The sequence below is a fragment of the Osmerus mordax genome, chromosome 1, assembly GCF_038355195.1.
Source record: "Osmerus mordax isolate fOsmMor3 chromosome 1, fOsmMor3.pri, whole genome shotgun sequence".
Taxonomy (NCBI): Eukaryota; Metazoa; Chordata; class Actinopteri; order Osmeriformes; family Osmeridae; genus Osmerus; species Osmerus mordax.
Genome location: NC_090050.1, coordinates 10,946,829 through 11,017,974, shown reverse-complemented (window position 1 = coordinate 11,017,974; position 71,146 = coordinate 10,946,829). Strand labels below are relative to the sequence as shown.

General features: G+C 45.1%; 3 protein-coding genes across 8 annotated transcripts; 1 reads left to right on the top strand and 2 right to left on the bottom strand.

Moving 5' to 3' along the window:
• Window positions 1-31,628: 31,628 nt before the first annotated feature.
• On the bottom strand, window positions 31,629-42,452 carry tfap2c (transcription factor AP-2 gamma (activating enhancer binding protein 2 gamma)). 5 transcript variants are annotated; one of them, XM_067259641.1, is made up of 8 exons: window positions 42,418-42,452; window positions 38,509-38,970; window positions 38,247-38,298; window positions 36,943-37,026; window positions 36,098-36,320; window positions 34,576-34,694; window positions 33,365-33,506; window positions 31,629-33,199 (listed from the first exon to the last, which is right to left on the bottom strand). In XM_067259641.1, the coding sequence occupies exons 1-8, from the start codon at window positions 42,445-42,447 to the stop codon at window positions 32,908-32,910; spliced, it is 1,404 nt and encodes a 467-aa protein (XP_067115742.1). In that variant the 5' UTR covers window positions 42,448-42,452; the 3' UTR covers window positions 31,629-32,907. The 5 variants fall into 5 exon arrangements, with proteins under 5 accessions (XP_067115742.1, XP_067115587.1, XP_067115666.1 ...); XM_067259486.1 differs by lacking the exon at window positions 42,418-42,452 and adding an exon at window positions 39,890-40,238; XM_067259565.1 differs by lacking the exon at window positions 42,418-42,452 and adding an exon at window positions 39,890-40,238 and having other exon boundaries at window positions 36,955-37,026.
• Window positions 42,453-43,387: 935 nt separating this feature from the next.
• Window positions 43,388-57,524, bottom strand: rtf2 (replication termination factor 2). Its single transcript, XM_067260077.1, has 9 exons — window positions 57,374-57,524; window positions 56,925-57,019; window positions 56,632-56,725; window positions 56,323-56,462; window positions 55,385-55,463; window positions 46,556-46,666; window positions 46,387-46,441; window positions 44,539-44,616; window positions 43,388-44,375 (listed from the first exon to the last, which is right to left on the bottom strand). Exons 1-9 carry the CDS (start codon window positions 57,440-57,442, stop codon window positions 44,182-44,184), a joined length of 915 nt encoding a protein of 304 aa, XP_067116178.1. The 5' UTR covers window positions 57,443-57,524; the 3' UTR covers window positions 43,388-44,181.
• On the top strand, window positions 47,835-53,579 carry gcnt7 (glucosaminyl (N-acetyl) transferase family member 7). Of its 2 annotated transcripts, XM_067259948.1 has the most exons (5): window positions 47,835-48,130; window positions 49,170-49,417; window positions 49,555-50,311; window positions 50,633-50,728; window positions 52,209-53,578. In XM_067259948.1, the coding sequence occupies exons 2-5, from the start codon at window positions 49,208-49,210 to the stop codon at window positions 52,457-52,459; spliced, it is 1,314 nt and encodes a 437-aa protein (XP_067116049.1). In that variant the 5' UTR covers window positions 47,835-48,130; window positions 49,170-49,207; the 3' UTR covers window positions 52,460-53,578. The 2 variants fall into 2 exon arrangements, with proteins under 2 accessions (XP_067116049.1, XP_067115980.1); XM_067259879.1 differs by lacking the exon at window positions 47,835-48,130 and having other exon boundaries at window positions 49,160-49,417; window positions 52,209-53,579.
• Window positions 57,525-71,146: the final 13,622 nt, after the last annotated feature.

Sequence of the window (71,146 nt, the reverse complement as noted above, 5' to 3'; positions counted from 1 at the left end):
TCCTCCTCCAAAGCCTCTTCATCATAAGTGTTTCCACTAATGGATCCCACATGGCCAGACTCATCTGACTATGATTTTCACATCAGTTTATTGCATGTAAACAAGCGGCCGTATCAACAGAGCGCGAAGCCCCATATCGTTAGGGATTCTCGCCGCATCAGTCCGGGTTGGAAGGGGGTATGCGCCCCCGGAAGGAAATGAATCTTCTTGTACAGGAAATGAAAGCTGTGAGCGGGTTAACTATGCCGAGTCATTAGCTAGTTTGGTTTAAATACATGACATCAGCCAGAAATAAATTAGACTTGATGTGTAGGTGTGTGTGTGCCAGTGTGTATTTGTGTTTGGATGTGGGGAGACTTTTAAAGACGTATTCCATCTCCTGTGCAACCAGTGAATTCACGTGAAAGTCATTTGACATATAGGCAAATTAACAAATAAGCATACAGCATCAATGTTCTGACATGTTCTTCATGTTTGACTTGAACAGTTCCGTGCAGAAAGTCAGGGAGGGTAGATGGCAGCAGAGTAGCAGACCTAGTGATGGTTCCAGGTTGCAGGCTGGGTCAGGGAGGTGAGATGGTTAATTCCCTGTGTCTTGGCCCCGCCCCCCTCCTCCTGAGAGGCCTGAGGCGGAGGGGCGTTGCCTCGTTTCATGCCGTGCCAAGGATTCACACCAGCAATTTGACCTGTCAGCCGAGCAATGAATCACCTGGGAAAGGCATCATTAGTTCTAGAGATTTATTGGAAACACATAAGCGGCCACATTTTCATACTCGAGAGCTGAGAAGCCTGAGGGGGAAGAGGTAGTGGGGGACGGGAGGGGAGGGAGCTGCTCTTGGGTGGAGTAAATGGGTGGGGGCCACATGATAGTGTGTGTGTGTGTGTGTGTGTGTGGAGGGGGGGGTGGTGGTGACCAGGGGTTCAGGTGCGAGTTGATGATAGAGTACACTAAGGTTTACCTCCATCGTTGATTATTTTCCTTGTTAAAACCAAAACAACCCACCTCTCCTCAGACCAGTTTTCTCTTTGCTCCGGAGACTTCCACATACCAGTTCTGACTGAACAGCCCCTTCAGTGTACTATATAAATGACACAGTAGGCCCCAATTACTGGGTCATAAATTCAAAGAGAGGGAAAATATGCTTGGCTGGAACCTTGAGTTGGTGCAGATGTGTGTGCCAACCGGGCGAGCATGTTGAGACTCCTGCTCTAAGTGGTGAAGGAGATTTGGGAAGTGACAAACAGAGAGCCATCGTTGTAACCATGCCGCCAGCTGTTGTTATGGAGGGCGTGTAGACAGCTGTGAGGCCCAATATACAGAAACCTGACGGTTATCTGTATTGCATTGGCATTGTTGATTATGACGTTGACGTATATTGCAAGAAACACATCTTTCCGCAAAAGTAATGGTATGATTCAGATTCAATATATTAATGTTCATGTAGGTGGACAGATACTGTAGTTGCATACAGTTGAGGAAGAATTTAAATATTTTTCTTTTTTTATTTCTGCCTCCCTCCTTCTGGACTAGTCTGAGCAATGCCTTAACGCTACTTAAAGAATCCTTATTAGTGTAGTGCGTTAATGAGTTGCGTTCAACGCTGCTTCTCAAGTGTCCAAGTGCCTAAATAATTGTGCTCCAATTACCTGTCAGCGTTGACAGCATCTGCTCTGAACGCCCTGTCACTGTCTCACACATTTAATTAACTCTCCCAGACTCAGATTGGTTTGTTTGGCATTCCTGGTCATACATGTTCTCTGGAAGATGGAGTTAATCTTTCAACGGCTTAAAAGAGTTTTGAATGTGACTGAATCTTGACAGATAGGCTAAAGGTCACGTGACTCAAAGAGAATGTTTGATGTGTTTTTGACAATCTTTCGTACAAAAAGAAAATAATAGTGTAAATAAAATGTGTGTCATTGGGTGGGTGTCATCCACGTAATGTATTTCAGCTCAGCGACTGACACTGACATTACATACACATTTTGTAAGAAAACTTGTTTCTATTTGTGTGCCACATAAATAAATGCATCGGCTGTAAAATGCATTTGAGACTGTGTCAGGTGGTTCGATTCAGAGTAGGATCCCTCCACTGTGTACCAGGTACTTAGAAGTGTGAGGTGCCTGGAGAGAAGGACGAGTCTCGCTGTTGTGTTGCTCATGCGTCATTACAGAAGGGCTCCAGGGCCTTCAGAGCCGTGTTGGCTTGGATTAGCTACATGTTGGCCCTTGAGGAGCCTGGTCCCTGCAGACACAGATGCAGATGTCCCTGTTGGACCCCGGGGGTTCTGGGTGTGAGAGATCCTAACCCCTGGAGCTGGGAGGGCCGATCTCCCAAGAGGGCAGGTTGACAGACCCTGGCACCCCGACCTCGGGCTTCCGCTCTGGGGGTCACACTGCAGTGCGAGACCTGACAGACAATTCATGGATCTGTTTAAACACACCCCTCAGCCACAGGCTTTACATTTAAATCAGCCATGTCTCGTCATCTCAGTAATTACAAAGACTTTCATTTGTTGTGGGGATGCCTACTGTATAATGATGGAGTGTGTTACTGTACCTCACATGCCTCATGTGTCTGGGCCACGGGGCAAATAGCAGAGCACAATAATTTAACAACTTTGAAGTCATTGTAATAATATTAGTAATATTAATATGGTATTAATATTATTAATATGATTACAATATATATAATAATAATTAAGCTTATTGTTATTTGAAATTGTTGACATTCATGATCATGTTGTTAATGAACAAACTTGCTCACTGTTTAATGAAAGTGTACATTAGTTTTGTATTTTCAGTCCATTCAAATTTAAGTGAATGGTAATAATCTCTTCTCATTTGTTGGAGTAAACAGTGTAAGTTCAAAGCGAAATAAAGACACAAATCTCTTCCTAGTCCTGTTTTAAATCGTGTCTGACTACAATTTTGGAATTAGCATAATGCTAGTAATTACAGTCACCCAAAGTTACATCACCCTTATTTACACAGTGGGGGCAGGTTACAGCCCCGGACCTGTAACAGTCAGTGTTTGTAAAGTCAGATACAGATACGCCTTTGGAGGAATGTTTATTCCACAGTTTTAAATTGTTAATACCCAGTTTACAAAGGAGAGAGAATAGTAACGTGGAATTGTTTTTGAACATGTATCGTATCAATCCACTGAAAAGACATTCTGGGCTCTCTACATCTGATTCTCACACGTGTCTATATCAAATTTACCAACAATTAAAACCACCCCCGAAAAATTCCAAAGTATTTCCTGTCATGATTTCCCAGTCTTCTTCGTTTCAGCACTGTTGACAACAAGAGAATTGGGGCCCTGAGAAGACGATACGTGCCAGCTCCTCATTTCAGAGTGACATTTCAAAACCTGCCTGAGGTGATGCAGGCAGATTAATCAACGTCAACACTCTGCAGCTTACATGAAGCCTTTGAACAAAACAGAAGCTTGCTAATCACGTCAACACGAAGATTTTTCATTTCTAATTGGAAAAATCTACAAAGAAGCTTGTTGACCTCGTTGTCCATGCCTTCATTTAAATATATAAAATGTGAAGAAATAATAAATGTTTTTTTTCTGTAAAATGTATGTGTAAAATTCTATACTTAACTTGTGCCATGTTCATACAAATAATATACAAACAAAAATCTGCCTGAGGCAACTTCTGATAATTGCAGATCATCTATTGTATTCCACTTGTACATTTAAAACCAAACTTCCATGAGTTTTGTTCAAATGTTACCTAAAATAACCAATTATTGAAAAATATATGTGGAGAACTCGGTCACCCATGACGCCAAACTGGCTGGAAAATAAGAAAATGAAGAACGTCTGACATTCAAGTAAATGGGGATTCACTAATTCTCAGGAGAGTCGTGTCATCCTCACCTGTGCTGTTTGTGTATTCTAAGATCCAAAAGAATGACTTTGTAAATCTGCCCTGAAGCAGGAATCTTGACCTTGTCAATCAAGATTGACGTGTGCGTGTGTGTGTGTGTGTGTGTGTGTGTGTGTGTGTGTAAAACCTGCTCCTTCATATTGTCTCTACAGAATTAAATGAGCTAGATGTGGATACTACAGGTGCTTGTTAGATATTTACGGCAGTCGAAGATTGTTTTTGTGAAAGGTTTAGACTATAGTTCAAATGACTTATATTTCAACTCTTGTATTCAATGAGAGCGTTGCACACTTAAAATATGAAAGAAAATGTTTTGATACATTTGGTCATACATTTTTAAGACACTCCCTAGTCCAATAATAATAATATTCTAAAGTCTAAACCTTTTTATACTTAGCATAACACATATTCAAAAAAAAAAAAAAAATGAATGATTGTCATAAATTCTTTAATGTATACTTGAGACCAAAATGTTACTCTTAGCAGCTTGATTCACACAGCCCCTGGTCTAGTTTGAACATGTTGCTATGCTTTGTGGGATCTCTCCTGCTTGTATTAGGTTGATCTTCAAAGAATGTGACCCCTGCCGTAGTATCCAGGGCAGCTTAATTGCCTTGAGTGCGTCAGATGTGGCAGCAAGCCTCGGGGCCAGGAATCATCTGAATCCTGCTGTGTTGAGCTTTTGATGAACTATCCTTCACTGGAGCTCTCACCTGCCTGGTTGCAGCACACTGATGTCAACCGACACAGTCACCTGGCCTCGTCAGTCACCTCCGACATGATCCAATCAGGATGTTGATGCATCGGTTGTGTTATGGCACTCCAATCCTGTGGCTGGGCGTATGTGTAAAACAATATTGCAAATTGGTGTGCTTTGGAACTTCAGGACATGAGTTGGTTCTTTCATGTTGACTGACTTTGAACTGACTTTGTAGACAAGATTGACCCTGCTTTGTGATCAAAGTTGTGAAGTCACTTATTGTTGAAAAGGCACATCCAGAAATAGCCGTGTCACATATTAAAACACAAACGTTCTGTTCTTTTATTGATCCCATCTTTTTCTCCTGCACCTTGAGAAATAGTAGCTGAGTCTCTCCCTGGCAGCGCTTCCAGCCTAGAGGCGGTTACGAGTCCACACCAGGGGAGGCATCCAGAGAAAATGAGCAGCGAAAGCTGCTGTGGAGTCTGTTCCGAATGAGGACTGTGTGTGAGGCTAGTGTGTAGGGTTCCCACTGGATCCCCAGGCCAGTGCTGTCAGTCACCCACACTGAGAAGAGCATCCTCACCGATCACATTCTCCCAGCGCTCCCACCTATGGCAGATCTCCTGCAGATGTAGACTATGAACAGACCTAGTCTGTCAGTCACTAACGTGGAGATGCCAAGTTAGTCACGCTATGGTCTACACAGCCCAGTGCTGTGGAAAAGATTCTCTCTGTCCACACTCTACACTCGTCCTTAGAGCCTTGTACATTGTTGTTGTTCTTCAGATCATTCTTACCACTAACCCTCTTTTCATCTTCGGCAGACCTTGTTTTCCAGCGGCTAATATGTCTTTCGGTGACTTTGTTATTCTAATATGTTACATTAGTCACACAGACAGTCATTTGGGTCATTTAGTTGTAACCCAAGCATCGTTTTAGAATGACTGCATTTCTCTCTTTGTTAACACTGGCATCTACCCCTCTGGGCCCTTTTCTCTTGTGATGCCTATCATGTTGTTGATGGTAAATAAGCACTAAAAGGCTTTCTATCTGGCTGGGGCACACTCAAATGACACCGCTGACTGGATGTGAAAAGCAGACGATACTATAAGAGAATCCCCATCTGGCATCTGGATATTCCTCTCTGTCTTACTTTCAGTCTTTCTCTCAGTCTGTCTTCCTCTGTCTCTTTCCGTCTCTCTCTGTCTCTCTTCGTCTCCCTCCTTCTGCCTTTCTGTCCTGGTCTCTATCTCCCTGTTTCGTTTTTTTTTGATGATTCAGAAACATGTTAATTGAAACAAAATGCACGCCAAGTGTTGTCCTACCCCATACTGCGCTAACAGTTTTCGGAATCATTGCCACAAAGGAAACTTTCAAAAAGTGTATTATGCACTCCGTGTATAGAAGTCCATTGTTGTTTTCTGCTCTTTTATTTTTTCCTTGTCTTTTCTTCCGAATTATGAATTGAGCTTTTCAAAGCAATCCTTACCAGATGAGTGCTCTTGCATGAGAGGCCTTTCACGAGCAAAGCAAATGTATGATTTCAATGTGTTCTTCCTTTGTTGTTTGGGTTAGTGTGTGTGTGCATGCGTGAGTGTGTGGTGGAGGTGGGGGGATACATTTGGATTCAAACAAAAGACAGATTTTGGCAAAACATCTTACTTACAGTGAGTTTCGAACAGTTTTGTAGTGAGATGGGGATCATTTTACATGATACTAAACCTGAGACAGGGAAAAGCAAATAGCCACTTGCAAGTTTCAGCTGCTATTGAACCTGCTATTGAAAAAAATTTGGAAAGATGATTCATAGTTTAGTTTTATTGTGCTTTACTGCACTTTACTTACTTACTGGATGACAGAGCACCTTCAATGGGATCAGCCCTGAGGTGACAAGAGAGAGAGAGAGTAAGAGTAAGAGAGAGAGAGCGTGAGAGAGGGAGAAAGGTACAGAGAGAGAGACAGAGACAGAGAGAGCGAGAGAGACAGAGAGAGAGAGAGAGAGAGAGAGAGAGAGACAGAGAGAGAGAGAGAGAGAGAGAGAGAGAGAGAGAGAGAGAGAGAGAGAGAGAGAGAGAGAGAGAGAGAGAGAGAGAGAGAGAGAGACAGAGAGAGAGACAGAGAGAGAGACAGAGAGAGAGAGAAGAAAGAAAGAAATGGAGGGGGCCAGTATGCATGTCTTCACACTACACTGGTGATTCTGTCTAAGGACTCTGGACCTTAGACAGTTCGGGATAAAGATGAGGTAAATCCAGCCATTAAGTTGTCATTTGCGGTCTGAGAAGAGTCGCCTCTCGGATCTGGTCCCAGGTCAGTTTAGCCTTTTGTTCCATGCTGAGTACGGCGAGGGGAAGCTGATCTCAGAAGTGAGCCCATGGGGCATATTCAGAGCTTAGGGCCAGGTTAGACAGGCTGCACCTCTGGCTTCTAAGCCTCACAGCTTTGTAGAAATAGGAGAAGGGAAGGTGAGGGCGGAGTGGGTGGTGGTGGGGGTGCAACAGTAATTACAGAAGATGGTGATCTCGGTGACCTCACCACACCCGACACTTAGCATGTTGTCTGCACGCCGCTGTCCTGCCCTGCTGTCTGTGCATGACAATGGAGCAGGTCATGGAGCCAGTGATTATACTGAGACTGGGCTCTCCTGAGTCCTCTCAGGTGTGGGGAGGGACAGGACAACACCCCGGGTCCCCCTGCTACACAGGCGCATCCCCTCCCCTGGCTGACCCCTTGACCCTGGAAATCAGCTGGACAGACCCAGGGGGTGGTGCCTTTAATGAGGAGAAATGCTTGACGTTTTTATGCCGAACCGAAAACAATGTCTGCTCATTTGGTCAGATCTGATATCTTTTTTATCTATGGGTGATAGTCGAATAAAAGTAAAGATACTTGAAACGTGAGGAAAATTGTCAATGTTACCCGAGAGGAGATTTGTGTCGTGGGTTTCCAAAAGCAGACTTTTGGATGGTGAGGAAAATGAGAGGACATGTATGTAGATCCATCTAGTAACACTAGAGGGCGATCTTTCTCTCTCACTGCACTGAATCTGGATGTTAGGTGGTTCGGGGGGAGCCGTTGAAACACTGTTCTCCTTGACAATTATGTGTCAACTATTCTTTTGTCCAGTATTTTGCAATACACATGTGAGTCATCATTTTCATCAACTCATCTTCGCCGATGAATCACATGAAATAATATCATTAGAGTTCAGACATGGTTATACTTGTTTGAATGGTATGAGTGCTGGTCTGTGTACTCAGTCAGTCTGCATCCATAATCATTCAGAGAAATGCCATGACATGAGGAGTACTTGGTAATGTCTCCATATCTCACATCCACAGATATTTTAGCGAAGAAGCAATTCAAATTAGCAGTGATAAGAAAAGAGCACAGTAGCTTCCTGCTAGGGTTGAGAGCTGGGAGTAGACATGGCCCCGTGGCTACCATTAATTGATGAAGCAGTCCTAATGAATGGGGCAGATCGACGCCAAAGGCTTCGTCAACAATTACCATTGCTACAAACTGAAGCTCTCTTGGGTTCGTGGGTCTGGATGTACTGCAGGCCGTGTTGACAACCCAGTGAAGTCACGTTGAACGAAAGCCATCGGTAGCATAGCTCATCGTTGTTATCATTGGCCTGTCTGAAGTCTGTTTCTAAATCTAGCCCAAGTGAACTTGTTAGACATTGAGAAAAGGGTTCTTAGTCAGTTCGTATTGTTTTGCTTCCTCTCCCCTCAGTCCACAGGATGACTCATACTGCTAACACTCAGTGACAGACCGTCCTCTCATTAAACGCAGGGTTTTGCATGAAAACATGTAATCGTTGATGATCAGCCAGCTCTGAGTGGCATGTCAAACTGTGAGTTTAGACAGAAGACCTTTATGGGAATGTTCTTCCTGACTGACGGTCTTCCATCAGTTGAGGTTAAAAGAGTGGGTTACAACTCGAAGAACTTCTCAAATGTTTTGAGGAAATGCTCGGCTGGAGGTCCGACCTCGTTGTTGTGTCATTTGCCTCAAAAGACACGTGATCATTTGCAACTTCGGTTATTATATTTGCTTAGTATTTGGCTTCTGGCTTTAGTTCCATGAAGTTGGAACCTGTTCAGCTTTGTCGTAGAAAGGTTTCCTGCCACCCCTCTTCTGCTAGCAGTAGTTAGTCAGTGTGGTCTGAGAACACTTTCAGTTTGTGTGCTTTGTGGAGCGTAACAAACACAGCAGAGGATTCCTTCAGTGTGATCTCCCTCAGGCCCCCTGCCAAAGCACCAGGGCAGGTTACACACTTTGCCTGCCTGTAATTCCCAGTGACAGCGTCAATGCTGGGGGCCAGACCTGTAACCCTGTACGCAACGTTAACAAACAGGCCCTGGGAGGGTAGAAATCCCACAACCCCCTTCTCCATCTCCTGCTCTTCTCCCTCCTCCTCCTCTCTCCACCCTTTGACCCTCCACCACCCTCTCATCTCCCCAGAGACGGCAGCTGTGAAGTGATCCAGGGTCCTTGTTCAGATCCGAGACCTTGTCATCAACCCGGCCTCCCCACCATAGTATGTCAGTGTGCTGTGTTCACTGTCCAAAGGTATTTCAAGACACCTGAACTTGTAACAAGAGATCTCCTCTTGTTTATGTTTTTTTTTGTTTTGTTCTGGCTACTCTATCTGTCGCTGCACATATACAGAGCTCTGGGCTAGAGAATCATGTCAGCGGTTCATTATTGTCCGTGGGCGTCATACTCATGGTTGCATTGTGTTCTCAGTTTACCATGAAGGTACATCGGTGTTGTGTGGAAACTATGCGCTAATTATTGTGTCGGGAAATTTGGAGGAAGAATGTGTGTCCTTTGGGCAGTGAGCAGTTGCCTGTCGAGAGTCATGTTGTTCTGTGAATCAGCCTACCTGCGCACTGTGGTTGACCCTCTGACTGCCTGCTGTAGGCCGTGTCCTAGTCAACGCGGCAACAAGAATGCAGAGGCACAGTTCCCTTTTAAAAAAAAAACAGCGGGAGTGTGAGTCAAAGCCTGACACTCTTACTTCTCTGACACTAAACAGCATTTTTTGTTTTCGATTCATGAAAAGAAATGCCATCAACCACACCTCCTAGCCTTGTTAAGTTAGCGCCAACAGTACATTTACATTTAGTCATTTAGCAGACGCTCTTATCCAGAGCGACTTACAGTAAGTACAGGGACATTCCCCCGAGGCAAGTAGGGTGAAGTGCCTTGCCCAAGGACACAACGTCAGTTGGCATGACAGGGAACCTTTGGATTACTAGCCCGACTCCCTCACCGCTCAGCCACCTGACTCCCTACATTCCACCCTCTCTAAGCCGTCTTCTACATCTTCTAAGAAAACTATTTATCTGAACCACCCGAGGCCACTGGGAGGTTGTTGATGTCACAGATGAATATGCAAATCTCATCCAATGTCATATCACCAGTAAATCAAGGGAAAGACAGCGAGGAAGTTATCAGTGTTGCTTAGTGGCACTGAGAACATACGTTTTGTCATTGACCAAGTCTGGAGGACAGGATTTGATCTAGAATGTTCTACAGGAGCCTTAGATAGTCCGAGCATTCTTTTTCAGTCGTAGATGTGCTGGGCTGTCTGGCAGGCTGCTGCAGGTTGTTAGTGGTCAGTTTCAGTGGTTTCTGAATAACAACACGCAACTCCCTATTTCCATGAAAGTTTAACTGCAAAGTGACATCTATTGAGAGACCGGCTGAAAGAGGGATAGAATGCTCTCTTAATAATCATATATCAGTAATGTATACAGTGCATCATATCATACATACATACTGTACATCACCATACATGTCTGTATATATACATATACACACACACACATATATATACACACACACACACACACATACATATATATATATTATACACACACATATATATATATACAAGGATATAGAGCTTATACTCTTTTCTCAATGAGTGTCACTCTGCGACTAGTATGAAATTAGAAAGAAAGAGAGCTGGGTTGCGTACAGTACTCACCACCCCACCATCATTAGTGACCCAGTTCTCGTCTCCAGACTAGGCTCCCTTCAGGTCCTTGCTGTTCCATGTGCCTCTGCTAGACACAGAGATCCCCTTTCGGGCGTGACACCACAGATGACCTCACTCTTTCTTCCCTGTGGGAGTTGACCTCTGACCTGGAACTGAAAATAGGCCCCATTAATGACAGATCCTGATAGAGCACAGTTGAGCATATCAGCAGGTTTGGGCATGCTGATGGAGGGACAGACAAGTTTGTCAGTACCGGTTATGTAGAGCACCGCAACTTTATTATTAGGAACGCACTTTGAGTAATGGTTGATTTATTTGTCTACTTAATTTTCCTAGGTGAAGCAAGACGAAGATGAGTTGTTCAGTTGGATGAGATCCAGTCCACTGAGACAGGAAACCTTCTGAGAGAGGACTGTGTGTGTATGTTGACGATCAAAAGAAAGAACATCCAGTCTTCATAGACACTAGAGATTTGTCCAGCTCTATCATTCTTTTGATTTACAGCATTATAAAGTATTGGAAGAAAGCTGACTTTTCTTGGTTTTGTTTTACAAATATAGTTGTGTACAACAAATGAGGTTGAATGGGATTTGTTCTCGGCTGAGGGTAAGTGAGTTGTGGTGTAAATAAGGATCAAGTGGTTTTACTGTATGTTGTGATTTAGACAGCTTGGGCTTCCACTCTTGTAAAGTCTTTAGACTTGACTTGTTAACACACTGGAGTGAGAGTAGAGCTCCAGAACGATCTCTCCTCATTCTCAAGCGTGTGTTCAGGCACATACACTCACCAAGCTCTCTCTCTCTCTCTCTCTCCGTGGATGGAAGCAATTAAGGGAGAACAAAGCAACAAAAAAAAGCAACAAAAAAAGTGGAGAGGAAATGTTGAAAATACAAGTTTAGTAAATTACCTCATAAACACCAACCCTCCCCCCATTCAGTTTTGTGCCCCTAACCACTACGGCCATAGTCTGTAGACACACACACAGGCAGACACACACTGTCTATCCCTCTCTTTTCTCCCCCCTCTTTCTCTCCCTCCCCCCATCTCTCTCTCACCCCACATGTCCTGCTTAGCTACTCATTCACTTCATCTGGAGTTCATATGGGTTCCATTCCTCCCCCCCCACTGCCAGCCCAAAACTATTTCCTTTTTCAATTTCCAGGGGAAGTTGTTAACTGGTTTCTGAACCAAACAAGCTTTTTCTCTTTATTCTTTGCCTGCTCTCTCTCCCTGCTTTCTCCCTGATTTCTCACTGCGCTCTCTCGCTCTCTCTCTCTCTCTCTCTCTCTCTCTCTCTCTCTCTCTCTCTCTCTCTCTCTCTCTCTCTCTCTCTCTCTCTCTCTCTCCCTGCTTTCTCCCTGCTTTCTCACTGTGATCTCTCTCTCTCTCCCTGCTTTCTCACTGCGCTCTCTCTCTTTCTCTCTCTCTCTCTCTCTCTCTCTCTCTCTCTCTCTCTCTCTCTCTTTAGTTCACTTTCTTTGTATTTCTTTGTCCCTCTTTCCCTGCTCTCTCTCTCTCTCTCTCTCCCTGCTTTCTCCCTGCTTTCTCACTGCGCTCTCTCTCTCTCTCTCTCTCTCACTGCGCTCTCTCTCTCTCTCTCTCTCTCTCTTTCTCTCTCTCTCTCTCTCTCTCTCTCTCTCTCTCTCTCTCTCTCTCTCTCTGTCTCTCTCTCTTTCCATGCTTCAAATGACTTACTATCAACACTTGTGTTTCAACACTCAATAAACTTCATAGGGATATCTAATAGGAAACTGATCACATGTTTCGAATGTACGCAATGTTAAGTGGTATGTATAAACAACTTGTTCTTCACACAGTCCCATACATGCTCACACACACAAACTGGCTCAAGCTGCACACACACACACACATCCTCTTTGTCTTTAGTATGCAACCATGCGGGCAGTAGCCACAGGCTACAGAAGCATGCTCATCTGAAAGATGTACGCAGGCCAAGCAGACTTTCCCAGCCCCACCCCTCCATCTCTCCATCCCTCCATGCCTGATTCCTTCACTCCTCTCCCACAGCCTGCTCTATGCCCCCTAACCTTGCTACGAGTACAGAGCAGAGAAAGAGGACTCTAACCCCCCCCCCCCCCCCCTCCGTCCCAAGTGGAGGAGAGGCGAGGCTGGAGGTGGCGAATAGCAGGTCCTCAGAGTAACCCGTGGTGACAGGTGTCAGGGAGTCTCATGGGCAGACCTGTGACGAGTGTCCTGCTCACTTACAATCCACAGTTTGGCGCTTTTCACAAGTCACGAACTGATGAGTGCCAAAGAGGTGGTGCGAGGCTTTGCCCTCACTCTAACACAAACACACACACATACGCACACACACACACACACTCACATCCTCCCTCAAGCCTGGCACTCCACACACGCCCGCTGCCAGGCCAGCTTAGCGTAGTCCAGGACGGCTCCTCTGTCTCTGGGCTGAGGCACAGAACACAAAGCCGGTAGGCCGTTACGCAGTTGGTAAATTATATCTGCCGCGAGAGATGAGAGAGAAAGAGAGAGAGAACTCACCAGGACATCTCTGTTGTTTCCCGTGAAGCACAAAGGCCGCCTCGCCGGCTCACACTCTGCACGTCTCGTTCGTGCACTGGGAACACGCCGAAGCATCCATTACATCATTTGTTGCTTCTAAATGCATGTACGCGACCGGTTCTAGCCTCTCTGAATATGTACAAACGGCTCTGTGAACCAAACTAATTGCAGACATGGTTTCTTGTTGCCACTGGTTGAAGTGCCAGGACTTGGAAATTATATGATGTCATGGTGGATTTTTGTCATCTTGGAACTACTGGCCCCTTCATTCCGTTTTTTAACACTTTCAGCCTTGGATGTCTCATGAATGTGAATGGAATTTTATGAATTTAAGTGAAATTCCCTTGAACCATCCCTGGGGTATCGTGACTGTTTTTTGGGGTCTCTCAAATTAATGCTACAATCTGGCGTAAATGTACCATGTCTTCAGTTTTGGACAGACCAAGCTTTTGAAAGAGCAAAGTAATAGAGCTAGGATGGCTGAAGAGATCTGATACTGAGGTGTTCATTCACTTTGCATGTTTTCTTTCTCCAGCACAGCCATGCAATTGACTCACCCGAAACGGGGTGACAATGTCCCCTCTCTCCGCTCCAACCCTTGAGAGCTCAGAAAGCAAAATCCTCAACGACCTCAGGCCTATTCATCACGCTCTTCTGTCCCCCCATGAGAGAATTTCGCTGAACTTGACCCTGGGTCATGTCACCTATTCTACGGCAACGGGTGGAGCTGGCCCCGGGGCTCCCTGGGAGCGCCCCCTCCTCCCTGGTCTCCTGCGGGCTGCCTTCTGATGATGCCAGCCCAGTGGGGAGCGGCGGGGAGCAGCCAGGGAGGAGCCGTCATTAGATCACAGCAATTACAGCATTTCCATGTAAGTGGGTCCTCAGCAGGCTTCCACATACTCATCAAGACCTCTTTTATACCTCCACCAGGCAGTCAAGACCCCCTTTATACCTCAAAGCAGGCAGACCTGGGCTATGGGCAGCTAATGAGAGCAGCCTCCGTCCCTCTATTCAACAAGCAGTCTGCCTATTCAGCCAGCTCTCTATAAACTCCCTGTATTCACTGTGGGCCAAGCCTGCAGTGTTAGCGCCAAACTGGCTTCTCTGTACCCACCTCCCGCCATCCTCCTGCCCTCCCAGCCCAGCTCCACCTTTTCACACCGAGCCGGGCTCAAAGGGAGGCCAGGAGGGGGTGTACAAAAGAGCTGTGTTTGTTTAACATCTCTTTAAAGAGGAATACTTGTCAAATGTGGGCTGGATCTCCACTCCTCAACCTCAGCTCTCCTGCTGCAGCTGAAGCCTCTGTGGAAACAGCACTGCCCGTTCATTCCCACATTAGAAGTCCTTTAAGGGTTAATACACATCTACTCTTTTTTATTGCTTTATTTGGAAATTCGTTTTCATTTAATCCTGGTGTTAACATATTGGTGTTAAGTAAAAAAAAAGTGGTAAATACATGATGAAATTATTCTATGTGTTACTATCCTTGAAATGTAAAGCAGTTATCACTTGTCTTAAATAAATTGCACAATTAGTAGCCTAGTATTCAAACCATTTATTTTATTATCATGTCAGGAGTAGACTAATAACCAATGTCAAAGTAAAGAATATACACCTTAGAATTTCAATACGTGATCAAAACAAGCCAGCATGGAAAATAAGAATTAAGTTTCGTATCCTTTTTTTATCAAGTATACATGGACTAACTATAACGACTGTCCTTTCACTTCTCAATCTGCAGAACATTTCTGTTGGTTTCTAAGAATAGCTAACCGACCTAATACAGTCAGTGACATTTTCACCATTCACTGAATACAATTAAATTATGTCTCACCAAAATGCCAAGCATTTACAGGCCTCTTTACATAACGCATCAGGACACGGTAACATATTACAGCTTGTTCATGCAACCGCGCGAAAGTTTTCTGTTCATGAAAAGGTATTGGCAAAATTAGCAGTAGACCTATTTCGATAAAATACAAAGTTCTCAGCATTATTAGCAAGGTGTTGTGTTAGTCAGTACAATAATACGTTTACAACCCAACGAAGTTCAATTCTATAAGGCTACAATTTTAATATGTAGAAATGTGTGTGAATAAATCAGACAAAGGTTTTCTTAATGCATGTGTGCCTTCCCCATTAAGTAGGCTATTTTCAAGATACTGATGGAAGTTATAATTTATAGTCTTATTTTGCATGCAAAATAATCGAGGCATTTTATGGTTAATTCATTTTACAACTTCAACGCATCTGTCGCGTTCGTCAAGAACAAGCTTTTTTTCTGGACTTGACATGCTTTGATCTCTAACAGCTAGAGCAAGAAAAGGGGACACAGCGAATTAGGTTAATTTGCATTAATAATCAGTGGATATTTATCGACTTAATGAGGTTCATATCGACGATCTCAGTTTTAATTGAAACCAAGTGTTCATTGTTTCAAACTAATTAGGCCCAACTATTTAACTCGTCGGCATAAAAAAAAGAAAAGAGAAACGAATATTAGTCCAATCATCTCAATTACGAGATTAAATGACGAAATATATGATCATACTTTATTATTTCATTATTTCATTATTTTTTATAAAATGTAAATTGTTGTAAACTATGACATTTCGGATTAAGGTTTGCGTTTGATGACAAGCTGTATCATGCTGTCCTGTAAGCAACTGCTTGACGCTCAAAGAGGACATTTGCATTTATGCAGATTAAATTAATCTGTTGATCTCCTTGTCTAACTGATGTAGAAGGCAGCATCGTGTGTGGATATTACGTCTGTATGCATGAGGACGGGTTAATTAGTGATACTTCGCCTAGGATTTCCTAAAGGTCATACTTAGCCAAAGGCTTGAATACATTCCATATTCTTGACATGCTACAAAGTGACAAGTGCAGTGACAAAATTCCTTCTTGTTTTTTTATGATAAAAAAAATAATAATTAAGATCTTAAACTCTCCAAAAGAAAAAAAAATCATTATAATTGTTTCGAGAACGAATGATTCACTGCTTTTTCATCATCACTCATTTTGCTTAATCCATTTGTATTAAAGGGTTTTCTTGATGTCCTCCCCAGTCACAGAACCCTGCTTAGTTTTGGATTGTAGTTTTTGAATAATTTCACTGCAATCACTTTGTATACATCTTTTGACTTCCAACACCTATTCTAATGATCATTAGTAAGATGACCTTCAGATCTGTCAACACATTGCAGCATTTGCTGTCTTTGCCTAGGACAACAGTCTACAAATAATTGATGTGCATAAATGATATGCATTCTTTCAGTTGTAGCTACTGCCAAACAAACTGCCAAACTGGCAGTTTGTTTGCAGGCAGGCAGGCAGGAAGGCAGGCAGGCAGGCAGGCAGGCAGGCAGGCAGGCAGGCAGGCAGGCAGGCAGGCAGACAGGCAGGCAGACAGGCAGGCAGTCTTTAAGATCTGCAGGCTTTCTGACAGGCCACAGAACATATGAACCCTCCTGACCAGGCTGTTCTCAACAGCCATGATGTAATTCTCTGTTTGGATGCCTTGTGTTCTTTCCTTCCTCTGTAATACATCTTCCATGGTCTGCTCTTTATGGCCACATGATTGCTTCTAAAGACCTGTGACAGACAAACGCTTCCAAAGTAAATGGCTCGTTCTTTTACAAGTATACTGCCTCTATTGTGCTGTGTTCTTCATCTGTATTTGCTCCAGATAATGTTGTTTTTGTTGTCGTCAAAGGGGGTGACACAGTGTGAGCATCAGATAGAAGATACGTTGGCTCAGGAATGGCCTGAGATGATATCCTGCATAAAAAGTGACCGAAATAACATGAGGTAGCCAAACTGAAAACAGATTTTTCCATCTTGTTCATCGCATTTGTATTCTAACCGGGATGGATCGAGGCATGAAAGGCCACTGCTGTCTCTGAAAAGTGTGGTGCCTGACAAGCAAGAAGTAAGGCGTTGATGCAGCGATGTGAAGAGATCAGGGTCCTCCCTGTTTACTTACGCTCCCCCCCCCCCCCCCTCCCCTACCCCACTTCCACTGACGCTGTTTACAAGAGTGAAATTGACAGTTTGGACAGGCGGGTGCTGCTGGTGGCGTCATATCAGGTTGTCACCAGAACATTAGGAACAGGGCAGGGGAGGACTGTCAGGGATGTGGGGGTGGTGATGGGGGCTGGTGGGGGGCGAGGGGCTTGGGGCTAGTGTGTGTGTGTGTGTGGGGGGGGGAGGAGGGGCGGGGGGGGCGGCGTCATTAGAACCAGATGAAGGTGATTGACTGTCTTTTCTCTATTCTGGGGAAGGCATTTCTACTCCCGGTCTTGCTGTCAGTTTCGTTACAAAATATCAAGTCAGAAGCAGTCGTCTTCAGACATATCTATTTGGTAAACTTATGTTCCATGACTTCCAATCCAGAGGGTTTGAAGATACAGATAAAAGACCTTTGCTGCCTACATGGATTTGAATGACGAAATACGGCACAATACTGCCACAGACTGTCGGCTGTTTTTCTTTTTCAATTTATCCAACAAGAACAGAAGCTGCAGAAATCCCTCTCAAGATGACCGGGTGCTTGGACTGACCAAAGCTCGAGGAGCTGATCAGCAACGTGCGCTTCTAATTATTGTCTTTACCATCTGAGAGAAAACAAAGAGATCTCAATCAACCGTTGTTGATGTTTTTCTTGCGTGAAAAAAACCCCCGAAACTAAACAGAGAGCCAAAAGATGGGGTCAGGAGATATGGTTAGCTGAGTTGACCTCTGGGCACAAACAGCCAGGGTTCAAAATAATTGTGAGGGGTGGGGTGTATGTGTGTGTAGGTTCCTGTTTTGTGTCCAGTCTTTGTCTTGTCCTTACCCTTGTTACCATGTATGTTCCTGTTTCAAGAATAAACCCTTTGTTTGACGCAATGCCTGGCCACTCTCCTGGGTTTGGGTCCTACCCCACCACTCCACATAATAACAGTAGCTGATAGAAGTAAGTCAGGCTGCTAGTCCACTGAAGTCATTCACAGTGCAGCACACAAACTTTACTGACAGAAGAGCAGATTTCTTGAAGGCATGGAATGCTCAGCATTTTGTGAACAACAGGCTTTTAACGCAACCATTTCTGAACACTGTACGCCATGAATTCGTTCTCAGGTTTGTGCCCAGTGCCTAGTGCCCACTGCCGAAAGACTGTGGATTAAGTGATTTGGGTTGCTTTGTGGTGCATTTGAATGAGGTGAGCCACATTCCTCCCACCCAACCAAACCACTGGCTTTCACTGCACCGCGGAAAAAGAGAAGGGTTTGTCCTCAGGGTTTAATCAAAACAAACAATCACAATGTTAACGGCAAAGCATGATTTCCAAAAGCAAACACACGTGACTCAATAAATGGATTACAAGCTCCTCTTAACAAAGCAGCCTTCGGCACCTCTGGGATTTCGGAGTTTGCCAAGTGGTGAAGGCCACGCCCGGCCGTGGCTGGGATGTTGGAAAGTCACGGTGGGGCGTTCGCTCGCTGGTCCTTCAAGGTTTGAGCATCGACCTCAAGTCAGCAGCAGCATTTCACAGGTAGTCGAGCTGAAGACTGTTCAACTGGTTATGAGCTGTCTGCATGGGAGGCTGTCAGCTTTCTGGCTGTTCCACTGATGACAGCAGAAGGCTGGACATGCAGGGGCATGCCCCAGAAACGTATGCATTACAGATTTGTGGGAATTCAAAACCAGGATCTGGCCTGACGCCCCTCGCTTCCAATTATTGCCATGTATCGGCTTGATCAACGGAAGCACATCCAACTTATCAAAGAGTTACAGCTGTGTTGGTGTGAGAAAGTGGAAATGTTACCTGGAATGTGTCAGTGGAGTGGACCCGGCTGTTAACTTTCAAAGTTGAGTTCCCCCGACACAAACACTTGCACTGACACGCACAACCAGACCCAGCGACTTCCTGGTGTCATCTCCTCCACCTGCGAGTGTCCTGGTATCCCCCCACCCATCCTCGTCTTTACATTTGGATGTCTTCCCAGCTCTACCCCCCCCCCCCCCCCCCCCCCCGCCTCCCCTCACCCACTGCCCTTTGATGTAGAGACCTGGCAGTAAATTCCTGGGTCTTTTATGCCCGCTCCCTTTTCTATTAGCAGGGTTAACAAGCTGCTGCAGCCCTAGCTAATGAGACTGTACCATGTAGAGGGGGTCACCTGGTGTGGGGGGGGGGACTTGGGCTCTTACAGGGATGTATGTGTGTGTGAGGGGGGGATCCTAAAGATGGGCCCCTGAGCCCAACCCTTTCCCGTCCGGGGCCCCGCTCAGCGCCGGTCCCGCTGGGGACAGATGTGGGCAGAGAGAGAGGGGGGCCTCATTAAGACAGGATGTACCAGGACGCCGTAAAAACTCCCTTTTCCCTTCGTCCGTTTCCCTTTTTTCTCTCTCGCTCTCCCTCAGACCAGCGAGAGCTCCAGGAGATCACTTACAGATGTAGAACAGGACAGCACAAGAGGGGAGAGGAGAGGAGAGGAAGGGAGATGTAGATGCTATTTGGGCTCGAGATTGCATCAGGCCTGCAAAGGAGTTTTTCCTCATTTCTTTATTCATTTATCACCATTTTTGGAAATATGTCGTGTGAGGTGACATCTCTTCTCCAGGGGTTGAGTTCTCGACTAACACACGCACAGCTGGGGTCGACATCCTCACACACAGTCACATGCACTCACACACTGAGGGGTTAAGTGTGTTGACCCCCGGGGGTCAGGCAATCATTTAGACGGTCCTCTGAATACAAGGGCCATGCAGATCAGCTGTGAAGGCTTGCCAACCGTGTGACAGCAGGGGGGCCATCTTGTCTGGCTGTGACCCTCGCAGTCTGGGGCCCTTTCTTAATCAGCCCAGTCACCGCTGACACGCAGCATACACACCACAGTCCACCGACATCACAGCACCTGTCAATCTACCAGGACAGACTCACCATGCAGGCGGAAGAGAGAAACACGTCTAAACCAGTGTGCTTGTTTACCAGCCGCCTCACACAACCTGGACGAGTTCCTGACATTGTTCAGTCCTCAGCAACTTTTTTCTTGATCTATCTCTGTGTTCTATCTCACTCCCTCTTTATTTCAATTCTCGCTAACACACACAGAGCACCATGCACACACACACACACACACACGCACGCAGACACACACACACACACAAAGTTTACCCTCCACAGAGAGGGAGTTTAGGGTAAAGAGAGTGTGAGATCGCTGTCGCCTACAGGTATAGAATCAGACGGAGGCTGCCTGTGGTATGGAGTGACTATGAACACTGCTTAAGGACTGTTTGTGTGCGCGTGTGTGTGCTGGGGAAGGAGGCACCCAGATCCTCCTCCAACGGGGGTCTCCTGCCCCTTTTATCAAGCTCATCAAACCGCGCCCGGCGGGGGCTGACATTCCATGGCGTCGGGACTCCGATGGGTCGGGGGGCACATCAGGACTAATGATAATTCAATTAAAAGGTTGCTCACTCAGGGGGGGGATGAACAACACCGCTCCTGTCCTGCAGTCATCCAGCCAGCCATCCAGTCATCCAGCCATCCAGTCATCCAGCTATCCAGTCATCCAGCCAGTTGCTTAGACAGTCTCCAGCATGGCCTAATTGAGGCCTGCCTGCCCCTCGGTGTGGGCCACGATGAGGGGTCGCCCCCGAACGCCCCCCAGAGGCCCCTCTCCTAATTGGTTAATTAATCCTCACAAGGCTGCAGTCTGCGGAGCCAGAGGCGTCAGAGGGAGGGAGGGATGGAGGAATGGATGCGAAGTGATGGAGAAGCAGGGGAAGGGGAAGGAGGGGGGGGGTTACTGAGTCTGACAATGACATCCTCTTGCACGGTAGATACATGAGTATCTGAAAGAAGAGCCCATCGAGCAATGTCTTCTGGTCTTGTTTGAATTCCAATTACAAACTTCCAGTCGCCTATTACGAAGGCCTTTAGATGCAATTAGGCAAACGCGTTCCAAATAGGAAAATGATCCGCGCTGCAAGGATACACAAAGGAGTTAGACCCATCTCTCTCCAGCTCTCTCTTTCTGGTCTCTCTGTTTTCTGTTCTTCAGGGAGGGGTTACACTGAGCTGGAGGGAAGGGCAGATGTTTGTAGTGTTGGTCTGGGTGACACTCACTGGAAGAGACAAGTACGTAATTTGCCCTTAGTTCCAACACAGCACACTCTTGCATAATCTGGCCAGCACCATTTGGAGAGAAAAGCTGAAATTGACTTCAGATTACACATCCAGAGTTTGTGAAATCCTTTTTTTCAGAGGTAAAATCCACCCTATCATATATGGACAGCGTGTCCTTTTCACAAATCAACGTCTGTAAAAACACATGACATTTTTGTCGTCTTTTGGACTCGTGTGTTGGTATGTGTTGTGTAACGCGTGTACAGGTTGTCTCAGGAAGAAGACGTTATGTGCTGTGCCAACTTCTGGATGGATTCTTGTTTGACTAATCACCATTGAACGGTCTCACTCTCTCCGTCCAAGCGTTGAATAAACAGCAGCCGTGTTTGTGTGTGCTGCTCAAGGCGTAAAGCATCCCACCTGTCTGTTCGCCCGGGGAGAATGCAGCTTGTGAACACAGCCCCCGTCCACACAAACGGGTTCACAGAGGAAACTTAAAAGTGTCTTGATGAAGGAAGGCCCCTGCACACACACGGTCTAATCCCGAACACGGCGCAGGTAAAGACAACAGCGCCGCGCGCGGTGCTAACACGCGCGGCAGAGCTGCGGGGACGCTCCAGTGAAACAGGGAGGGGATGGTGCGGGCGATTGGGCGGTTCTGTTGATACCGGGAGCTCGTCCACCATCCCCACAGGTACTCTACATCTCCATTCCGTGGGCTGCCCGTGGGTTCCTCTTTTTCCTAATCCTCGCTCAGTTTCAGGTACTGTAGCATAATGTCTTGATTTGGCAAGTTTCAGCATGCCACTGTGGTCCCCATTAGGAGCCAACTCAGTGTTAAACCCAGACATGAGCACCAAGGAATATGGAACTCTAGTAGCAAGACATGGTAATTTAGCAGCAAGCATGGCTCAAGTCAGACCTATTATTTGTCTTAGACATATCCAGCCTAAGGCAAGGACAAACTCAGCACACAACAGACTGTACATGACATGACAGCGACTCAAATAAACTCGAAGGGACACATATGGACTCCCAGAATGGTGTGTGTGTGTGTGTGGCGTGTGTGTATGGGTGGGTGGGTGGCTTGTTACAGCAGGTCAGTTCAAACCTATGCAGTAAACAAACAACTTGAAAGTTTCCGTCGGTTGGCGCTACAATGCACTGAATGTGTTTCCAGCATATGTCCCAGCGCTCATGAAAACCCAACACCTCTCTGCTAAAATGTCCTCTCAGATTCTCATCTCTGCATCTCTGTGTGTGCGGCGTGCGTGCGTGCGTGTGTCTGAAAGTGCTTCATCTGGTGCTGTGTGTGTCCCTCTTCTCCTCTGTAGAGACATCTAAGAGAAGGCGAGGAGTGTCAAAAGGCATTTGGCCCGGATGGAGCCGTGCGGCGCGCTGCCATTCACATCGAATCAGACGTGCGGGGAGCCCAGCTCAGCCCGGGGGAACGTCCTCCGCCCTCCACAGTCCGCCCCGCTCCTCACCTCCGCGCTCAACACACCCTCCCTCCCTCCGCTCCCCCCCCCCCCTTCTGGACCGCAGCAGAGACCCACCAAACACGGGGTCTCCACCACGCCTCATCACACTGCCCCCGGGACACCCCCTTGACTGGCCGCACACACACACACACACACACACACCATGCCTGTCCTGTCCTCTCCCATTTATTGCCGTCCTGGCACCCACCACTCTCTCTGTATCTCTCTCTGAGACTCTTCTCCATCCATACTGACTGTCCTGCCCCCTGTCCTTCCACCCCCCCCTCCTCCGCTCCCCTCCCCCTCCATCCCCCCCCCCCCCCTCTCCTTTTCTTCTCCTCCCCTCCCCTGGATTTCAGAGCAAATAGCTGAAGGCCAGATTAGAGGTTGGCTGCCTCTTTGTGTTACCAGCTAGGATAAATATTCCCAGGATGACTCCCCATTGCCTGGAGGTTGTTTACCCATGTGCATGCTGCCCATCCCCCCCCCCCCCCCCCCCCTGCACACACACACACACGCGTCAGGTTGAAGAGAGTGAGATCACCTATAATAGCCCTGAAGTCCTACATTCCCGTTACCTGTGCGGTCACAGTGAGCCCATATCTGAGACAACAGACACTGAGGCGGCCCCGAGGTGACAGGCGACAGCAACCATGTTTGCCTTTCAGGCCCTTAAATGGCCCCACACTCCAGCAGCAGTACAGAAAGACATTCGCTAGCATCGTTTATTAGCCATCCACAAAACTGGACTGATTCAGATGTGCGACAAAGCCTCAGTGCTTGATGGCAGAAAACTCGAGCAGGTTGTCGACGTGCAATAAAGAAGCTGTAATGTCCCTATACGTTAAAGCACGTGTGATTTGTGGTGCTTTCTTTGACCTGACAAGTTAATGGTAGGGTCCCCTTCTGAAGTCTCGTGAAGAGGGTTAGATGGAGGTAGTGAGGCTGTAGCTCACGGCAGCAACGACCTGTGGACAGGCGGAGGAAATGGACTCCTATCTGGGATCAACATTTCTGAAGGGTTGATTTACACACACACACACACACACACACACACACACAGACACACACACACACACACACATACTTTCACCACGAGAAACTAAAGAAGATACCCTGTAGCTGACTCCACATAGGGCTCATTGTCCCCCGTCACAGTGTTTGCACATTGTATAAAGTGCATCATGTAAACACAATTTCCAACTGTCACTATTATTGTCCTGCTACGTTGATATTTCACTTTCTTAGAAACTTCTCGGAAGGCCTGTGTTTTGGTCGATTTTTTTTTAGGTGTGGAGAGAGCTTGGAGCGTGCCTGAACAAGACAGATGCTGACTGGCGGGACATATTTGCTGCTGGTCGGAATTCTTGCCTTTTTATTGGCTTATGGTGAGGGAGGGGGGGGGCGTTGCAGCTCTGGATATGTGAGCGACTCGAGGTCTCACTATTCAACACTGAGGAGCAGAGAACACAGTCATCTCAGGTTTGATGGAATGACCTTGATTGAAACTGTTGCAGGATGAGACGAAGATATAAGTCAGATGTACAAGAGTGATTTTTCTTGCACGAGTTTGGTGCAACCCTCGATGACACCATCAGAGGGTTGCTAAATGCAATACATGTTCTCTCATGTCTCAAGTACCTGATGGCAATCTGTTCACAATCTAGCTCCACTATTCTGTTATCTGTAAACTCACTTAAAATTCTCAAAATATCCGACACACTGGTCCAAAGCACCAGTTTTCTGTTGGTTACCATGGTCGTCTGACTAAAGACATGCACACACAAAATATACACACACTCTGAAATCCACAACAATATCAAATTAATTAGAATCAGGGAGAGCAGAAATCCCCACAAACACACAAGCCAAGGGCAAACATCTCTGCTTGTCCCTGCACTGCTGTGAAGGGGCCACTCAAGTGATTCAGATGGTCAAGCTCCTCCCATAATTAACGTTAGCTGCACCTGTGAACACAGTTTGTTAAGACTTGCCCCGTGTCACCATGAGATGCACATCTCTGCCATTCAGAATATATCAGACAATACGCAATGTTTCTCTCACTGAAAACATGCTGAGATAAGAACTTTATCACCCTCTGCATCTCTCCAATCTGCCATCTGCGCTCTCTTTTTCTCTCTCTCCCCCCAACTCTCCTCTCTCTCTCTCTCTCTCTCTCTCTCTCTCTCTCTTTCTCTCTCTCTCTCTCTCTCTCTCTCTCTCTCTCTCTCTCTCTCTCTCTCTCTCTCTCTCTCTCTCTCCCCAACGCCCCACCATGCCTCCCCCATGCGCTGCATTTGTTTATTCTTTCCTTAGCTGTTCTCCAGAAGTAGCTGCATCAGCAGAACCGTTGTCTGTGGTAGTCACGCTTGTTTTGCCTCTTTTTTACCCTGGACAGACAGGTGCACGGCGACCTGACACACACATGACTCACACACACACGCACACACAAGTGCGCTCAAATCACACACACACATGCACTCGTACATAAACAACCTACCCAGGGATAGGCTCATCATCCTGCATATGTTTTCGGTGTGAACGAACATGCGTGTTATTTTATACGTTTAAAGGTTCTCTCTCTCTCTCTCTCTCTCTCTCTCTCTCTCTCTCTCTCTCTCTCTCTCTCTCTCTCTCTCTCTCTCTCTCTCTCTCTCTCTCTCTCTCTCTCTCTCTCTCTCTCTCTCTCTGTCTTGTGCTGTTTAATGAGGGGGAGGCAATCTGACAGGGTGGCATTGACATCTTTCGTCACCAGAATTCCTCTTTATGCACAAACCTTCACCATGGCTGGCTGCCAGTGAACAGTAAACACTGCTCCGTCTCCCAAAGAAGATGCCCCACCCCGAGAATATGCAGCTTCGACGGAAACTGGAACGCAGGCTAGGTGTGTGAGTGAGAAATGTATACCAAATGATGTGAAGGGTCAGGCCAAGCCCTGTCTTAGCGTGACTAAGAGGAGGTGATAAAAAGACAGCAGATGTATGAGAACAACTTGCTCATTCACCTTGAAAGTTGCATGATGTCTTTTGGTTTATTTGTGGTGTGTGTGTGTGTAGGTGTGTGTGTGTGTGTGTGTGTGAGGGGGGGGGGATTGTAGCTCAATATTCAGTGGCTGTGTAAACGTGATAAAAGTACATTTAACTAAAGAACATATTTGTCAGCCGCAGTCTGGCTTTGGTAAGAGTGAACACGGTGCATCTTTCTCCCTCCATCCTACACACTGCAAACAAGTCTGGACAGCTTGTATCTCATCCCCTTGAATAAACACTTGCAGGAAATGAATGTTTCCACTGATTCACTCCATACTGGAAGCATTTATTGTAAGAGAAATTCATTCAAGGCAGCTTTCTCTTCACATGTTTATCATTTTCTCGTCCGGCCGATACATATCTTTTCATTTACTTTGACTTCACTTCCGACTTAGCGTTATCGTAAAAAGATTCAGGTTTTTGGGGGGGTTGTCTGGCTGTTATCACATTTATCTTGTACGTTTTTCCATTTTCGGTAAAACAGTGGAAGCTTCAATATTACGAAAAAGGCTCAACAACCATTTTCTTTCCAACTGTGTTTGTATTATTCACCAACTCACCCAGCTCAGTGTCTAGATCAGTGAAATGACAGTTATGTGTGGTGTCTCTTCTAAAGTCCTAGTTTCTGTGTTTCCCTTCTGCTCAGCTATCTTTATTAGTGGAAAGTCAAAATGCCCGGGGCCAGTACTTTAACCATGCAATACAGCTGGTTAGAGACTGTTGGTGGGGGTAATGAGCTTTACCTTTAGCTGAACCATAAAGGCTGGTGCCTGCCTATGGGCATTCCAGCTCTGAGGCTTCATCCCCCTCCAACACACGCCCATACACACACATACACAACACACACACACACACACACATACACACACAGACAGGCAGGCATGCATGCGCACAGAGGCAAGCATGCATTTACACACGCATGCACACCAGCAGCCGCACACACCACATTATAAACACACACTCTCCCTCTTTCTCCTAGCCTTCCCTTTCCCCGGGTTCAAAGACCGTAACTCTCCTCATTGCAGAATTCCTGTCTTTCAACCGGGACTCAGAAACGACTCAGTCACAGTGCCTGACTACTGGTACTTAGCTTCAGCACTCCAGTAATCCATGGTAGAACATTGCTGCAACTGGAAGGTGTCGTCCATGACAGCGCAAAAGTCTTCACACGCAGTGTGGATGACGCGATGTCACCGAGCGTCGAGTCGCGTAGCGCGCTGAGAACACAGACAGGAGCTGACGCCACGAGCCACATCCAGGCCACATTTGTTCTGCCGCGTTCAGGGCCTCACCAGCCGGTGGTCGTGTTCAGCTCGGGCCTCTTGTGATGGTGAGCCTGCATCAATGCGGGTGGAATGTGTATCAGTGTGTAACATTAAACCATGAAGCCATTAAGCCTCAAACTGCATCGCTAATGTAGTGAAACCTGTCACATATGTCCAATGGCATTTCTTTATCCACTTGGAGGACAGCACTCGTTGTTTATACTGTTTTAATTATTTGGGGGGAAAACAAGACATTAAATGGCCATCACAAGAATGTTACCGTTGGTTCCAAAGTTTCATTTGAAGACTGGGACTCGTAAGTGTCACGGGCCATTTGATTTGAGCTCAAATACATCCCTTTAATAGAGCAAATAAAATGTGTGAAGAAGGGTGACTTGCTCTGAATGATTTTCCTGTTTAATTGGAAAGACAAGCACTTTATTGCACACTTCAGTATCACTTTACATGAACCCCCTTAAGCAAGGTTTATACGTAGTTTAAGGACTGTTGACGATTAGTTAGGAGCCGTTTTAGAGCAGCAAGAAATCTATAGGTTTACCAGACTTATCTCCACATTTTAGCCATGCACATAAAATAAATTTAACTCTATACATTGTCATCTCATTTCCCTTTTACTCCCTTTTACCAGCACTAAAAACTGTCCCTCTACAAACCAATGGGATGCAACCACTTGTAACAGTTCTGTAAATAGTATGTAAAACTACAGCGAAAACACTCCAAAAAGCTTCCTAAAATGTTCACTGGACTTGCAGTATGATTATGCTTCAACAGTTCATTTTGCCCGGGATACATTTTTCATAATCCCCTTCAAAATATAAGTCTGTACTATTTGACTGACAGGCAGTTGGAATCCCCAAGCGGACCCATGAAGCATGTTGAGAGCAGGGAGAGGTGAGCAGCAGCAGGTGGTTCCTGGGTTGCTTCTCCCCCTTTGGATCTCCTCAGGGGTCGTTACTGCAGCATTAGGGCCACCTCTAGCTGTCAATAGGCTTGGGAATCAGCCATGTGCTCACAACAGATAGAAAAAGGAGAGGCAGTGAGATGGAGACAGAGACTGATCAATTATCCCTCATAATCCATAATCCATAGTGTGTGACAACAATGGAGGACAAATGTTGAGTTTTCCAAGACAAGAAATACTTGCAATGCAAACATGGGATCATGTTTTCTCCTGAGACAAAAAAAGCATGCAATTGATCTCTAAACTCTTTAAAGTGATAACTCGTTGAAGGTTTGGTTGAGTGGTTCAGTTGTGCTCCAGTGCTGGGTCTTTGTGTATGTGTGGGCCTGTTTGTTGAGCAAACAGCTTGTTCTAATTATCGTTCCTCACAGGGCCAGATAGGTGGACAAGGCTGCTTGTATGTTTGTTAGAGGGGGACAACAGATGCTTTTGATTTGGCTGGAGATGTGGCATCAACCATCCTGTAATTTATCTGTTTTTGTGCTGTGCTAAAAGAGAGGACCAGTCTCTTGCAAAAGAGAGCTGTATCCTTCTTGAACAGAGGCCTCTTTGGCAGTAAATCCTTTTCTAGTTTGCTAGCAGTTCTGGAAGAAAGACTCTTCCTTATTTTGTCCTTGTAGTTGGCTAGTAGGGCTGGTTCCCTGAGAAACCAGGACATCTGTTGTCTGTGACGGAGTGAGGGAGGCTGGAGGAGAGGAGAGTGGGGTCCACACTGCCCCGTCTAATTGGGAGTATGTGTGAGCAGGAGAAGGGAGGGGTGTTTGGGTGGGCGCCCGAGGAGGAACGAGGACAGGCCACTACGTTCCCACAGTATGAGAGAAAAAAAAAATAAGAAAAAAAAAATAGAAGAAGCATTGCCCCTCCCCCCTCCCCACTCCCCTCCTCCTCCCATTCCAGACTCCAGACTAAAGCCATCCTTGCAATTTAGATTAATTTCTTCCACATTTTCCTTAGGGATTAGAAGTTAACCCTCACCCCCCACTCTACCCTCCCCAATCCCCCTTAATTGTTTGGCATTTTCATTATGGGACGTTGACCACCCCCAAGTTCTAGACAGATCCCAGGTTATGAACATGTTTTATTGATTTAGCTGTGTCTCTCCTTCCATCTCCAGTTTAGGTCTTGTTGCCACTTTGTGGGAGTGACATGGCTGCAGAGACACATGTGACGTGGGATGTTTCAAACCAGGACTGAACCCATAAAGTGGTTTCGGTGGTTGGGAACTGCGACGTCGATTAGTGTGACTGCAAATGACTCTTAATGCACACCAGACTGTTGAAAGTGCTAAGTACGCTATGGATGAAGACAGCATGAGAACAGTTTGGGCATAAATGTCACTCATGTAAATTGTCAATGATATCCTCAAGTTAAACACCGAGGTGTTGTATCAAGTGCCACTGAACCATTTCTCGACTGAACTGTGCTTGGAAATCATACCACAGCATAACTCTAAATAGATATACTTATGTAATGGGATTCTTGTTTCTTTTAAAGACAGTAAAAGTTCCTATTAAACTGCACATCATGTGACTATTCAATGGCCTAGATAGAAAGGTCACAGTCACAGCTAACATGAAATATGACTTTGGCTCAGTGAGTCAAGAGATGACAAGTAGCCTTGGGCGTCTTAATGAGATCAAATGATCATTAGTACATCAGTACTAAAGTACTAAATTACAAAAGTTTTACTTGGCAAAATCAGATAAAGGTGTGTTTGAGCTAAGGCAAGCTGAGGCCTATGTGTGTGTGTGTGCAACTCTGATCAGAAATATGTTAAAAGGTAGTTTTCTTTTAGTGATTGCTCACAATGTATAAAATGTCCTGCCTCTGGCAGCAAAACTATGGTATTGGTTATAACTCATGCTAAACTCAATCTCAATTGGCTGGACTGAAAGGCGGATTTCCCTAACCAATAATAATATTAAAATGCTGATTGTGGGATTATGCAAAAGATGAGGGTGGTCATCATGGTTGCTTGTTCTTGTCTGTTTGGAGTTGGTGACTGGCCTTGACTGCTAACAGGAAGAAGACTTCAAACGTCCTGCATTCAACACCAGCATGCAAGAGAAATTTGTTCACAACCCATCATGTCAGAGGTGTTGAGACAAAGGTTAACCAGCCCCCTTCAACCCTGACTGAAACATGACAGTGGCTCCACATACAGTATCCACCATAGCATGTTATTAGCGGGACCAAGTCAGCCAACAGACTCAAGGTGAACCATGTAAACAGATGGCAGGCTCTGTAGCTCTCGGCAACGGCTTCTTAATGAAAGCCACGGGCCATCGAAAATGGACAAACTTCCTCGCAGCAGAGAGAGAAGAAGAGCACCTCTGGTCAATGGCTCGGAGGCATGGAAGTGTCGCGGCAAACGGGGCTCGACCAGTCATCAAAGACAGACCTGGCAGAGCTTCTCATCTCAGGTTACACAGCCCTGTGGAAAAATGATGTGTGTAACTGAAGGCAGTTAGAGTCAACTGCTGGCAGGGCACTAAGCCACAGACTGACAGGTCTGGAAGAACCGGTTTCGGAGGGAGAGGCTGCTACTTGTTGAGCTGTTAGGCATGACACTGAGTCAAGCACCTACTGGTAAGTCCACCGGGGCCCTTTTTCCTTCCCAGCAGGGGGGGGGGGGGGGGGCGGGGGGGGGGGGGGGGGGGGGGGGAGTGAACTGAGGGAAATGTCGCCGGTAACAGGACAACGCAGATGATTTGTGAGGGTTGGGAAAGTTTTACTGCACGTCCAGGGCTTCACATTTCGTTCGAAAATGTCAGGCGCAGTCACATACGCTCTGTGCTCCGAAATGAACGGCACCTGGACGGAGTCGTGTTCCAGGGACAATTTGAGTGTAGGTATGACACATTTACTTCACAGGTGTCTGCGTCAAACGGCTTGGGTTGCTGAGACATGTAAACAAAGCCACATGAATCAGTTGGCACGGCGTGAGTAAGTGATGATGAAGCACCCTTGCTCAACACACTGGGTTCCTCGGTACTGTCCCTGTTCATCTTCTCACACACCATATAGGAACTCTTCTGCTATTGCGAAACACCAAGATACGGTCTCTGTAGATTGCACAGGTATGAGGTTGTCGTTATGTAAACACTGGATCGAAATATCCATTGGGTTACATCATTCGAGAGGCTCGTTCTGAAAAAAAACGAAGAAGAGGAAGTGAAAAAAAGAAATGGCCAACAAAGAGAGCTGCTTGTCTCGTCGCCTACACGGGTACAGTTTGTTACACAGAGTGAAAAACACAAAAGTGGTCATTTTGCTTCAGTGCCCTCTTCCTATCACACGGAGGGTTTTGTGATCTCTTGATTCACCGAGCCACAGTGCTTGTTTGTGTAGCTAAGTTACAGCACATAATGATGCCCACTGTTACTTTTAGTCTGGGGGGGGGTTTGTTTATAATTGGGAAAATCTTCAAACACATGACTTGCCCTTTATCCACCAAAATAATTAATTAAATACAGCTGAAGGAGGGAGGAAGGCTGCAGTGTCGTACATGTGGACGCCCCTGTTCGTCTCTCTGTGAGTGTCCATGTGCGCATTATCAAAACTGTTCAATAATGGAATAAATAACAAGTTTCTTTTTTTAAGAACAGGGTTGATTTTTTATTATTTTTTGCTATAACTTTAAAACAGTTTTACACATATTTCAAAATGCATGTCATACCCATTTCCTAAGTTCTACATGATAAAAAAAAAAACCCATTTAGAAAAGTTTAACACATCATAAAAAGATAAGCCAGACACCAAAATTAAACCATTATGTACATATCCCATTAAATTACAACATAAATTAGAAATATTTACATTCAGGGGTAATATAACGGACAGAATTCTCAGTTTGCAGTTCATTTTCTAATTAAAACACTCTTTCAGAAGGGTAATATATACACTTTGCATACACAGGCACACTCACATCATGTAACACATACACTCTCGCTGAAAGGAATACAATTTCGATTAAACTGAATGATTGTGGTTGAATACAGTTAACATCAACAGGGACTTGTTTGTATTGAGGGTAAAGATGATCTAATATGGTAGAGTAGTCAAAAGGAAATGGGTCCCTAAGGACAGCTCTAGAAGTAAAAGAAGAGGAGAATAATTTCTAAGCCTTTGGTGTCAACCCACAATAATGATTCAACAAGAACACTGAAAGGCTTCTATTGCAAATTGTCTTTAAGGTTTGTGGTTTCTGGGAAGCACAGACAAAATAACACACTTTCATATTCTGACGCACAGTATGTAAGAATCTCCTCCCATGGACAAATACAATAACACTGAACCCATTGAAGTCATTATGAAAAGTCTAAGCAAAAAAGTAAATAAAATGGATGCTCCTCTCTCCCATAACAAGTGTCCTTTGGTAGTCCAATGGGAACCCTGCACCGCAGAAGAGACACAGGAAATCACCGGATTTGCCTCCAGACAGACGAAGAAGAAAAAAAAGGCTGTGAGGAATTCACAGCCACAGCAACTCATCTTGAAATGATGTCCTCTGGGGAGAAAAACAACGTCTGTTTTCTGTCCTGTTACTATGTCAACAGAGTCCAGGGCCTGTGGCTGGAGAAACCTACTGTATGGCACCAAGGTAGGTTGACCTTGCACTGAAACCAGCCAATGGGGACGACAAGCCTTTGAAGACTGTACTTTTAGAAAGCGCATGGGTAGTTGTAATTTGTACGTTCAAGTGTGGAGCAACATAAAAATAAAATCTAAGATCAGTACTTGATGACCAATTTCAACAACTAGATAGGAATCCAGAAGAGGCATAGGGTCTCTACAGTCTTTTCGAAGGGTGGAAGGAGGGGAGAGGGGAGGGGGGGCGGACGCGGGGGGGGGGGGGCGTGGGGTCCTTATTTCCTGTGCTTCTCCATTTTGTCGGCTTTGCTTCCGCTGTCGGACGAGCCCTGCGTGTCGCTGCCGGAGCTCAGGTACATCTTGTCCACCTGCTTGAGGGCCTCGTTCAGGTAGTTCTGGAGGGAGGTCATGGCAGCGCAGATGGCAGGCGAGCCAAAGCCGTGAGTGATGAGGCTGAAGTGGGTCAGGCAGCCCTGGATGCCCTGGTCCAGGATGGGCGCTGGCCGAGAGTTCCCCAGAGGAGAGCGGTCCTGGGTCAGCAGGTCTGTGAACTCCTTACAGATCTGCCTGAGGAAAAACACGTTGCGATTGATTATTTGTTTTGGAACACCAGACAAGTGAAGAAGGATTTATGACATTGCCGAACCCTCACAATATTGGAATTAAATAAGTACCACACGTAATTCTGATTCTAAACACAAGCCTGTTCCTGTAACTAGCCGAGACACTTACTTGGCGGCGAGGAGCATGTTCTTGCGAGAGTTGGCCTCATTGCGTTCTACGTGCGGTCTGCCTAGGTACTCAGCGATGGCTTTCGCTGGAAACTCCGTCTCGCAAACGTACCCAAAATCCCTGGCCAAGTGAACAGCTTCGCCTGGGGGGGGGGGGGGGAGAAATGAAGAAATTATGTGAATCTGTCCTACAAAAACTACACTCCAAAAAGGTACAGAAACCCAGATCGAAGAATCCCATCCAGACAGCCACTGGGTGAACAGAGAAGTTGACTAACGTTCATAATCAGCTGAGCCCAGACTCTTTGCTCGAGGGTGGAAGAGCCAGCGAGATGAACATATCCCATCTCCAGGCTACTCCTCTGCATGGTCATAATGGGCTTATCTGGCTAAATGCAACCATGTAGCCTGTGGCACCGACAGAGCCACTTATTGATAGACACGCACATCACTTTAGGACACAGCTCTTCAGAAGCGCTGGCTTTAAGGTCATTCTCTCCTCTTGGCAACACGTACACGTGATAACAAGCCTTAATTCAGCTTTGAAGGTCTCTAAATAACACAAGCCCCGAGTCATTCCCCAGCACAGAACCATCAGCCCATTTATAGCGATTCGGCTTCAGAAGAAAAATATATATTCCACAAAGCCTGAGGCGGTTCGATGTGATTCGAAGTAAAACTATGGTCCCTGCTATGCGTCATTGTCTAGTTGAGACTGATGGGAGTCTGAATTGAGGAAAGTTGAGGTGTACTCACTGTCTGAATAAATAGATGAGTAGACATCTGGCAAGATAACTTAATGGAAAACTGTGTGTGTCATTGGGTGTGGTCATTGTTCTAGCTGTCTTAGACGCCATACACAAGTCCATTTTATTTCTCCTTTGGTTGTGAGTGTCACAACTATAATATGGAGTTAGGATGCATAGATATGTCTTTCGGGCTTTTCTGCAACGTTCCAGGTCTTGGACCAGATGGTAGCTGACCTGAAAATGTCCCACTGGAAGTCATGGTAGATAATGTCAACACTGCCTTGATGGTTAAAGGCAGAAGGAAAAGAAAATGCCCGGATTCAAACACACGCTACGTCACGTGAGTCCTTTAAAACGGATATTCCACCGATATTAAAATCATATGGGTGACCAAAATAACCCAGAACCAAGGGATATAACACAAAGTCTAGTTGTATCCAGTGTTAGACAGGCAGCAACCTACCTTCAACTAGTGCAGTTAGCAGGGTGACATTAGCTGCCTTCCTTCTCCCGGCAGGCAGGTTGAGACCAATCTTGTCCAGCTTTTCTCTCAAAGACCGGCCACCATTTTTTGACTTGGCCCTGCAAAAGAGACAGAACCGGATATTCAGCTTTGTGATAATTGCTTGAACTAATTGCTGCCAGCTACAGAGGGGACCGGCCTGAAGGGAAGGCTTAGGAGGAATTCATGGCATTCGCAGTGAGAGAGTGGCATACTTTATCCTCTGTGTTGGTACATTTTGTTCTTAGGAGTACAGATCAGAAGTGAGAGGTTGTCTTCAACCTTCCGATCATTAGTTAGACATAATCTGTCCAGTTCCCATCTCTTTTCAGAGCCCATAGGAGGGAGGGACTTGTTCAGCGCGTTCATCCTTGAAAGAGGACTCATCACATACTTTTGAAAACACATAAATCAAAAGGAGAAGAGACTTTGAAATCCATCCTGACCTAAAAAAACACACAAATAATGCTTCGTCCTGAGAACATTGCCGGGAAATCACATGCATACATACACACTCGCACACAAACTGTCAAATTCCCCACTTGCTGTAGCCGAGTCAGTTTCACGCATGACTGGCGGGCAGGCTTCACTCTCTTCGTGGCGGGTGAGAGAGACAGCATCTTTGGGGAGGCGAGTGTGTATGCCCCCCTCTTCTTCCCTCTCCCTCCCTCCCTCCCTCCCTTTTCTCACTACCCCCCCCCCTATCGCTCCATGACCTACTTAAGGGTATCTCAGATTGAGTGTTAGTGTGTGTGTCTGTGTGTGTGTGTGTGTGTGTTTGTATGTGTGTGCGTTAGCGTGAACGTGTGTGTGAGCGGGGACACATGGGAAGTTCGAAACATGCATTCCTTGCACAAAACACAGCATTTTCTGGTTTCGGGGTCTATCCCCCTACTCCCTTAGCAGACTGCTTGCTGACATATGGGCCACAAGGTCAACTGCTCAGCGACAATTAAAAACAGCTCTCCGACCCCCCGACACATGCAGACGCACATACAGTACGCCCAATGTAGCTGTCACACTCAAGTGCTAACTGCATGAACACAGCCTATCCCCAAAGCGAGGGGACGGAAACTGCAGAGCAAACATAGGTTGTCACGAGCCTTCCACACCAGAGCAGTGGCTGAAGAAAAGCCTGAGTGGCGTTTAGTGTCCTCGCTCGGCTTCCTTTCAGACAGCACACGTCCAACTACTGTCGAGATAAGCTCCGGACCTCTTTCCCTTTCGACTCTTGAACATAAACCACGTGCGAGTTGGATATTGTATCAGTATCCCTGTGGCTACGGCGCTGAGTAAATCTGCCGGCAGCTGTGGAATACCAGAAGTGCTGCTAATAATTGAAATGTTTGGTTGTTTGCCAGGTATCATTGACAGCCTCGAGGGGCTGAACCGCACCAGGTTAAGTTACATCCGTATCGCCGGGGGTGCAAGTATAAGCGAGCTCTCGTCTTAATCTGGCTGTGTATGGAGGTTGAACTCTGACCTGCGTAGGACTCCACCCAGCAGGGAGGCGTTGAGGCACTCTGGAGGGGAAAGGCGTCTCTGCACCTCTGCCACGGTGACCTTGTACTTGGAGGTGGAGCTGAGGAGAGAGAGGCGGCCAGGCACGGAGCAGAACACCTCCGTGGGGTTGGACACCATCCCCAGCAGGGACTCCTTCTGGAAGGGAAGGCCCAGCATGTTCCCCTTAGGGAGGGAGACAGGACCTGGAGGGGGAACAAAGAAAATAAAAGATTAAAGACAGAAGAGGTTGCAAAGAGAAATGGAGTTGAATAGCCTGGTTGACTATGTTCATTAAGGTTGGAGATATTGAGGGCTCGCAGCTTTGGTACATAATTATAAGACATTGACCCCCCCCCACTCTTTTATACCACAGTCTTACAACAACTTTCTTTCTTAACCGCCTTGTGTTTTTTCCTTAAGTTCCAATACACACTACTTGTGTTCCCTCATACTGATGAATGTTCCCAAAAGCCTGGCCCCTTTTCAAGGCCCAACATGCACATTAAAATGTTGAGTTGCTGGTCCGAAGAAGCCAGGAAATGTGGAACATGACCACCTAAGGTCAAGCTGAAAGGCCCTCCATCCTGCCATCCACAGAGGGCTTGCAGAGACATCACCTAAACTCAACTGATCGACAGTTACATCATCCCTTTCCAGACAGACAGACCCTGGATTTACAGAGCAGATGACTAAATGTACCTGAACAGAGAGTCTAGAAACGTTTGGTGAACAGATTCAGTCTAAAAAGGGGCTATTGTGGGTCACAAATCACAAAGCACTGACAACGCCAGTCAGACAAACACATAGCACACTACATATAGCTACCTTCATCCTCACCCGCAAGTATGCCCCCCTCATAATAAGTCCTCTGTAAGCGATCAAGGTTCCTGCCACCTCGCAGTCCTAATACTGAGACAAAAATCACAGAGGAGGAACAGGGGTGATTTAGGGCTCATCTGAGTCTAGGCAGCTGAGAGACACATTCCATGGTTTACTAGCATACACCCACCGCCTGGCTTTGAGCCTGACAACAACATAATGAGCCTTTACACATTACCATAACAATGACTATGGTTGTGAACAAACAGTTTGCTCCTTCAAACTATGGATCAAATGTTCGCATGCTTAAAATAGACATTTCTGTACTAATTGGGGATAAACTTTCCAAATGTATCTATGCAAAGACAATTTTGTTATGAATCAAAGATGGCTTCCAAGGATGACAAATAAGTAGCAATTTTATATTTAGGCAAAAAATGATCCAAGATATGAGTCCTTTTGACATTGCATCATAATTCTCATTATATCTAAGAATCTCATGCATAGGCTTTATTTGACATTTTAAAAGTTGTGAAGCAAATCAGCATGTGAGCATGAGAATACAGTCTAGCATTGAGTCAAAAATATATATTTGAAAACCAGAATAATAATCCAGAATAATCCTCATTCAAAACATTTCAAGTCTCAACAAAATGCAGAATTGTCCTTCACATGCAAGCTAATGCCACACCCCAACTAAAGCTGGTTTTGCAAAAAAGTCATAGAGTGTCTAAAAGAAACTGTTCTGTTGCATAAAGACGTTGGGAGTACCAGCTGAGCCCCTAAAGACTGGCCAAAGCTTCCCATCAATGGCCAATTTCTAAGATTGCTTGACTTCTATATGGTGTCTTGTCAGCCAACCTGACATTTAGAAACGTTTTTTTTTACCCACTGAGTCAATAGACTATTGAAGCAAGACAGGATCAGACAAGGCTTGGTTAAGTGCACCTCATGAAAAAATCTAAAAACAAGCTTCTCCTTACCGCTTTCATAAACGCTGAAACTTGTCAATGAATTAACAAATAATTGAAAAAGCATTAAAGCCCCCTAGCAATGTTTGCAACTTGTCCTTTCTGCCATCTGATTGTTGGGCCTGCTTATACATGTCATTGCCACACTTTAAATTTAGATCTATGGATTTTAACAGGCTGCAGTCAAGACCTTTACAGTTTTACATAAATGTTTACATTTTATTAATTTAGCAGACGTTTTTATTCAAAGTGACATACAAATAATGCGTATCAAAATATAGCAGAATATCAAGGCTCAGAAGTGTATTGAAATTATCGAAAATATACAAAGTAACCAACCTTTTTTGATGACTGTCTGATCAGCCATTATAATACTGTGATCATCTCCATGCTGGGGAAAAACAAAACAAGACAAAACGGTGGAGCAGTGAGATGTATACTAATTAATACATTTGTAATTTGAGGTATTTTATGTATTTGAGCTATAGCATTTGAGCTTCTGTGTTTAAATACACATATAAAGTGCAATTGGCCCTGTTCATTATACTACATTATGCCTAATTTGTATTTAAAAGCCAGTAAACTTCTTGAGATTACTCACTTGAACATCATCGAGACCGTGACCCATTTCGTGCATTCCTAAATTATCACCAATGACTGAAGACTCGATGCTGTGAACATGAGGTGGTAGAAGTTCTGGACGGCGGAAGCCTTCCCTTCTGACGCCCGATGAGCCGCCGTCCAACCCCAAAATCTGACTCGCCAGTCCACTTCGAGCATGAGGCCCCAGTCCATCTTGACCCTGCCTGCCAGGCCATGACTGCTGCTGGTTTGACGACGGGGACTGGTGTATGGAGTTAATATTGAAAGGGTCGCTAAGGTGGGAGTAGGGATCACCTGACTGAGGGTATGACATGGGCTGGTAGGGTGGTGGGAAATAGGGGGGCTGGAAGTCCGAACTGGCAGAGTGGGATAGGGATGGAGACGGGCTGTAGAGGTGTTGGCTCACCGCAGGCAGGTGAGGTAACCTGGGGTTCCCATTGCTACTGCCATCGTGCCTTTCCTGGTGACAAAACAGACATTGGAGTTTAGAAAGGCATGCTAGAATTTGTCAATATGGCCATAATTGTTTTTTTCCGAAATAAATGTTCATAGGTGTCATGCCATAACAGAAATACCACATAATCCACAATAAACAGGTCTTGAACATGTGTGAGACATACAACACTGAATATGATAGGCTAATGTAACTACTGCCAGCAATACAACTGCCGGCAATACCTCGGGAATCAGACTTTCGGGTTAACTGGGACTCATCCAAGATTGGAACACAATTTAAACTCGACTGTCTTAAGTAGAAATTTAATTATAGCGTATAATTTAAATCATATATGGTAAACTAATGTTTCCATTGCTACTTGGAAGAAGGAAGTTTACATTTTTTTAAATCGTAAGGCGCAACTTTCCTGTGAACCCCGAAAGTCCCTATTGTAAAGCGTCACTTTAAATTAATAAAATATGACCATTCTTTTAAAATTATGCTTGGTATGATTATTTTAACACTATTTATAGGCTAGTAGTAGGCTAGTAGGTTAGTAGTAGGCTATTTTATTATGTTATTGAACATTGTCTAATTTGAAGGTTGCGTACACGATACTATTTAAGCCGTTTTACAAACTCTGAGAGGTAGGCCTAAATACAACAACCCAAAAATTTATAAACCTACTCCCGAAAATGTTGAAAGTTTGAGTCATCCAACTCGTTCGTTTCCTGAACGATTGACGCTTATTTTCATCTTTCATAGATTAATAAAGTAGGCTAAACTAGACAACTATGAAAAATTGCTCGCTAATACAACAGTCTACATGATTTGAAAATATATTGTTGGTCCGCATAGGAGTCCCGTTAAATCTATTTTGAGTGAAGAAATGTGTGCATATTAAAATTTGATCAACGCAACATCTGATGCTGTCAAAACTCACCTCGCAGTCATCTTCGTACTTCACGTTATCTGCTAGCTTCCACAACATTTCTGTTTCTGATACAAAACTGATCAGTATAAGAAAGCTCTCGACCAAGTAGTCTACTGTCGCAATTTAATCCAGATAGGAAAGAAATAAATGCTTCCTTAAAAAGCAGTTTCTCGAACCAAACGATGGTAGTTTGAAGAGAGCACTGACGTTTAGAGGTGGATTCGGGCGGCTGTCAACGTCTAGGTCTAAACAGCAACTAGGGAAAAACAGTTTTTTTTTGGCAATATCCCTTCTCATTCAGCCCAGCGCAGAAGTGTTATGGAAATTGGAAGAAGCGTTCAATAAAAAGAAACTCGACTCCCTCTTATGGTCAAAGTAGTGATGTTCAGTCCACTGATGTAGTAATGTTCAGTTCTAAACGTGTAGCCCTCCTTCAAATATGTGTGGCCCTACTATATTTGCATAGCCACTTTCAGTGGGCGTTAACATAACTGTGATGTCACGGTAAGAGTCAAACTTTGCCGATTGGTTATTGTTAGAATGAGGGACCAATATATGTTTTTAACCAATTGTTCGATAGTCTTGTAGACCAATGGGCGTTTGCTTTAATTATAATTGTAACAATAATAACATAACAATAATGTAGTTATGTTGATAATGATAGAAAATAGACACCAAAATAACGAAGATAATAGCCTATTAGCACCTAGGACTATAATAACAATGATATCATAAAAGTATGGGTTGATGGCACAATTAGGTACTACAAACAATTTTGCCTAATAATAATGATAATAGCTAAGCTAATTGGCCATTCTTATAGTATTGGGCCTTTTGTTATCATTACAATAAAGGGTCTATGTATAAGGATTGCAATTTGCCTAACACCGTTCATCATAAAGAAAACCAAGCTATTATCACTGCATCGAAATGTTCTTTTTCATTCATAAAATGAAAACATATAAGTAGCCTATGTTATCATTAGGCCTATATTTCTTTATGCGTATCTAGCCATCTTATAAACAGCATATGCATCATAATTAATCAGATTTTAATCATGATTCCTTAGCTTCTGAAAAAAAAAAATCAACATGATTTTGAGATATAGGCCTATTTGTGGTTCAGAGTTGAGTGCTTAAGCCTTAAGGCTCAACGTATCTCTTTTTAAAACCTCTTAAATCTCCCCAAAAATCGCACTCTTCATTAACATTTTTGGTGTGGCTACAATAGGCAGATCACTCTTTGAAAGGCTTTATATTTCCCATTGTTATTCCTTTTTTGCTTTTTTACGGTGTTGTTTGTGATAGGCCTAGTTTACTGGGCCCCATTTTCCACATGATTAAATAAGGAAATATTGATTTTTATTAGGCTATGTCATATCCTGTTTGATTCTATTACAGAAACATTTGCCATCTAAATAAACACGTGACGGTCTATATGGTCAACATTCATGCTGTGGGAATGAATGTAAGGTTTGATGCCTGTTGCGTGAACGTGGCGATCGGCTCTGGGAACATAAAGACTGGGGGAGAAGCAGTTCAACCGTGTGGGACGCACCGGATTAACGCAGCGTGTGCTTAGTGGCTGGCGTGTTGTGATATGAACCAGAAATTAATGCTCACTAATTAAGTTATCTTTACGTTGCTATGTTGCACAGTAGGCTAAACAAGGTTAGACACGCAAGACCGACAGTTATTGCAGTTTTGAATGTGTTGTTGTGCATAGGCTATCCCTGAGCCAGTTCTTTCCAATAATTATTCGTTTAGGCCTAAGTGAAAGAGTGTGACATGTTTCAATCAAGTAATAAATTTAACCTAAACCTGTTTGCTCTACCTTCGTATAAAATTTGGGTTCGGCAATCAAATATGATACAAAACAATCAGGCAATAAACAATTTGTTTAGCTTGAGCAATTAACGTGGATCCTTTTTGTAATTTACGCCCAGCTGCTCTGTCGACACTGTAATTTGAACAATGGTGTAGCCTACAGAGGGCCTATAATTCTGGACAGCTACTAGCCTTTATGTATTTAAATGTCATCATAGCCTATTACAAAAACTACTCAAAATGTTGCAGTTTGATATTTTGAACCCTGTGGGGGAACATCGCATTTAATTGAAGGCATAGGCCTATCAAACTATAGCCTAACTAACGTTGTGAAAAGCTAGACCTTCCAAAAATGTGGCTATTCTGCGAATGAGTAGAAGTATAGCCTATAATGTCAAAACATATAGGCTATAGGTATCTATAACTAAACAATAAACAGTAGCCTATTATCCTATAGGGTACGTGTATTTAAACAGAATTTCTTGCATATTCGTTTTACAGACAGTGCTCATTGCGCTTGTAAGATGTTATTGACCTTCTTTACATAGGCTATAGCCTAATTTAGTAATTGTCAATTGCCGTTTCATGTTCCAAGGCCTACATGTCAAATAATCTAACGAATATTTTTGTAATAGGCTATGTCAATAATAGTTGCTAAAGCCTAGAGCTAATTGCTAATAATTTGTTGATGGAAAGGTTAATATAGCCTACCCGCCAATCCAGCCTCTCCAGTAAAGACATCAGAAAGACTCGGGCAGTAATTCCAGTGCAAAGGATTCGAAAGAGTGAATTCACAAGTGCTCTACAAAACCGACTACTCACCTGAAGGCCCTGAACTGCGCATGCGGTCTCTAGGTATACACCTGCGCGATTACCTCCCTATAGTTATGTGATTGGAGCAGACATCCTCACTCTCTCGCTCTTTCTGTCGCTACAAGGCATATCCTATTTCATCTGGAAAATCTAAGATGATATGTGTGATGATGACGGCATAAAATAATTCTAGGATTTCGCTGTGTATTTTCTTAATGATTGGCCAATCAATTTAAGTTTATGATTATGGGTTAAAAATTATAATTAGGCCAACTGAAACAATGATGTGTTCGAGTAGGCCAACTCAAACACAATCACAGGTTTCAGGCTTATGTTGAAATACTTTCAGATATAGATAGACCATGCAATGTTCCCTACTGGCAGGGTGATCAATACTCGACTTTCAGTTAAAAGTCTTAACGTGATTACAACATTACAACCAAAAACTGTTTATAGATCAGTTTTTAACTGACATTAAACGTTCAGTGTTGCAGAATCAACTTTTCTAAAGCCAGAAAACGCCCATTTGATTTCATTTTCCTTAAAGAAAATATAGTGACCAATCTTGGTCAAAAATGTGTGGAAGTATTTCACTGCAAGATATCTTCTGAAGTTTTTGATGAAACATTTAGTTTTTTACTGTAGATAAGTGCACCTACAAAGCAATTAAATGATCAATTTAATTAACATACATAGTTTATGACGCTTTATTTTAGACTGGTTACCATGCCAAGCCTGCAAAATAGCACAGTCTGGTGAGCAGTAACGTCTTAACCTCTGCTTCCATCTTGTGACCGAACTCAAGCACTGCAGGGGAATTGAATGCCTTCAACAATAAAAATATGCCTCAGACCTGAACGCATTGTGCAATAGTAGACCAATCATTTATTTTTCAATATATTTGTAAATACATGTTCAAAACATACTTACAATTTTACTTCCAGAGGTGACATTAATAGCATAACAAGTATGTGAGTTTCATTAAGAGTGCTGTTTAAGGAGAAAAAGACCAATACTAGTTCTATAAAATAAAAAAAGCCTGTTGTTGATATCAATGGACCATACTCGATAAGCAAACTTATACATCATAAATGGTGGTTACTTTTGAAAGATCAACAAAAGTAATTTTAAAAGTATATTGCAGTACGGCCAACGCCTTTTTCCGGTTAAGGCCACAAGCATTGTGTTGCATCATAAATGGTGGTATACCTTTGAAAGATCAACAAAAGTTATTTTAAAAGGAAAACAGCTGACCCCGCATCCAATGATCCACAAATATTTACCTTTATTTTGGAGAATAGCCTAAGGTGTCTCCAAAATGAGAAGTGTGTAAATAAATGCTGTCAACATTCTAGTGAGGCATCCACATTTATATAAATGAAAATAAAACTTTCACTGACAAGATTCACCCCCCCCCCCTCTCCTCCTTCCCCACAATAGAGAAAACATTCCCCTGAGCACTGGTCATCTGAAAGATGTTGAATTTGAAACAATGAAAATTGAAGAGAAAAATGTGATTGTTCAAACGGCCCTGCTTCTTATGACCTAAATAAACATATCTTCGCAAGCGCATACAGAGCTACAGGGAGAGCAGGTACAGGCATTAGGGGGTCTATATCCAGACCTAATTGGTCTTGGGTTTGACAGGGCAACTGGGTCTATTTAGAAATGATACGGGGTGTGAGTGACCCAGTTGGAGGTCTGGGCTTTGGTGCGTTTGGCAGAGCTGTGAGAGGTGAAGAGGGACTTGTAGACCTCGGACTTCTCCTCCATTGCCTGGATAGACCTCTTGCTCCCAGGACCCACTGGGGACTTCACTCCGTTGGAAGAACTGGCTGATCCAGAGGGTCCTGCTTCTGCAGGAGAACAGAAGGAGCAGAGAGGTTAATGCCTAAGGTCAGGAGAGTCATACAAGTCCGTCCTGATCGGGGGACTTGTCATGTAGCTGTTGCTGGATGTGAACGTCCGTCCTGATCGGGGGACTTGTCATGTAGCTGTTGCTGGATGTGAATACAATACCTGACTGACTGCTTTCCCCGTCAGTCTGGGTTGAAGTCTTTCCCTCCACAGAATCAACTTGAGAGGAATCTGGATTCTCTAAATACATATAAACACAACAACAACAACCGTGAGACCAGATAAATCACTAAGAAATGAATGGGCAGGTTTTCACTCGATCCCATGTCACATATTTGTTACACTTTTTATCCTTGATACAGTTGTTTGTTGATGATTGCTGTGCATTGTAAGAGTTAAGTGGTGCTGAGGTGTTAACAATATTAGAGTAAGTAAATAAAACATTTTTTGGAAAAAAAACTAGTTTGGGAAAGGCATCATAAATGAAAGGCGTTTTTTCCATAACTTGCCTACATGCTTTTCTGACAATCGCTTCTCTGGACATCCACTTATCAATCCCTAATACAGAATGTTCCAGAAATGGTCCATGTCTACTCGTGCAGTGGGTGCAAATCCCATATTTACTAATTTCACTCTCAATGCATACAAGCCCACAATGTCTCCCTTGTAAAATCCAAGTTTGGACCAAGTTGTCATTCTTCCCCCAACGTTGACCGTGGCTCTCTGTCACAGTATCTTAAGGACTGTGTCACTAATCTGGGGGTCAAGTTTGATACTGATTTTAAATTTGAGAAACAGATCAGTGGTGTAGTACAAAAAAGCTTTTATCAACTACGTCAAATAGCCAAGGTAAAACCTATTTTATCAAGACCTGACTGACCTGAGAAATTAATCCATGCTTTTATTACGACTCGTCTTGATTATTGCAATTCCTTGTACATAAGGATCAGTCAGACTTCCCTTGCCTGTCTGCAGCTTGTGCAGAACTCTGCTGCACGCCTGCTAACCCAGACCCGCAGGCGTGAGCACATCACTCCCATCCTGGCGTCCCTACACTGGCTCCCTGTGTACTATAGAATACATTTTAAACTTTTGTTATTTGTTTTTAAATGCCTGAACAACCTTGCTCCACCATATTTAACTGATCTGCTTCAGCCCTACTGCCCATCTCAATCCCTAAGATCAGCCGACCAGCTGTTGCTGACAGTTCCTAAAATGAGGCTGAAACTCGGAGGTGACAGAGCATTTGCCGCTGCTGCACCCAAGCTTTGGAATAAGCTGTCGTTTAATATCAGACAGGCCTCCTCGCTCCCTGTTTTTAAATCTCTTTTAAAAACGCACTTCTACTCCCTTGCTTTTAACTTCTTAAATGTTCCGTCATTCCCTAGAAATCACTTGCAGTGAGCTTGTTTGTTTGTGTTTTCTATATCTATTTATTTTATGTATTTTTATGTCTCAATGTAAAGCACTTTGACTTCCCCTGTGGTTTTTTAAATGTGCTATATAAATAAAGTTGATTGATTGATTGAAGATAATTGCATCAAAAAGAAATATGATGTCAGCCAGTCCCATTTGCTCTATAAAAATGAAATACTGTACATTATTCAAGCAACCCTGCTGCTAAGTTCTGTACTGTAGAATTTGAATGACTGGCGTCACTGTATCAGTATATTGCTGTAAATTTAACCGGCTTCATTTTTTTCATTATTATTTTGCTTACAAATGAATACTCCGTACAACCAACGCCTTTTTCCGGTTAGGATCACAAGCATTGTGTTGAAAAGAGTTTGAAACAGGAAACCCCCAGAAAGGTGGCTTTCGAGGTGAAAACTGTCAGCAGCGAGAAAGAGGACTGAGCATGAGAGAATTATGACAGAAAGAGGGGGGTGGAAAAAGTGAATGTTCTAAAAGTAGGTTACCACTCATACTCGGAACAGTGAAAAGGATGTGAGCAATCCTTTATCCTGAAGTTGGTGTCGGAAGTGGGTGCAAAGTCTCCAGAAGGCCTACCTTTCGAATCCGACGCTTTAGAGACACTCTCAGACCCCTTGCTCTTCTTTGATTTCTGAACAAGAAGAAAACCAGTTTATACGTTTATAGGGTGCTTGAAGAGGAGCGGCCCTATGTCCACTAGCTGGACGGCTGGTTGGAACTCCGCTTTATTTAGTCAGTGGTGTACCTTGGTTTTGGCCTTGGCCCTCTTTTCCACCATCCTCTTCATCAGTTTGTCCACGTCATCTTTGGGGCCATTGAGCACCACCATATCTCCATCTTGGAACGGGTCTCCACACTAGAGCAGAAAAGGACTGAATGAATATCAAGATATTTCTCCCCGAAAGGAAGTCACAACCTATTTGATTCAGATTAACTCATTATTGACAGAAAGTAAAGTCACAGCAAATTGTATATTTTGCAACTGCATCATCAGGTTGTGGGTATACTAAAGCACGGTGTTAACCCAATTGTGACTCACACTACCATCAAGGTCTAGCCTTTAGGTTTCAGCTGACAGTTTCCTATGGTCCCAGGTAGAGCTTGAAGTTCAATGGCTGTAGAACTTAATATAGTATGTTAAGAATTCTACCCTGAGGCATTTAAATGCTAATAATAGCCTACTCCTAATTCCTTTAGAACAAGATATATTTTGGGTTCTATGCTAAATAAGTCTCAAATAACCAAATGTGAGAGTTACTTATTACATCTTGGTGTAAAAGTATTTTTTTGGAGTGGACTTTGAACAATGACACAAATCCCTGCACCACTGGATTCAAACTGTGGAGATTTAGGTCGAAGACTTTAATTTAGTTAGAAACGTGGAAAAAAATGCACATTTCTTCTGAGGTCTCATTTTCAAAAGCAGAGATACCAGTTACACACACACACATCTATTGTGTCCCAGTAGTGGGTCACTGTGACCTCTAGCCATGTGGTATGTTAACACAAGAGCGCTAATCTCAATCGCTGACCAGGCAGCCAACAAACACGGCTGTCGCCATTACTACTGCAAGCCAAACAGCCACCCAGCCAGCCAAACAGCCACCCATACGTCCAGCCCGCAAGCCACACGACCAGACAGAGATTTCATCAAACAAACCAAGACACAGAGACCTGCTGTTATCGAAGAGAATACGTCCATTTCCTACAACCCCTGCAGCATTACGGCAAAGGAAATACACTGGGTCAGTCGACATAGTTACACCGCAGTTTATAGAGGGAGATAGACAGACATTACACCGGATGAAAAGTGGGGGGGGGGGGGGGGGGGGGGAAGGGAGAGAAAGTAAGAGGAAGGGAGAGACAGTAGGAGGAAGCGGTTGGTGGGTGGAGACTTGTCTGTAAAAAGTGTGAATGTGTCAGCAAGGCAACCAGGCAGAGCCAATCCCTCCAGAGAGATGCACAGCGAGCACCAACGTTTCCAGAGAAGAGCACGACCACACGCACGCACGACCACACGCACGCACGTCCGCACACGCCCCCACAGAGCACGGGCAGTCTCCCGGGCCGGCCCCCGCCTAAGACAACAACAACATAACCGAGAGTGCAGCCTGGCAACACACACCACTGTTTCAGCTCCAGCCCGTCCCCGCTGCTGCTGCTGCTGCCACTGACGACCATGGCTCCTGTCCTCCTGAGTGTGCGTCTGGACGGAACCCTCTGACTCGGACACCGCGCACCATGGTCGAGGCCGTGGCTACAGCTCATGTTTAAACCCCCTTTTTTGCATGGAAGGAGCCAGGGATTAACTGCCGTTGAGGTGAGTGGCCGTGGGTCTTTGGGTGTGTACAGTGGGGTCAGTTTCTTTCTATTTGTTCGTTTTTTCCAAATCAAAATGGAGGAGGCATGCTGTTTTGTGTTTTGCGTTCACGTGAGATAAAATGGAATTATTAATTCTGCTATTTTAGGAAGCAGTGCATACTTGGGTGCACTTCAGCAAAGGGTTTGTTTCGACGCTCACTGGCTTTATTTAAATGACAGTGAAGGGAGTTTTAATAGCCTCTTTCTCAAAACAACATTTCTCAACGTCAGTTTAAAAGTTTGATATCCTGGGATTACGTCAAACATCAACTTCAAATAAATAATTATTACAGCAGCTCAATGATTGAAATCATGCAAACAACAGACTTCTTTGTCCTTGTGACAAAGTCAGCCAACGTTCAGATAAATGACTGATGCTCCATTCTTCCCCTATCTTTAAAACCATGTGGATAGTGGAGATGAAATCATGTCTGTGTCATCTTGTCATGTCATTAGACCAAGATACATCATTTCATCACTTCTATAGCAGACACAGTGTCCAAATCTCACCTGTGGGTTAGGCAACGGGGTTTGGGTGAATACAATTCTCCAAGGTGCTATTAGTCAACTCCCTTGAGTAGTGTTGAGACCCAACACGGGGGGGGGGGGGGGGGGGGTATAGTCACCCTCTTTTTTTTATAGAAAAGGAATAGTCTGTCTGTGAGCAGTATTAAACTGCAGGTACACAGATACGCAAAGCTTCAGCTGTGTCAACAAAGATAAATATTATTAGGAATCATGGAAATGATCTCTACCAACATGGATTCAATATGCAAATCATCATGAACAAAAGGAGAACATGTTTAAAGAATTTAAAGACGCACCTCCTTCCTGGTTGCTGCAACTTGCGTTCAGCCACAACCGTGATTCATTTTCAAAGCTAAGAGCAGGTTTAATCTTTCACCGTCTGTGAATCAAGATTGGAATACTGTTCCTGAGGAGTACTCACGGGTCTAGTCTTGGTTGCGATATGGTAATTGTGGCCGTCATGGTTACAGGAGGTTGCAAGAAGGGGTTGGTGTCGAGCCGGACTACTATGCTCCAGCTTGAGGGCACCAAGTGCAGCTTCTTGTTCTGCCTGGGAATCTGCATTCTCCTCTGCTCTGTCATCTACCTGAGGACCCGGACTCACGCAGGCCCCCATGCCCAGAGCGGGCCTCTCAGCTGCAGGGCCTTCTCCCCCTACTGCCAAACCTTCCTCCCCAGCACCACCGACGAAACACAATGGCAACACCGCGACTGCAAGGTTGTATGTCTGTATGCCTCCATTTGTATCGTCTGCCTGTTTTCATTTCATTCGCCTGAGGAATGCCTGTGTGTGATAGTACAGTGAATATCTATTCTAAAAGAGATATGCATGGTGTGCCCCCCCCCCCCCCCCAGGTGGAGAGTGAGGCGGGTCTTCTGGAACATGTCAGCGGCCAGGTTCTAGACTGCCCACAGCTGCTCAGAGACCTCCACTTCATCACCAGCTCTTTGAGCCGCGAGGAGGAAGACTATCCCTTAGCCTTCATCCTCACCGTCCACAAGGAGCTGGCGCTGTTCATCCGCCTCTTACGGGCCATCTACGCACCCCATAACGTCTACTGCATCCATGTGGATGTCAAAGCCTTGCCGGAGTACCGGGCCGCCGTCGAGCATGTGGTGGGCTGCCTTCCAAATGCCTTCCTGTCCAGCCGCAGCGAGACGGTGACCTACGCAGGCTTCTCGCGTCTCCAGGCCGACATCAACTGCATGAGGGACCTGGTGAAGTCGCCGGTGGCCTGGAGGAAGGTCATCAACCTCTGTGGCCAGGACTTCCCCGTCAAGAGCAACCTGGAGCTAGTACGCTACATGCAGAGCAAGGAGTGGAGGGACCGAAACATGACCCCTGGGGTCAAGCAACCCCCAGTCATGAAGCACAGGACCGAGTTCCATCACCGGGAGGTCATGGGCTCTCACGTTGTCCAATGGGGGAAAGACCAGAAGAAGCCCCCACCCCATGGTCTGGAGGTTTACTTTGGTACGGCTTACTACGCCCTAACCAGGCCCTTTGTGGACTATGTTCTGGAGAACCAGGTGGCCCGCGACCTACTAAAGTGGTCCAGAGACACTTTCAGCCCCGATGAACACTACTGGGTCACATTGAACCACATCAAAGGTAAGATTGTGAAAGGAAAGTAGATTACTACATTTTGGCTCGGTGGAGGGGGAATTAAGATTAAGTCAACATAGTCTCTTTGGGGTCTCTTTTATCATAGACACTAACCTTAGAGACGCTAACCTTTGCCTGGAAGCCAAAATGGAACATAAACAGGTTTCAAAGCACCAGATAAAATCTTGACTTACACAATACAAGTCAACCATTGACTTGGTGGCTATTTCGATCTGTTGAGTGGTCAATGACTGTTCCTGCGTTATTAACGATGACTAATGTAATCCGAGATTGATTTCTGGTTTGGGATTGATGATGTTCTTCAAGGAGTACCAGGAAGTGACTTAGATGGAGGCTGGGATGGAGCGATCCGGGCGATAAAGTGGAAAGATCAAGAGGGAACCGCACATTTTGGATGCAAAGGTAAAATGCTTGTACAGCAGCCTCCATTTTAGCTGGGCTGCTGACTGTCCCATCATCGTCTGTTTCAACCAGCTTTTCAATACATGCAACTCTCCATATTCTTAGCTAATCCAAATGCATAATGCAACCCTTCTGTCTGCTTCTTTCTCAAGTAGCTTTTTCGTTTTTTCCAGAAATTAGACAATATTTATCCAGGGAGTACAGTTAGACAGTGGCAGCGCCATAGATATAGCACTTAAGAGAATAGTTATGAAAATGGAGAGAAAATGTAAATAGGGCGCATTAAAAAGAAAAGAACGAGATAGTAGGAGAAGTGTGGTAGCATCGTGTGCTCCTCTCACATCGTACTTCTTATCATCTGATTGAGCGCACTTGGCCTGTTCAGCACCATCGCTGTCAATCAGCTGTCGTTGTCTGTGATGTTGAAAATGTTTTACTTGACTGGCAAACTGTTTTCTTTGTTCGTAAATACAAATTTGTCAAAAAATGTGGCTTTTCTTTGTGTTTTATTTGACATATAGGCTTACTTGACTCAACAAGTGACACGTTATAACATGTGCATTCATCAGATATTTAACTGTTTTTTTTTAATTTTTTTTTTATGACTTGGTAGCAGAGGGCCCCCGTGATGAAGCTCCGCCCCCACTGTACTGAGAGTCTAGCTCCGCCCCTGGTTAAGGCCGAATCCCATTTCTCCGTCTTACCCCTACCCCTTAGTTTTGTGCGTTCACGTGACAGTAAGGGCTATCCCCCCTTACCTCGTTTTGATCGAGGGGTAGGGCTAAGGGGAAGGGGTAGATACCCCTTAAAACCAAGTATTTTCAGGAGCTTACTTGAAACCAAGGGGTACCCAGAATACACTGCGCAACCGGCAACAATGACAAAATTACGACAGTCTTGTTTTGTACTGTACATATATATTTTCAACCATGTTTTTAATTGAAACGTTTTTAAAAAATCGCTCGTTTGCTACGCTAACGTTACATTGCTGATTGGCACATCAGTCCCGCATTTCTCTGACTAGCTTTGAATGGACTCCATGCATGTCTACAGTTTTATTCAGTTCCATTAGCAGCGAATTTTGTTTGAAATCAGGGCATAACACTACTTGCTTTGGAGACATCGATACGTGGTAGATGACGTAACCGTAACCAAGTGGTGTCTCATTTCATAGGGGTATGTTTTCACCCCTAGCTGTTACACCCGGTTTCGAGGGACACGGGCTAGGGGTAAACGAAGGGGAAGGGGTAATCTCCCTGCTCAAGCTCTAGATTGGACTACAGATTAGAATGTTTATGCAACCAGAGATAATGGGCCTGCAGCATTGCGACTTTGTTTTAATAGTGTTTCCCTCCTTCCGTGATGATGTTATCGATCCTCGTTCCTCGCTCCTCAAGCATTTCTCATCCAGTCCAACCCCCCCCCCCCCCCCCCCCTCTCAGTATTTCTTTGTGTTTACGAGTGAAAGTGTCATTGGCAGGTCGATACGTCAGGGACATCTGCATCTACGGTCTGGAGGATCTGCAGTGGATCATCAACAAAAACAGCATGTTTGCCAACAAGTTTGAGAGCGGGAACTTCCCCGTGGCCCTGGATTGTCTGGAGCTGTGGCACAGAAACAAGGTCCTGCAGCAAGCCTCCGTTCCCATAGAGCCCTCCTGGCTCCTGATCGCAATGGGCAACGGCATTGTCTCCACCAGCAGTCCTTCCAACGCCACCGCGGGACTCTGAGACAGCAGCAGGTCATCCGGCTGGAAGACTGCGGAGCTACTATTAAAGACATGGCCCTCCAGAGATTGAAGCTACTTTTCTCACAGGTTTGAAGCTCGACCCTGCGCTAGTGAAAGCTACTATCAAAGGCTAGACTTGATTGTATGTGTGGTAGCATGGTCCTTCAACCTCAAATGTCCTGATGATGGCCATAATCTGGGAAGGTGATAGAGGCAGTTTGGGGAATCGGGCTTTTATGAGACAGAAACACCATCTAATCAGGATACTGGCAGCTAAAAGTGGAACCAGGCTCCAAATGCTAGCATGAGCAGGCTTATTACAAACACACAAAAAAACTAGATCTATTTTCCTAAATTCACAATATACTGAAATCTTGCACAGATGATTAGACTGTGAGCACCGACATATCTTGTTTGGTTGAGACGCTCTGTGCTAAAAATAGGCTTGGTGTATCACTAAGGGCAGAGTGGCTTAGGGGATGGCGCAATAAGAGACTCTCCAGAGTTCTCACACACGTCACAGGGGGCTATGGGGAATGTAGTCTGCGCTCACAGAGGCTAACTACAGGGCCATGTAGTCTGCGCTCACAGAGGCTAAATACAGACCCATGGGTATTCAGTCTGCAAAATCCAGCTCATGTCATCTTTTTTTTCTTTTCTTTTCTTATTATATATGTACTCTCTGCTGCTAGGTTTGATCCCCACTGTAAAGAGACCTAGTACGTATTGTTGAATCCATTGCTACATTTTCTGGTGTTCGTTTTCAACGGCCCATGGCTACAACTCCTGTCATAAGAATTTGTCCTTGTTTTAAGGATTCAGCCATTTTTTTTTAAATGAGCAGTAACAACGAATTGCTCACGCAATGCCTTATAGCTTCTGCTGCTAATAACAATGGAAGATTGCTGTTAAGGTGAACATAGATAAGATGTCTTTATTTATGGTTTTATTTATTGTGAAAGTAAATCATGTAAACAAAAGTCCACTGAAAGTAAACTATGTTATGAGGTAAAATACCTAAACTACAGTGGCCTGCTTTTAAATGTTGTTTTAAACTATTTAAAGAAGAAAAAAGTGAGTCTTTGTAGAAAATGTACTGTTTTTGTTTGTTACATCGGAAGTCGAATAAATGCATTTTAAAAGTGCGTTACACCTTTCTGACACGCATGTGCAACAAGGTAGTCCGCTGAATCCTATCAGCTCACAGGAAGTCTGGGAAGACGCAATAGTAGATTCAGTGGCTATCTGGTTTCCATGGCATTCTGTATCAAAGCACTGCAGGCCAGCTGGAGCTGGATTTTCCTGCCATGTTGCCAAGACCCATTGATTGTCGGAGTGTGCTCAGAGACGAACCTTCTTGTGTATCCTGTACCCTTTTATCCAAATGACCTCTCACCATAGTTACTGATTATAATGAATAACCAAACTAGCTGGAAAAGGAGGAAACAGCTTTGTCCTGGTTACATATTTATTCATCAGTAACGTCCAAATAAAAATAATACTACTTTTGCTCTATTTCCAGTCAAAGCACAAAGACTGTGCGGTTCACATTAAATCATTGTATACTGCGTAATGTAACCCTAATCCTAAAGAAAATCATCCATCTGAAGGTATTTCTTCATGACAAACAGCAGTTCCCGGTTTTAAGGGTTTCGTGTTCGTCTGAGAGACACATGGGACATGAGAACACACAAGAAACTCAGATACCAGTCGTGCCTCATAGCATTAATCATTCACTACTGTGAAAAACCTGGACTGGGGTCTAGATAGGCCTGAAGCAACAGAGCATTGAAAATGCCTCACTACCACCCGCTTCCTCTCCACTGGAGTGACCAGGAACGTGACCAGGGAGAAGGATACACTCGCTACTTACAGTCACAAGCAAAAGACCAGTAAGCCTTCATAAGCAAACACCGGGATTTTATGATTTCATTATATATTGAACCCTAGATACAGTACTCCTTGATACCCTAGAACCTGAAACATAATTGGGTAAACCTTTCATTCTCAGTTCGGGGTTTCCCGCAGCACTTTTCAGTTAAGGCGGTCGCCTAAACAGCACACGCCTGACGCCTTAACTACGTTGTCAAAAAAAATTATTCTGTTCAGTTTAAGGTCGTATGCAGGATGTTTACGTCGACCGCATGTTGATGCATGACCTTTGCTTGTCGCCGCCTGACGAGATTCTTTTGAATAGGTAATAAGGGAGTCAGGTGGCTGAGCGGTGAGGGAATCGGGCTAGTAATCCGAAGGTTGCCAGTTCGATTCCCGGTCATGCCAACTGACGTTGTGTCCTTGGGCAAGGCACTTCACCCTACTTGCCTCGGGGGAATGTCCCTGTACTTACTGTAAGTCGCTCTGGATAAGAGCGTCTGCTAAATGACTAAATGTAAATGTAATTCACAGTGTAGCATATGGTTAAAACCCTGTGTTGTGGAACCTGCTAGAATTCGTATCATGCAATAGGACACACTGAACATAAGATGTGATGACTCCATCTGCTTTCATGTCTTTTTGGCACAAAATATTCCGCCATCTAGTGGACAACGAGAATACAGAACGTGAAAGGCACAGATTTGTGGTGGGGGAGGTGTGTGGATGATTGTAATCCACCATTATGTTAAGAGGTACACTGGCCACAGGTCATGTAGAGATGAGGGAACAGGAGAATCCTGACAGAGCTACATCCCTTCCTTTTGTGAGGTGGAGAAAAGAAGGGGTGTTTCTTTGTTGTATGCCAGGATAGCAATTAAAGGGAGACCGCAAAATGAAACACATTCCTCCCTGTTTCTAATACCCAACAGTAATACTGAATACTGGAGTCTTCATAACCTCCCTGTGTAACAGGCGGCACCACAGATGAATGACAGCCGTGTGAGAGGCGGGTGGACATACAGTTTGTGACTGTCTCATTGAATGTCCTCACCTTGTGGCAGATCTCCGTCTTGACCTCCTTCAGAGCCCGTTCAGAGAACACACAGCCACAGGTCTGCAGGTAACAGAACCTGAGAGACAGGACATCACAGAAGAACAACATTAAAATCAATATTTATCCCAATTTAATGTTACTATACATACTTACTATACCTTATATACCTCGTATTTTTTGTATACTATTAATCAGTAATTAAAAGTATGCAGCTAGGAACAGTCTGTTTCAGTCTTTAAAAGGAGATTAGAGTCCTGAAAGAATGTCCATTTGTGTTCTTGAGGAAATTTGTAAAAATGTAAACGAAATCTAGGCAGTTTACAGTTGTATGTCCTCACTTAAATAGGAAGGGATGGGAGACCATTCCTCCACACAGATACTACCCAGAGTCCTTGGTCCTGCTTGTCAACTCTTCAGCTCACCCCACAAGCTCTCCATAAGATTTAGGACAGGGGACTCACTGTGATGGCCTTTGTAAAAGCTTATATCTATAGTAAATTAACCATCTTCCTGTGGTCCCAGTTTTAGCCTTTTAGTAGTTTATAGACATAAAAATAAATTTGAACATAAATAACAAAGCTAATAAAATTATATTTGATCTGGCCAACCATGTGTGATGTGATGCTTTGCTCTATATGCTCCGGTTTTGTTTCATGTGTGACTTTATGCCTGTGCTCAAATAATACATTGATTGATAATCTAGAATATCCTGGAACTCTATGAAGTACATGTATCATTGCAAGGTCGCCAGGGCCTTCAAATGTAAAATAGCCAAGTAACATCAAAGATCCACCACCACCCCTAGTCTAGAGCCTCGAGACACTTAAGTTAATGGCTTGTGGATCACTTGAATGTCTCGTCTTTGAGATGAACATCGGAGCAGGGTACGGCACTCATATACAGGCCAGGAGGAGGACAGAACAAGGGAGCCTTACTTGTGTTTGCCATTCATCTCCAGGCCCACCACAGGGCATATGAACATGGAACAGTGCATGTCTTCATAGCGGTCTCCCTTGGTGTTCCTCCCCTCCCCCTCCCAGGAAGGGTTATCAGTAAGGTTCAGCTCTGTCACATCCTAGAACGTTGGTGGAAGTGGGGGGAAAGCACATACACAAACCTCATGAGCACAACCTGAACCATAACAAACATTATGGCTTGGTTGCAGACATTGGATTGTGTGTCCCTGCCCGGGTGAACAAGGAGAGGTGGATAGAAGTGTATACTTGATACCACACAGAGCATACCTTGATACCACGGATGTGTGTTGCAACCTCAGTGTTGGGTCTCTCTGCTGTTTTGTCTAAAAGATATTCGATCACTGCATCTTTGTTGAAAAGCCTATAAGCACATATACAACTTGTTAGCTTGGACAAAGAATGTGTGAACCCTAATGCAAATAAAATATTAACTCTCAAACCATTTGAGTAAGTCTCAAACGGATCACTTTATTGAAGAGGGCTGTGATGAGGCAAACACATCAGGAGCGTCCAGTAATGGGATGATGTAGCTAGGCTAGTCAAATGCAACAGAAACTCACCTTCCGAGATCACAAGCAACAATGGGACGCCGCAGTTTTTCCTGGCTTAGGGCACAGTACTTCCACTTGGCAGCAAGCTCTGCGTTTTTATCAACCTAGAAGTAGTAGTGAATACAATATTGCAGAAGGAATTACTCGCATACGACGTTTTGGTCGAGGCAGCCAATTTAAGTTTAGGCTAGCTCCACTGGTTGGAGCAAAGCTAGAAAGCTAGTCAAGCTCTATGGCTAGTTACTAACACAGCTAGCTAGCATGGACAGGGTGTATCTAACTCCAATACATATTTAACTCTACTGTAATTACACATTCATTTTATAATTTATAATTTTATATCGAAGAAGAGTTGATAACAAGAGTTTGGTCTATGCTGTTAGGCTAACACCGCTAGGCTAGTGATAGTAGTTTAACTGATGACGACACAGACACGTTTTGATGGCCAGCTAACTTACCTTCTCAACTTTCTTCGGACCTTTTACCAGTTCGTGCCTTTTGGGAATAGTACCTCCATCGCACCCCATGCTGACAACTATCGTTAACTTGCTATCAATGTTATTTTCCTGAGATACGCTAGCCAACCGCTTGCTCAAAACTCAAACAGGAAGTCCGCGAAAACTGTAAACAAACAAAGAAGCACACGGTAGGTTGTATTGAAGGGTCTAAAAACATGAGGAAATCTGGATATCGCCCTCTAGAGTCAGGTTGAATTGATTCAGAGACAAGTGTGTAGTTCTCCATTTTTACCACAGTGTGACAGCATAACTGTAATTTTAGGAGGTTGCACCAAGTGTTTAAGTGGCAGTAGTTCCAATTCATTTGAGAATAAGTAGGCTATGTAAATATGTAAATGTGTGGTTGGTATGTACTTTTCTTATTTCCAGAGGAGAAATGTAACTCCCATGGTCACAGGTAGTCTATTTCAGTTAGTTTTTTTTCTGCATTGCGGCACCCCAAATGGATCATATGTATATTTTCTCATACATGGGCCCATGTGGACCAAAAGACCAAGGCGATGCCACTGTGGTCTGAGGGCGTCATTTTCAGCTCACCGTTTTTAGGCCGGACTACCTCACCACAAGTGTGGTTCCAAACCTTCAGTTAAACATTCTTTAAAATTACATTTCCTTTCACAAAACCACTTATATTGATTGGGTGAATTGAATAATGTTCAAAGGTCCATCCAATGCATCATCTCTCTATGATAGTAGCCTTCAATGCATAAGGTAAGTGTCCTCATGCTGGCTCTAAAGCCTATTGTAACAGCGTTTGAGATGAAAGTTTCCTTGGAAGATAGCTCAATGAGTGCTAATGAGATCTGTTTCCTGTGCCTTGCAGCTTTCAGATTAGTTTACCATCGACGCTCCAGTCCGAGAGTGACCATTAGTTGGAGGAATGGTACCTCAGTGGAGACATCTGTGGCGGTGTGATTGATTTGCGATGGTAAAGTCACACAAAAAGAAATAAGTAGCTGAACTTCATTTATGGCAAGAAATAGACCAGCTGGGACATGCCTCGGTCTTAATAATCAATACAGATATTTCGAATATGCAAAACAATCTGAATGAAAGACACAAAGTACTGTATTTAGATAATAATCCATTAGGTCGGGTTCGATTCAGTCCTTCCTGTAATTCAGAAATTGTGTTATGTGTCTTATTGGATTACCTCTCTCTCACACAGCTAAATGTTTTGAGGTATGGATTTTCATTAAATGCAATGGAGTGCTATCTCTGTTAGTAAACTATCTTTGTGAGAGTGGCAATCCCCAGGCTAGGCTAGTGCAAAACAACACCTTCAAAACTCACAATCCACGGTGATGCCGAGATGAATCATTGTGTGTGCTTTGCCACAAAACAATAATAAAATGCCACCCAGTCGTGGAATATAAATGCAATTACAAATACAACATCAACCACGAGACCAAGAGGTCATTCACAGGGTCTGTCAGGCAGGACTATGGTAAGAGTGTGTATACCAACCACTGCTTATATACATCTGCACTGGGTGTTCCTTTATAGGCAACCTCAGAGGTCCACAGCACCAGACAGTCATTTCAACTCATCCTCTTCGATTGAGAGTCTGCATGACTCTTGCATCTCACTGAACCCGACCTTAAAGAAATGCATGTATGAAATGCATTCCTGCCCCACGGTCCACCCCACCCCACCCCAACCACCCACCCCCCAAGTGGCCAGGGTATGTTTGTGAACTGATGATGAATCAAGCCTGTCCAATCAGCCGTCTTCTGGCCCCACACTGTAACACAATCCACCTGAAGCATCCCACCAGTTTGCAGAGATGAGGGCAGCATTAATTGCACACATCAGACCTGGCAGAGCACCGAGTCAAATGCATTTAGCGTTTCTAATTGGGGAGGAATCGCTGTGTTTGGATTGGCACGGGTCACTAGTTAAAATCCGGCTCCAGCTTCCTAGAGATTGTAAAGGACTGTTTGAAATTCCGAGGCCGCTCCGTTCCTGGCCTTTCAACCCCAAGACACAGAGTTACCAAAATACTTGATTACATACCTGATTTTTATATGGGTTCAAAAGGGATGGTCCATGAAATGACACCATGCTGGGATGACACCATGCTGGGCACAGGCGCTTTCAAGAATATGAGACGTTTTAAAAACCTATTTTATTGCTGGGCACATTTTCTAAAGCTTAAAGTATCTCCTACACTTTCCCATTGAAGCAGGCTACTATAACTAACAAAAACGATAAATGTATTTTTCACGTTTTTTTCACATGAATAAATCAAGCAATTGTATTGTATGCTAACCAGATTCAAGTTCATGAACTATACAATAAACACAAAGATTCAGTCTCTTCATGAAGATTTTAGCTACTGTGCACAATTTAACCACACTCCTCGTGTCAACCCTTTCTGTGTTTACTTTGAAAGCTATACTCATGTCGTTGAGATGAGCTCATTTGGAAACTCATTCCTGAACAAATTTTTCTAATCTCTTGGTCTAAGGAAGATTTCATGTGGTTGACCAAAACTCACTTTCCTCTTCTATTTAAATGAAAATTAACGACTCAATATCTAGAGAGTTTTCTCTGTCCTGTAGGTCTGTTTATTCACCCATTTTATTAGGTTAGCTGCTTTGTAGGTCTGTTTTTTGCCCTTCTATTCCTTCATTTCCATGTTTCTGTATTTGAAGAAAAGTGGGTACACTCCTAATGATGTGTCTGCAAAGACAACCCAGGCCTTTGCAACAATATTTACTTGCCAGACGAAGGCATGGACAGTCAATGGAAAATCAATGGTGTCTGTGGCCAGGACACACTTTCCCCCACCTGGCCACATTTTCACCAGCCTTCACTTTGTCATACTTTTCCACTGTGACAAACCACCAGAGTCTGTGCCACACACAGCTTACTGTCTATCAGAACAGAGTGGCTGAATGGAACAAACCCTACAGCTGGCAAGCTGCTGAGCTCCAGTCACGTCTCGTTACTCTGACAAGGGACCAGAGGGCTCCTGACAGTCGATTGGCTGGGATGTGGGTTCCCCGGGGAGACAGGGACATACCTGTGGCCATCCTGTGTATTCTGCGGGCGCGTGGTGGGAATCACCCATCGGAGGTCGTTTTAGCCAACGTGTCCATGCCAACCGCCCCATACACCTCAGTAATAACAAAGCTCCTCTCTCCTGCCACGGGATGATTGGGGCACGTAAATGAGCCTGTCCTTCTATATTTAGGTCAGCCTCAGACACATCGGACTGGGACGTTGGGGGGATTCCATGTACTCTGGTGTAGCATGAGCTCAGTGCTAACTTTGACAACAGCCCAAAAAAGCCATTTTGGGTAGCTGAAGTCGCGTGTGTTTTTCCCCTCCAGTGGGTCGTTGAACGCGAGCTCTGGAAGCCTATTGTGCGATTGGGTCTCCTGAGTCACATCCACTTTACTCTGTTTATTTCTCCTCGTGCCTGAGCCATATGAAACCAACCACTGCTTGGCTTTCCGCGTCCTGATGTTCTTACCAGTCCCAGCCCGCCCCGCGGAGCTCTCCCGTCGGCCGCATCCCCCTCCGACTCTCTGCCGAGACCTCTCTCCACGGGCTTCTGGAGGAACACGTGTTTTTCATAAGGGTCTTTGCGTCTGGCCCTCGCATAAATGTTTAGCAGCGTTCCTTCTGGGAGAGGGCCTGTCTTTACTGAGGAGCCTAATCAGCTGTAAATTCGGTTTTAAAAAGGCAAAGGAAGGGATGGAAAGAGTTAATCTCCAAGGCCCATTGCACAATTCTTTTCTTCAAGTGGAAGGAGGGGATGACGAAAAGAGAAGAGAGAAGAAAAGCTCTTGGGTTTGACAAATGATCTAATAAAGAGGGAGGGAGATTATAGGCTGGGTGCCCGCCGGGAGAGGAAGTGGAGCAGTAAATATTTTTAAAGGCTGTCAATAAATTTGTAGTGTTGAGTTTAGAGTGGAGTACAAGGCAAAAGCCAGAAATGGGAATCTGTGCAGGGACAATTGAGACAGTGTACACACAGTGTGCCCAGTACCCATACATTGGTAAGTTGGACTCTTATGATGAGATTGAGCGGTGTTAAACTCACAGATACTGCATAAAGTGGTCACCACAAAGCCTTGGGACTGTGACACGTTTGCACTTTTGCTTTGACGTGACGACAATGACTGCAGGTTACAGTAAAGACAGTTAGCTTTATTTGGATTCATGTGATGGATTTGTTTGGATTCATATCAGATGCACCATGAAGGAATTCCATCACATTTTGTACATAGTCCTTCCCTTTCAAGGAACTAGAGGTTTTTGGTAATCTGGCACTACATCATTGTTTCTTTAGGCAGGTGTATTCATTTTTAAAGCACTTGTCAGAATGTTTCACATGGATCAATCTTTGTCCATTGTAAAATGACTCAGAGGAGTCATTTTACAAGCAATTGCCTTTTTCCTTTGGCACAGAGTCATTCTGTGCTCTGTAAAAGAGTCTCGTCTCACTTTCCCACACCTTTCAAACAGGCTTGTTAGTCATCAGCCAATTAAAGCTGATTTAGAGGTTCACCTGCATGTCTCGTGGCAAACGTGGCCCAGGGCGGTGATTTCCAGTGGCTGACCCCGGTGATTGATATGATGATGAGATAATGACGGACAGCCACAGGTCTTACCTGCAGCCAATCCACACCGGCGCTGCAAGAGTGATTGTCTAAATACCGTGACAAGAAATAAGTTTATGAGGAAGGTCACTGTTTTCAGGAATCATTGGTTGATTGTGCAGAAATATTAAGTTGTATGATAGTACATGTAGACATGGCAGTATTAAAGCTTGCATTATCTTTGTGTTTTTCAGAGATTATGCTGACTTTTAGGACGGCGACTGATGTTATATGATGTCACCAGTCAGGTTCGCATATAGGACATCATACTCTGTCAACAAATCCCTGAAGTTTGGATTTGGGCGAAAAATCCAGCCCCTATAACTACAGTGCACACTAACCCTGCTTGTCATCACTGATAGACCCAACAGAACAAATCAGATTTCCTAGACCTTCCACTCTCAGGACATGAAGATTATTTCAGTGCAACTCCCACTCCCATTATTGCACAGTCATTCAGTCATCTCCTCAATTAGATCTGCTCTGTGGAGCTATAGTTTGTCTCTGATAAACAGACAAGGACAGTCTGCTGAAGGATGTATCCAGCTTGTCCCTGAATGACGGTTATGGGTGGAGTGCAATACACAGTACCCTACCAGTGGAGTCAAGTTGGAAACATTTACATCCTGTGGTCTTGGATACATAATTGTGTAACAGTGTATTTGAAGGCTTGTGTTAATTACGCTGTGATATCAAATGACAAAGGGAAAGTGTACACACACACATACACACACAAATCCACACACGCGGCGCACACACAAATCCACACACACTAACGCAAACAAAAGAATTCCCTGAAGGGATCAGAGGGGTGCCAGCTTCCTGATATTAACTCAGATTTGGACTCTCAGAATCTGCTCAAGTCCTTGTTTGATAAGCAGGGGCGGAACCTCACCTTCACACTCACCAGCTGCCTCTCAGCCCCCACATCCTGGTTTCTGGGTTTCTCACCAGGCCTGTGTGGATCTGCTGTTGTCAGGGTAGCGGCCCGGCCAGAGGATTGGCATCTCCAACTCATTTAATATCAAGACGTATGATAGGCTGATAACAGGCCGAGGTCAGGGGACCCTCTGTGTGACACGTCTCTGTAATCCTTATTTACATAGGGGGTCTTGCTCAGATTCATGTGTACGTAGTTATTGGGAGAAATGATATCGATTTTCTTTCATGACTTTCTTCTCAAATTCAAAAGTAACTAAGATTTGTGTTATCCTCTTATCATAATAGTGATGAGAATAAAACTGAAACAGTCCCGGTGTCTCCATCTCCATAGGCCATCTGTGTATGTGGTCAGGCCGGCGGCAGGTGAAGTGTGCTGGGCCCGGCTGGGGTCCTGGCCTGGGACCTGGCTGCCTGCTGCAGCTACCAAATACACGTCCCAACCAATCAGCATCACAGCCTCCGAGGCCTGACTGAAGCCTGACAGAGAAGCCGTGCTCCTCATCTCGAGTTTCTCCTCTGCTTCTCTCCTCACCTCCACACACCCAACTACGTTCCCCCCCGACCTCTCTCTCTCGCGTCCTCCACTCTCCAGGAATGTGGGGCCGCTTCATACGACGAGATGGGAAATCGGAGGCGGTGAAAGTGCATGCGGAATGATATTCTAGATGCACAAGTGTATTTTTTGATGGGCAATTGAGTTTTCGCTAGGCCAGTTGTCTGTCTGCCAGGGTGGGCTGAGTGCCTCATGTCCTATTTCTCCCTGATCGTCATGTGTTGAGTTGAGTTTGGCTGCTCCTGCTGATCGTTCCTTTTGGATTGAGTGGAGGTTTTCCTCTGTGCCAACGGAGCTCTCTCAGTCCCTCCCTGGAGGAGAGAGCCGAGGGCTGACTCCCCGACGTGGGAGAAGGCTTCGTGAAGCGGAACTTCATCTCAGGTCGAGTCCATGTGTCGAAATGTTGCCTGTTTGTCGAAATGTTGTTCAATTCAATTTGACCGAGGATGTGGCGGCAGGATTGATTTCGTCTTTGACGTCGTGCTGTTTTCATCGGAAACCAGAGGATCCCACTGGGAAATATCGTTAGAATCCTGTTCTTCCTGGTACCTTGACTTTTTCGCACTCTACGCACCCGCGAGCACGTGCACGCACGCACGCTCACGACACAAGCTGACCTCCGAGCGGGAGTGTCTCCTCCCCATTTGTGTCTGCACCCTGTGTTCATCAATTAACAGTCCACTTGCTATGCAAAAACAAACAAGGCCAGCTTCCCCAGAAAGCCCCGTCAAAACAAACAGAGCCTAGCATGTCCACGCAGCCTCGTCAAATCAAACCCAGATGTCCGCTTAACCATTTCGCCTCTCTTTCCGTACCCCCCACCCCCACCCCTACCCCCCCCCCCCTCCCCTTTTTCCTGTCTGAGATTCCTCAGCTCTTGGATTGGAACGGCTGGTCCTCGATGGTTGTGATTTGCCACCCGTGTTCTCCCCAGCTCACCAAGAATTTCCATTTTTTCGTTGAGCCGGCACGTACCTCCACGGACCCTCCGGAATGATCCCAACCGTTTGAGGTGCAAAACAAGAACCAAATGGTGTGGAGTGGGCCCAAGAATTACACCGCCTGACAAAATAAGTGTGCCTCGATCTGATGGTCCTCTTTGAATCGTTGCCATGGGCTGTCTGCGTTGGAGGAGCTGAGCTGCACCTCTGTGTTTACCCTAGCAGAGCTGTCGTACCCTCAGCTACCCTCTCCAGGATCAGCGCAGTCCTGTGGCCCTATACAAACCCTGTTCAGTTTTTATCCAGAGAGAAACAGACAGCAAGAGAGAGAGAGAGAGAGAGAGAGAGAGAGAGAGAGAGAGAGAGAGAGAGAGAGAGAAAGAGCCAATTTACTTTTCCACCCCAGTGCACATTCTAGAGTAGCAAAACAATACGAGGCAGGCTACTTTCCTTTCTCTGTGGAAGAAGAAAAAAGCGCTGCCGTTCTCACCTAGCCTCTTTAATCTGAGAGACAAATAGCCTCCAGTGTTGTCCTAAGAGCTTAGGCACAACTCAGGACGGCTGAATGGGTCCTTGGAGACCAGCAACAGAGAGCATGAGTCAGTGTTTGAAGTCTGGATCTTGAGGGGCAGTAATTTACAGCCTTTTTTACCCCTTTGTCCTTTATTCTGGCATAATGGAAGTCATCTCCCTCCTCTCCTGGCCAAGTACAAAGTGTTGTGCTGTGATGGGGGTCAACTCCTGAGATCCATGGGACTCATGAACCATGGTTTTGAACAGTAACAGAGAAAATGTAGTTCTGTTTGATTGAATTTAGCGAACAATGACAGGTTTGACCTCTTTCAGTGTGGAAAGGTGTTGTAGTCCGCTAAATGTCGAAACCAAAAAGAGAACCATCGAAAGATTCTGTTGACCAAGTATTGACCAACCCTTACCTCTCCCCCAAAACCGTTCATGTCCAACCTGGCTTGCTGTGTGTTGCTGTCCAGTCTGCGGTCGGCATGGAGTACTAGGTTTATGAAAGGGGGGCTGGGGGGCTGCAGGGCCTTGAAGGGGACACTTGTGGGAAGGAAAAGGTCTGATGGCGAGAGATCAGCTTGAGTAAACATTCAGGTTAATGAAGCTCAGTGGGCCTAATCCCCCCTCCCTCAACCCGCCATAATCCCCCGGCAGGAGCAGGACTTGTCAATCATGCAAGGCCACGGGGTGGGGTGTGTGTGTGTGTGTGTGTGTGTGTGTGGGGGGGGGGGGGGGGGATAGGAGGTGGCTGGGGAGGCGGGGAGGCGGGGAGGGGGGTAGTGAGGGGTGGGGGGCAGGGCGCAGGCCTGGTAAGACTAAGGAGGAGAGTGAGGGGAGATGGGTGGGATCAAGTTGGGGTTTTCAGAGAAAGGATCTTTGCTTTAAAACATACGAAGGGAGAAGGTGGGAGCCCCGGGTCTGGACCAGGGCTTGTGGGGGGGGGGGGGGGGGGGGGGGGTAATCAACAACACATGAGGAGCATGAGGAAGTTCCAGCTAAAGCTCCCCAAACACTGACATCACATAGTGTGGTGGAGTTATCAGATATTGAACACGCAGTGGTGGAAGCTTGGCTTTCATTCAGTGAACATACAGAAATATTGCAACAAAAGTAAGTATATGATAGGTGGGTATTCCATAGTATTTTCATATGAACATGCAGTCTGTACGGTTCAAAGATTCTAGTAAGCACTGTTCAATATGTACTGAAATGTGCTTTTAATTCATAAAACACCAGAACTCCACCAGTGGCCACACTGTCTCTCTCTTAGTGTCACTCGGCCCTGCAGTCAAATGAAAGGCTCAACACCACCTCATACTTACCCCTGAAGTGTTTACAAATCAGCCGGCGAGTGGCTTCTGCCACTTCAAAAGAGCCTAGCTGGGCCCAAGCAAAAGGCAGGCGATGGTGAGATTGCCATCTTTTCTACCTCAGTGGGATTTGTGCACCGTGACATGACAGCCACAGGGAACGGGCGGACCGCTCCACTCTGCTGGGACCACATCGATGTGGAGCCAGTGGCACAGTGGGCTTCCTTCAAAGAAACCTAAAGATATTCACACCGTGTATAAGTATGGTATAAGTATACAGTTTGTTACAATAATGAAAAGTGTTCTTTCAAAAGTTTGTAAGCAACTTTTTCTAGGATAGGAAAATGGCAATAAAGACATTTTTATTTATGTTTTCAGTCGGACCAATGAAAATGTTACTGGATAACCAAAGTACGTGGAAAGCATATTTAATTATTTTTTTATCCAAATCTTGCGCAAGCTATGGTTGAATATGAAATGTATCACGATGCATCCTTGCATGCCTTGTGTGGGGGCAAAAAAGAGTGAGGCCACATTAAAGAGAGGGACATGGTGATTCTGGTTACTGGATACCATACCATTTGAACCGGTTCCTGATAGTTTTTCATTTTATCATGGACAAAAACATCACTAAAATGTACAGTTATTGAATTTTCATACCCAGAATATGATAGAAATGGCAAAAAAAAAAGTCAGATAACTGAGAGAAAAATCAATGCCAAATTTAACACGGCAGAGAAGTGGGGGGAAAATAGTGTACAACTTAATAACAGAGACAATGGCTTCTCAGTGGACAGCTATCGCTGGGTGAGTGATATTGTGAGGGGGGATATATTAAATGGTCTATGGCATAACACTGGGTGAAGGAAGTTTGCGGAGGTATTTTATAGGCCATTGATGGCATGACTAATTGTGTAAGTATTGGTTTACTGGCCATATCTGTCCTCTCTCTGTTCTCACACTTCTCCCTTTTCTGTCCTTCCTCTGGTAAAACGTTTTTTTTTCTCCCTTTCTTGCCTCACCAGAGAGGTAGAGCTGCTGTTTTACTACAGCTTATATAGTGATGATGGTGATTTATGCCCCATAGTCTCGCCTCTCTTCTTATCCCTGCTCATTGGGTTCTCATAAATCAGAGATATGTAGTCAGCTTGGCCTCATGCCACTTGTGCCACAGGCACACCTCAGGGGACCCGGAGTGGCCAAAAAGCACGGGAGAGGAAGAAAGCAAGTTAACATTTCGCTTTTTCGTTTTTTTTTTTCTCGACAGACTGTCAGTGACTGGCATCCATTTCTGTCTTTGTAAACCAGGAACAATCTCCCTACAAAAAAAAGGAAAATCTGCAACTATTTATTTCCTTCATACTTTGCGGGAAGGGAATGTTGGCTTCCATGTTCCTGCAGTGAGATATTTGTGAGTAAAATAAGCCCTCTTCACACCACAAATACCAGTAAGACTGGGTTGTCTGAATGCTTCTGTCAGTAGACTGTTTACTAGAGCCAGATGGCAGTAAGAGAGAAAGAGCTTGGTAGAGAGAGAGAAATTGATAGTGAGTGAGAGGGGAGAAAGAGAGAGAGCGAAAAACAGAAAGAAAGAGAGAGAAAGTCAGTCGGGTGGGGAAAAGAGAGAGAGAGAGGGTTTCCCTGGCATTGGTTTGGACTAAGAGCCTCATCCACACACAGACACCGGAGGGTTTCTGCCAGGGCCCCCACTGCTGGCACTGGGCCAACGTCAACATGGCACCGTCCTGGTGCACGTGTGGCACCATGGACTCCCCGCCCCGCCAGCCTGCTTCTTCTTCTGTGGTGGAGCTGTTGTGCACAGCGACAGGACTGTCTGGGATGCTGGAGGCCCTTCACTCACAGAATTATCTCACCGGGGGCCTTTTATTATGGCCTGTGCAGTTATTATTTTTATAAATGGCCAGTATTTTCATCCCAAATGCCAACGTTCATTGCGCACAGCTGTTTCTCCTCAGCCCTTGTGTTTTCTTAACTTAAGAGGAGCTTTCGCAAAATGGCGTTCCGATATTTTCTTCAGCATCCCCCTCCGCCCTCCCCTGTCCTCACTGTCTATGCTTCAGAGACATTTTTTCCACTTTAGATTAAACCATAACTTTAACAACCATCGTCTCCCTGTCGGAGTGACAGGCCAGTACAATATGTCCATACTTATGGCTTTAAGACAGTCTATCACTTATACATTTAGAGAGTAAGTTGTAAATGTCTGGGATTTTCGCAGCAGCAGTCCACTCTCCACAGTGTGTCTGTGTCTGTGAAGCAGGACCCCGAGCAGAGAGGAGCTGTAATGCACCTGCAGAGTCCAATCAATAGGACAGCTCTGGTTACCAAGGCAGAGGGCAGATAGGCAGAGAGCGATGGAGAGATAGAGAGATAGAGCGCTGAGGAGATAGAAAAATGGAGAGGCATCGAGATATTGGGAGAGAGAGAGATAGAATGAGAGAAAGAGAGACAGAGATGGTGTAAGAGCACTAGCAGAAGGCTGAGGTCCAAGATAGAGAAAATAATGACAGAGAAGATTAAACTAATTGGAATGTTTGATAACAAACCGCTAGCACTTGATCTCGTAGAAAAGTCACTGTGTTTACACTTTATTGTGTACCACCGCGTTTCACGACAGTGGTACAACAGGACCAGTACAAACATATTCGAAACAGTTTTGACTTTATTGTCCAGCGGAGCCAGACAGAAGGCCTCGATGGTTCCCTCTCCGACAGAAGCCAGACAATGTTCAGAGTTGAAAACATGATTCACACATTGAGACATTCAGACACCATCAGCGCAGTCGGCAGGACTTTACTGGTCCCTGTCGTCCTATTACGACAATCCAGGAGTCTGACTAGACTCAGCTCTCCTATCCACCTCATAAACCCCAGTCGTGGTCCTGTAGATCCTCTCTGCTGTTGCTGGAGACTCAAATGTTCCAATATGTCAAATTCAGTTTGTGGTTTGAATACCCAGAAATGGTTACGCTGGCAGAGCTTACGCTTGCAAGAGACGAGTCATTGTTTCAGAGATGTGGTCTTGAAAGGGAGCATCGGGAGGATTACTGTCAGACGGAGAGATCCTCTTGGATCAGAGAGAGCCGATCGAGAACGAAAGACGGGAAACAAAGAAAAACGAGTTGATGACAGCAATGACAATAACGTATTTTCTAAAGTCAAACATGATGTAAATTTGTTTTCACCATCTATTAAATATGCCCTGGGCATCTGGTCGTCCATGCTGTCCAGACAGATGTGTTTGGAACCGTTTGGGAAACAGATTGAACCAGTTAGCCATTCATGTCCGATCATGTTCTGTCAATCTAACTCTCTCTCTGTACCTTCTGTGAAGACATTGGTTCCAGTTTGGGGTAGGGGTTTTAATGCACGTTGTCGCTAAGTAAAAAAAAAAAGCACTTAGCGTCCTTCAATGATCCATGGTCCCCTGGCTGTTGGCATTGCTACCCGACCTGTAGGTTTGTCAATAAAGGGATTATTCTAATAGAAAGACCTGGGCCTTTTAAAACCCTTTTTACTTGTCAGATAATTAAATCAGCCAATAGAGAATCTGTTCCTGATCGGCCAGACTTGAATTATTGATAGGCTACTGGAATCCTGGAGACTCTTGGGGTTATCTATAATGGATCCTGTCCATCTGGTCATCTGTGTGTGTGCGTGCATGTGTGTGTGTTTGTGTGCACACACACATTCAGGCATGTGTGTCTGTGTGTGTGCAGGTGTGAGGGAGTGTGTGTGGGCGTGTGAGTATCAGTTTGTGTCTCTTTGTGCAAGTTAGTCAGTACGGGGATTTTATCCCCACCAAGGTAACCTCACCTAACCTAAAACAAGATATTCCTCTTCATTGTTAAATGAAAAAAAAAAAAAAAACCTTTTCTCATGTTCAGCCGGGACTACAGTGTGATCATCAGCAGGGTAATACAGTAGTCCTGCAGTCTTGTTCTAATTAGGTGTGGTTAAGCAGTTTTCCAACGTCTGTCAGCCACTTGTAGACGTGGTCGTAAACACAGAGGGGTTCTGGGTGCTGCTAGCCTCGCTGGAGGCCCGCAGGCAGGCAGGCAGGACAGGGATGCAGGACAGGGATGCAGGACAGGGATGCAGGACAGGGATGCAGGACAGGGATGCAGGACAGGGATGCAGGACAGGCAGGCAGGACAGGGATGCAGGACAGGGATGCAGGACAGGGATGCAGGACAGGCAGGCAGGACAGGGATGCAGGACAGGGATGCAGGACAGGGATGCAGGACAGGGATGCAGGACAGGGATGCAGGACAGGGATGCAGGACAGGGATGCAGGACAGGGATGCAGGACAGGGATGAATCCAATAAGGCCCTCCACCACTGTGAAGACCAGACCACAGAGCCAACAATCACAGAGGAAGGTCAACGCCAAACAAAGGAGAGGGAGACAGGGAGGGAGACAGGGAGGGAGACAGGGAGACAGGGAGGGAGGGAGGGAGGGATGGAGGGAGGGAGGGAGGGAGGGAGAGGAGGGAGGGAGGGAGGGAGGGAGGGAGGGAGAGGAGGGAGGGAGGGAGGGAGGGAGGGAGGGAGGGAGGGAGGGAGGGAGGGAGGGAGGGAGGGAGGGAGGGAGGGAGAGCCTAACTCTGATACTTGAACCCCGCTGCACAGTTTGCTGTTGGTGGATTTGCATGAAAGACAGTTCTGCGTTACGAACAGACTGGATGATATTTTGGACGACTGGGACACGGGACACAGTTTTTTGCGGAATGCCGGTCGAACAGGAGGAACATTCATGAATGATGAGGCTCTCTGTCTTTGTCTCGTTCTTGGGCTAAGTCTCCAGTCCTCCTT

Coding starts and splice junctions, on each gene's coding strand:
- tfap2c (XM_067259486.1), bottom strand. CDS start 39,937: ATGTTGTGGAAGCTAGCAGATAACGTGAAGTACGAAGATGACTGCGAG. Junction 34,695..36,097: donor CTGGGTGGAGTCCTACGCAG/GTCAGAGTTCAA, acceptor TCTCTTTTGCAG/GGCCAAGTCAAAAAATGGTG. Junction 33,507..34,575: donor GCTAACTGCACTAGTTGAAG/GTAGGTTGCTGC, acceptor CCCCCCCCCCAG/GCGAAGCTGTTCACTTGGCC.
- gcnt7 (XM_067259879.1), top strand. CDS start 49,160: ATGGTTACAGGAGGTTGCAAGAAGGGGTTGGTGTCGAGCCGGACTACT. Junction 49,418..49,554: donor GGCAACACCGCGACTGCAAG/GTTGTATGTCTG, acceptor CCCCCCCCCCAG/GTGGAGAGTGAGGCGGGTCT. Junction 50,312..50,632: donor CACATTGAACCACATCAAAG/GTAAGATTGTGA, acceptor ATGTTCTTCAAG/GAGTACCAGGAAGTGACTTA.
- rtf2 (XM_067260077.1), bottom strand. CDS start 57,442: ATGGGGTGCGATGGAGGTACTATTCCCAAAAGGCACGAACTGGTAAAA. Junction 44,617..46,386: donor TAAAGCGTCGGATTCGAAAG/GTAGGCCTTCTG, acceptor ATATGTATTTAG/AGAATCCAGATTCCTCTCAA. Junction 44,376..44,538: donor CGGGGAAAGCAGTCAGTCAG/GTATTGTATTCA, acceptor GTTCTCCTGCAG/AAGCAGGACCCTCTGGATCA.